The following is a 72,089-nucleotide window of genomic DNA, read 5'->3' as shown; positions in this document are numbered from 1 at the left end:
GGAAGGAGAAGGTAAGACATATCTAGTAAAAGCTTTGTTTTTTGTTAACTCTACAAATGTTCACTGATGCCCATTCATTCCTTATGTCTGTCCTTTGGGACAATAAAATTGCCACTGGTAAGACTTGCATCTTTCCATGCTAGCTAAACTGTAGAGTTCATCTGACAACAATACATAAACATGTGAGGCAAATACAGGGATAAAACTATTCTGTGGACTTCACTCTGAAAGTGATTGTATTCGCTGAACAGCATGGAAACATACCTGCAGCGAATGAAAAGTTGGCGCAAGACTGGTGGAAACTAAAAGATGAGCTTTACAAACCCACAAACATTTCTAGATTTATGTTTAGAGGTCCTAAAACAGGCAGGCTTCCACAAATCAATGAAGACGTATTTGTGTATGTTGATGATTTTTAAGATTTTTAGAGAACTTCACATAATTGTTGCACCCCACTTTTTCTTTAAAAAATGACATAAAATCTGTGAGAATTATGTAGTGAAATATGGTATACACTGTATTTCCATCCAAAACATGCATCTCCAGGTAATAGATATATTTTTTTAAAAAAATGTGCAGTACAGTTCAAATACTATGCAACAATGCATAAAATTGATAAGATATGTTAAAATATTACTCTGTGAGTTTCAGGCTCCTACACCATATACAAAACTACACTCATTTTCCTACACTTTAACACTGGCTAGTAATTCAAACACTGTACACACTGCCAGTTGTGAACACATTTAATTGCTTTGGCCAAATCACTACTGCAGCATAAATATCTCAGGCTGCCAGAATAGCTTTGGGGAACCATGAAAGCTCAAATAGGAACAATATTCCCAAAGCCTGGTCAAAAATACTTTTTTCAAGAGACCTTATGCCTTTTATCAAAAGTCAGAGTAATTCAGACTGCACAAGTAGGACCGGATGCTAAAAACTGTAATAAGTCCTCTATTTCCTAATCATGTCAAAGCTAAGAGAATGCACTGAATGAGTGAGGATTGTGCAAGGAATGACATTTAAAGGCGGATAGAAAGAAACACTAAAACTGTTGGTCACAATTTTGCTGTCATTTGGATCTAGCAAACAAACCTGGCATCTGTATTCCATCTGTAGCTTCTAAACATAATCTGAAATAATTCCAGTGCTGTAGCCATCCTGCTGTTATTGAATTTTGGTCAAAAATTCTGTGCCAGCCTTTTCTTGCAGCAACAGAATTAAGAAAGCTTGGAACAGTTACTTTTTTAGATAATTCCTCAAATCCTTCCTCCAAAGATTTTGGAATGTTTAACCTGCAGAAAAGAAGGTTGAGAGGAGACATGATTATTGTGTTTAAATATTTGAAAGGCTGTCATGAGGAAGAGGGAGCAGGCTTGTTTTCTGCTGCCTTGAACACCAGAACGCGGAGCAATGGGTCCATGTTAGAGTAAGGAAGGTTCTAACTGAACATTAGGAATAACTTCCTGACTGTAAGAGCTGTTCAACAATGGAACAATCTGCCTCAACAAGTGGTGGAAGCTCTTTCTTTGGAGGCATTTAAACAGAAGCTGGATGGCTATATGTCATGGTTGCTTTGATTGTGCTTTTTCTGCAAGGCAGGGAGTTGGGCTGGATGACCCATGTTGTCTCTTCCAACTCTTTGATTCAATGAAACCCAAGTTCCAATACTTAGGGCTTGTCTACACTGGCCCAAACCTCTACTTTGACAAAGTAAAGTAGAGGGATACTCTGGAGTTTTCTGGAAACTCCAAAGTATCTCAGGGCATTGGACAGCCTGAACAGTGATTGCAATTCAATTTGGCATGATCCACTGCCACAGTCATTCTTTCCCTACTATGCTCATTGGTGCAGGGAAATGGGATAGAGCATGCCATCATGGGCACCTACATGTACATTCAGCAAGGTGGAGGAGAGATCCAACTTCTCATTCTTGCTGGTCATGTGGGTGCCCCATTCTGACATCAGCAGAGATACCCAAAGTGACCAGAAGCTTGGACAGATCTGAATCCAGGGCTACTCCAAGGGAATATTTACACCAGGCTAGCCTGCCTGATGTAGATGCACCTAAATTTGTGCAATTTTAACAAAACATCTTAACAGTGTTTGCAGTGCATCAAAACAAGGAGACCAGACTGGCATCATTCTTGCTATAATAACTTTTTAAAATAATATTTTATTAGTATTTTACAGAGTGATAAGGTAAAAACATGGGATATGGCTAATGAGTGTTTTAGTCTCCCGTTTTTAACATTTTATGCTGTATGTTGATTTTTATGACTGTTATATTGATACTGATGTTTTATTGTTGGATATTTGTTTCACTGTTTTATTGCTGGTCGTGTCGGGCTAGGCCCCATGTAAGCCGCTCCGAGTCCCTTCGGGGAGATGGGGCGGGGTATAAAAATAAAGTTATCATTATTATTATTATTATTATTATTATTATTATTATTATTATTATGAGTAGGGTAAAAAATGGGGAGGATTAAAAGGAGTATATAATGTAGGAAATTATGAGAGGTTGGAGAGAAAAAGAAAATAAAAGAGAGAAAAAGCGAAGATGTGAGAGAAAAGGCCAAAAGGAGAGAGAAAAACCTAAATTAGGGTAGGGTTATAAAGCGGGGGGGGGGGGGGGATTGCTATAATAACTTTGAGCTATCTGTGCATTTCCATGTTATTGGAGACTGGTAATAAAACAGAACATAACCTGCCAATGAAATACATGTATTCCTGAGGCTTTGGATGTTTTTGACAGAGGGAAAATTGCATGCAAAACCTCATGTGTATTGAAAAAATATTACATAATTCAAGATACACACATTTCTTTTTTTAAAAAAAAAATACTTACACACAGGCTTTTGTCAATGAGAAAATGTACACAAGGATGACTGCTTTGGAAAAAAATGAATAGAAAAATGTGGGCGTTCTGGGGGAAATGTACAAAAATATTCACAAATGCATTTGTTTGTGTGAAAGCAGAGCAACCCATTACAAAACTGGGATAGAAGACAAATGCCATGGGGTTTTGAGAAATGTAATGACAATAAGACTGACGGCTTTTCTTATTCTTAGTACGTATAGCAAAAGTTATACCTGGCATTGAGCCAAGCTCTTTCCACTAGTTAGATCATTTCAGTGATATTTCCCCAGGTGTTTTCAGGTTTACCCCAAAGCAACAACAAGGAAGTATCATGTGCTATGTCTCAATTTCTAAGAGAGAAAGATAAAAAAGCAGTTATTGAGATTAAATCATATGCCCCAGTTAAGCATAGATGTTACAAGGGACAATTATTGGTGGTTACACAGGAATAACAACATGATATCCATTTCTTACTCATAAGTAAGTACAGGTTCAAGGGCTAGGGCCACACCTTTATAAGGCCAGCCTGTTGGACTGATTCATTTTATTCCAAAAGATTCCACTGGGAGGTGAGAGAGAGAGAGAGAGAGAGAGAGAGAGAGAGAGAGAGAGAGAGAGAGAGGCGTGCATGTGTTTTGTGTGTGTTTTTGTAAGAACACCGTTAGTTGTGTAAAACCAAATCAAACATTAATACAGTTAGATGTGTGTTAATAACATATTTGATTAATATGTAGAATACGTTAATAACACATTCTACAAGCTGGAAGGTGTCCAAAGGAGGGATACTAAAATGATCAAGGGTCTGGAGAACAAGCCCTATGAAGAGTGGCTTAAAGATCTGGACATGTTTAGCCTGCAGAAGAGAAGGCTGAGAGGAGACATGATAGCCATGTATAAATATGTGAGGGGAAGTCATAGGGAGGAGGGAGCAAGATCGTTTTCTGCTGCCCTGGAGACTAGGACGCAGAACAATGGCTTCAAACTACAGGAAAGGAGATTCCACCTGAACATTAGGAAGAACTTCCTCACTGTGAGAGATGTTCAGCAGTGGAACTCTCTGCCCCGGAGTGTGGTGGAGGTTCCTTTTTTGGAGGCTTTCATTGCTTATAGCCAGAGATCATCACAATGTGAGATCAAAGAAGTTATTAAAATGACTTTCTCAACAATTTCTGTTACTACTGATCTTATTGTTAAGTATTAAAATATGCAATATAAAACAATAAGGTGGAAAGAAATCACAAAAAAAAATTATCGGGCACTTTTTTTAAAATTTAAAACCTTGATCTACTACCACAATGACCTAGACATTCATATCCCTTCTTCACTGTCATATAAAATACAGATTATCTGCTTTGAAGTAGATTATATGGCAGTGTAGACTCATATAATCTAATTCAAAGCAGATAATCTGAATTATCTGGTTTAATAATCTGGATTATATGGCAGTGTAGAAGAGGCCTCACTGGACGAACAGGGGGAAATTGCACAGTATCACTGGATCTGATACTAAGTCCATCAACCAGTGGTGTTCTGACTCAGATTCTTGAATCCAAGATCTCTAAGACGGGGAGCCATCCATCATTTCCATAACCTTAACATAGAAAGCAATTCCAAAAAAAAAAACTTTTCCAAGCACCTTGTATAATGACAGCCCTAAGCTAAACTACCTTACTAGAGACTGTCATTCTCAATGTCCTTCGTTTTTAAATATGCTATTTCATTCAATGTGTTACCTTTAAAATACTGTTGCTACAAATTGAATTTAATGTTTCATAAAACATCCTTGAGCTATTCTTAGTTTCTGACATTTCCTGGAGAGATTAAAAGTTATTTCTACTGAAGATCTTATCTGTTCCTATAGCCAGGTTCTTACCGAACAAATACCTTGCATAGTTGTGCAACTATTTTGTGTATATTCTTATCTACATACACACCATACAAGTACTAAGTTGCAAAAGTGCTTTATTCTGTCCAGGTTTATTTAGAAAAATTAAAAATCCGCACTCAGAATTCATATCTAGACTATGAATTAATATCGAAATCTCTTATTCACAACACTGATCATTTGTAAACTGCTACGTGATCTACAATGTCATCAGACCTTGGAGACTAGATGTGAATTTTAGAGCCTTGGACTTCTCTAGTTTTCAAGGAAAGAGGGAGGAATCTCAGAATAAAAGCACTGATTTGCTATATGTGTGTAGTGTACCTGTGTGTGTGCTGATGATTACTATTGCTACAGTAGATATCTTTGCAGTCTGCCTAGCTACCTCCTTCCCTTCCTTATTCCCTCTCAGTTTTGTGCAGAAGAAGTGTCAAAGTTGGGAACTAAGTTTATAAAACACAGCTGGCCCCTCCATATTTGTGACTTTGATTATTTGTGGATTTGGCTAATGTGTTTTCTCTAGGAATCCCTAGATCCTGCAAAGTGACATTCAGGTGGAAGATCTAGAAATTCCTATGGAGAAGGCTTTTCTGGGAATTCGTAGACCAGTGGTTCTCAACTTGTGGGTCCCCAGATTTTTTAGCCTTCAACTCCCAGAAATCCTAACAGCTTGTAAATTGGCTGGGATTTCTGGGAGTTGTAGGTCAAAACACCTGGGGACTCACAGGTTGAGAATCACTGTGATAGATCCTCCAGTACAATTTTAATTTCAAGTGGCACTTAACCACAGAGTACCTAGTAGGCTTGCTCAAATAATTCGATTTTCCCGTTACCCGTTATTAATTCGTTATTTTCGTTTGTTTTGAAGCAATATAGAACCTTGGTTGTCCACACGTCTGGATATCGCGGTTTCGAATCGCGAGAGGCCGTTTTTTCTTATTTCTTCGTTTTTTTCGTTAAGAAAAAAAAGCTTTTGCAAATCACCCAAACTCCTTTCCTTTTGCCCCTCAGCCAATGGGAGGCTCAGCCAATGGGAGGGGGCGAGGGGGAAGGAGGCCGAGGAGGAGGAGGAAGACGGAGGGGGGAAATGGCCGCCGCCGCCGCCTCGCCTCAGCTCAGGCCTGGAGAGACCGAGAGGGGCCCGGCGGTGAGGAGGAAGAGGCCCGGGATGCGAGGGGGTGTGGGCCAGGCCCGTCCTCGGCTGCTCCCAGGGGCCCAGATTCGCACCCTCCCTCCCCCCAATACAGGTCTCCAGTCCATACCACACTACATGAACTTGAATGGATACTGTGGTTGTGTTGTCGAAAGCTTTCATGGCCGGGATCACACTGTTGTGGTATGTATTCCGGGCTCTATGGCCATGTGCCAGAAGCATTCTCTCCTGACGTTTCACCCACATCTGTGGCAGACATAGAGGTTTTGACGTCTGTGCGAAGCTAGGCAAGTGGGGTTTATATATCTGTGGAAGGTCCAGGGTGGGAGAAAGAACTCTTGTCTGTGGGAGGCAAGTGTGAATGTTGCAATTGGTCACCTTGATTAGCATTGAATAGCCTTGCAGCTTCAAAGCCTGGCTGCTTCCTACCTGGGGGAATCCTTTGTTGGGAGGTATTAGCTGGCCCTGATTGTTTCCTGTCTGGAATTCCCATTTTCTGGGTGTTTCTGGGAAGGTAATGGCACTCCATGTAGTCATGCCGGCCACATGACCTTGGAGGTGTCTATGGACAACACTGGCTCTTGGGCTTAGAAATGGAGATGAGCACCAACCCCCAGAGTCAGACATGACTGAACTTAACGTCAAGGGATACCTTTACCTTTACCTACACACACACACACACACACACACAAGCAGGGACTATATATATATATATACACAATATATATCACACACACACCAATTTAACAAAGTTTCGGCCACAAAAACAAAGTTTCTGAAGTAGAACAATGACTTTCACAGTAAAGACAACCCAATTTAACAGGTAATAAGACTTTCAAACCAGGAACAGATTTCTGCAATTATTAAAAAATGGTTTATTATAAAAGCTATGAAAATTTGCCAAAAATCAGAGGATAAGGGAAACATTCCACATTTTGGTGAGCTATCAGTGTTAAATGTGTTCTACCACTGTACCAAGTTTGAAGAAGATCACTCAAAAAATGAGGGCGGGAGAGCCCCCTAAGTCCCCCCCCTTCGGGCTGTTTTTGGGCCACCGCGCATGCGCGTCCGCCATTAACGAATTAATTTAGAAAATAACGAATTTTCGTTAATTTCGAAAAATTTTGGGGGCCAAATTCGTTATTAGCAACAAAAACGAAAAACTGCCCCCTCTAGTTTTGAAACGAGTTTAGAATCAAATTTTTCATGGATCGATCAAGCCTAGTACCTAGAGAACCTAGAGAAGTATTTTATCAGGGGAGGGGGTTAGGGTGTAATATTATGGATATCATTTGCTCTATGTATTGATCTAAAACAGTGTTTCTCAACCTGCAGGTTGGGACCCCTGGGAGGGGTCACCGGGGGGGGGGGGGTCAGAATGGTCACCAAAGACCAGTATTTTCTGTTGATCGTGAGAGTTCTGTGTGGGAAGTTTGGTCCAATTCTATCGTTGGTGGGGTTCTACCCTGTTTCCCTGAAAATAAGACATCCCCAGAAAATAAGACCTAGTGGAGGTTTTGCTGAATTGCTAAATATAAGGCCTCCCCCGAAAGTAAGACCTAGTAATGTTTTTGTTTGGAAGCATGCAGGATCGGTAAATGTACATACCATAGATTGTTGTACATGGAAATAAAGGTAGTAACAAGAAATAGTAATAATATAATAATAACTTTTCTTGTATCCCACCTCCATCTCCCAGAAGGGACTCAGGGCAGCTTACACAGGGACAAGCCCAGCAACAACATAAATTTACTTACAAACAGAAATTTAAAACAGTAATTTAAAAACAGTATAGCAATAAAATATAATACAGAAATTCTTGAAAGGATTCACAGTTTGGTTATGCTGGTTTGTGATGACAACTACTGTACAGTAGATAATACATTTTCATTTTTAAACAATTCAACCATAAATGTGAATTCTTCTTTGTGGAAAAATAAGACATCCCCTGAAAATAAGACCTAGAGCATCTTTGGGAGCAAAAATTAATATAAGACACTGTCTTATTTTCGGGGAAACAGGGTAGGTGCTCTTTGATTGTAGGTAAACTATAAATCCCAGCAACTACAACTCCAAGATGTCAAGGTCTATTTTCCCCAAACTCCTCCAGTGTTCAAATTTGGGCATATTTAGTACTCTTGCCAAGTTTGGTCCGGATCCATCATTGTTTGAGTCCACAGTGCTCTCTGGATATAGGTGAGCTACAACTCCAAAATTCAAGGTCAGTGCCCACCAAACCCTTCCAGTATTTCCTGTTGGTCATGGGAGTTCTGTGTGCCAAGTATGGTTCAATTCCATCATTGTTGGAGTTCCAAATGCTCTTTAATTGTAGGTGAACTATAAATCCCAGCAACTACAACTCCCAAATGACAAAATTAATCCCCCCAACCCCATCAATATTCTAATTTGGGTGTATCGGGTATTTGTACCAAATTTGGTCCAATGAATGAAAATACATCCTGCATATCAGATATTAACATTATGGTTTATAACAGTAGCAAAATGACAGATATGAAGTAGCCACGAAAATAATTTTATGGTGGGGGTCACCACAACATGAGGAACTGTATTAAAGGGCCGTGGCATTAGGAAGGTTGAGAACCACTGATCTAAAATAATGTTTCTCTTAGAGCCAATTCCATACATATTGAAAGTTACTGTGCATCCTTGTGTGAAGGTCTGGGTAGTGGTACTGACTGCTTCATCTAAAACAGCAAGATCTCTCGGCTCAGCCTACTGACAGGTCATTTTCAAAAGGCATTTCAATCAACACCTTAAATTTTAGCAATAAATTGTGTTTACGAATATTAAGCTTTACAGTCATTCAAAGCAGAAGTGGAATATGTTTGGACCTATATATGTTGCTTGACTGCAGTTCCCCTTCCTTCCTGATAGCACAATTAATTATGAGTGATGCTAGGAGCAGCAAGCCCACACCATTGAAGGGACACAAATTCCACATCCTGATCTAAACATTAACCCGTTTCTATGTGTATCTCAAAAATCATAACCAACATGTCCTCAAACTTTTTCATAACTTTCAATGAAAGGTGTGTTTTTGTGGATATGTACCTTAGATCTAACATACCCACAAGACATGGCTAGATCAAAATATTAAGCATAAATTTCACTTAAATGTAAGCTTTCCAGTTAAGGCATTTTGAGTCAACAAATATCCTAAGCTTATATTAAATAAATGACTATGATGATGATGATGATGATGATGATGATGATGATGATGATGATGATGATTATAACTTTTATTATTATTATTTATTAAATAATAAGCCTAAATAATCACTTTATCATAGTTGACTATAATGTATGTAATATCCACCCCACACATATATCTGACAGCAAGAATTAACTTTATGCATCAGTTATGGAATGGCTTCATTAGAGTCTCAGACATAATTTGCTTACAGATTTCATCATTGTCATGTTGACACCTCATAAAGTAAAAACATTCAAAGATGCAATGTTCTGTCTTTTATTTATTATTGATAATGACTTAGTAGTTGTAAGCAATATAGCTGATCTGAGTGCAGTGAAAAAAGTTATCTATAAAATAATCAAAATGAACTTTTATGCAAATCAAGCATCCCTTTTCCATAGCCAGAAATCTGTGCATATATACATGTGATCTCACATACACAACTCAGTGGAAAATTCCAAAAATGTATAATATATTGAATACACTCAATAGCTGTGATGCATATCATGCCCAAGGGGAACAATTGTAAAGTAAACTACCACTGACCCCACTGCATCATCTTTTTTTCTATGTGCTTCTTATTAATGCAATATGTTATATATTACAAAATGACACAAATGCATTCTAAAAATCATCTTTTTAATACTACATCTTTTATATCACTGTAACTATCAAAGATCTTTATAGCAGGCCTATCCAGATTATTTTGATTATGAATCTCAAATTATGTATTTTAAATTAGACACTGGTTGTTTTACTATGTTTTAATATGGTTGCTTTATATATGTTTAATGTGTGGTTATTCCTTGCCTCGATCCATGGTAAAAGGTGGGTATGGGTAAGAAATAATAATTGTAACAATATCTTGCATTTTGCAGTTTTTCAGTTCAAATGTTGCAGAAGATGTGGTGAATCAAGAGATCAACAATACATGGAATCCATTGGTCCACATCTTTATTGGGACTGCAGTCCTATCGTCTCTTATTCTAGGATTATATAGTCGTAAAATATCCATTCCTCTTGCAAGTGAAGGCTTGTCTAGGACAGATTCCCCAGATAATGTTTTCCCAGTCATACATGAAGAACAATATAATTACTGGACTATCACAGCTGTGATAATCCTTTCCTAATTCCTTTTACTACTGATGTTTTTGTGCACATCACATTCCTGTTTCTTCCAAAAACAGTGATGATAAGAAGATCAAACTGACAATTTCAATCTTTTTAGATAGTCTCCAATAATGACTGGACAGAACTGGCAAGGATCAGTTTCAGTCTTCTCAACAAACTTGAAATTGGCTATTTGAAATTGAGGCGAAATACTTGGGGAGGGTCTTTGAGCAGCTGCTACAGAGTACAAATTGGAATGCCTTGTGTAAATGACCTATCCATAGAGATTTTACTGTGTGTGGTGGAACAGTCAGTGACATATTATCCTCTACACCAAAATGCATAGGGTTTTCTTTCAGAAAACTGTATTGAGAAACTATTAGAATATTCATCTATTGGCTATTCACCATCTTAAAATTTAATATTTTAATGCTCAAACTACTTTTGCTGTTTTCATTATTTTGTTGTTTTTGTTTTTGTTTGGGAGTAACGTACACCTAGGAACTATACAAATTTAATCAAGTTAAAATTATCTATTTGCATCATTGAAATGTGTTCTACACTTTAAACTGAACACATGTCAACAAGAACATTGGTCAGTATCCTATTAAATTACTCCCAACCTTAGACTCAATCATTGAATTATGAGTCAAAATTTGGATAAATCCTATTGATTAATTTAATTGGGAATAATACTTGCATTCATATCATTTTGTGGTGTCCTTACATTTTACATTTTAGAGTTGCTGAGGTGTGGTTCAGTAAAGTTGTTTTCTCTAAGTATAATGGCAAAAAACTAAGTTCCAACAAGTGTATTCTAATTTCAGCAAATATATCCACAAGCCTTTACACTTTGTCACTTTGTACTCCTTATCACTTACTTTCTCAACAAACAGGCAGGCAAGAAAGTTTATGCCACAGGAAACTTAAACACTTGTGGCCCATATTGAATTATTAATCCCAACTAGTATGGATCCACTGGATCAAGGGGAATTTTGTAGGTTTTCTTTGATCCAGTGGTTCTACTCTTGTTGGGACTAAAAATTAATATAGCTCTAAAATGTCACAGAGCTCTTCGTTGTTTTTTCTGTAACAGAATAACACAACAAACTTTTCCTTCTCCCAGATATTGTAGTTAACCCAGAACATATTCAATCAATTTTCTATTACACTGAAACTGAGAAACTACAGCTACCAATAACAAAATAAGCCACATTCTTAAAACCATAATTTGAATTTCGTTTAAAACCCTAGTTTGATTGGAGAAAATGTTTACATTTTTATATGAGAGCAAACTGTGATTAATTGAAGACTTCCTACATTAATTACAACAAACCAACAATAAAAGAGACAAAGCAAATAGAAATGGGAGAATATGCAGGCAAACATTTTTACATATATATGCATACAATCTTAGCTAGTATCGGTTTATGCATAGAAAATGCTGGGCATTTGTATGCATTCTAGAAAATGAATGCTATTTGGCAATATAAGCAAATGTTATTATGTTACTTTGCTGGAGTAACAAAAAAAGGTGTAACACAGTATAACATCCTTAAAGACACAAAGGCATTCTTTATGAGTTGTTCTACCGGAGGAGAAAACAACTAGGGGAGAAATTTCAGGAACTGTGTTAATACCTTGTCATTTAGTAGCAGAACAATCCTAAAGAGATATTTCCGCTGCAACAGAGTAATAAACCCTTGCCTGCAAGCATCACCATGCAACTTTGACCTTCTTGCCATGGAAAACTACTAGATAACCACTTTTTGTACTTTACTGCTCTAAATTGATAGCACTATAAGTGTAATGGAGATCAAAGGCCCTTTCAAGGGTCTTCTGGATCAGTGTTGACCTTTTGATGTTTGATTCTCCATGCCATTGACTTTGAAGGGAAAAAACAACAAAACAAAGCAAAAAGACAGCCTTTCCTAGGTATAGTACACTTTATATGGTTTTTCTGTTGAAATTGCAGTCAATTGCTTCTAACTGACACTCAGGAGGTGAATTATCACATACAGGTTTTATACACATCTGTGTTTTCCTTTCTCCTCTTTTTGGAGATGTGTGCTTTAAGCCACATTTCAAATAAAAAAGTAATTTATTCAAACTTTGGTTGGCATATTATTTGAAGGCGCATTCCAGTTCATCATTAGTTACAGCACTTTTTCTGATTCCTCTCCTGCAATTGTTTTCAGTATCTCCAAGCTGCATCATCTCTGATTTCTTGAGACTGGGGGTTCAGCCAATGCTCTCAGTCAGGGATCAAGAAAGCAAATAAACGCTTTCATCAACCATCTGGGATGTTATTAAAATGAAACAAAACCAAGTCTCATCACTGTACTGAAAGTGTTGCAAACCAAATCATATCATCTCTCCTAGAAACCTTGGATCCATGCTGTGAAGGAATGGTGACAGGCTAGAACCCTGCTGAATACTATACAAAGAATGTGTTTGCTTGAACTGTCCTTCCCCTGGGATCTTTCTATGAAGGTACAGAACCTCATGAAAGCACATCTGGCTATCCAAGAAAGGTTCTATTGGTGTGTTAACAAACAATTAATGATCAAAGAATTCCTGGTGTTGCTGATGAAACTAACAGAAATCAGGGGGAATTGTTAACCTTTGCCTACTCCAGCGGGAAAGTAACAGTGCTCCATGCAATCATGCCAGCCACATGACCTTGGAGGTTCTACAGACATCACCGGTTCTTCCACTTAGAAATGGAGATGAGCACCAAACCCCAGAACCAGACACGAATAGACTTAATGTCTTTACTTTTACCTTGCTTCAACATGCCAGCATTTTTGGAACTGGGTGATGCTCCCTAATTTGGGCTCCCCATCTCTTGGGAAGGGGATTCTGCCACTTCCTCTCCAAGGATCCAAGATCTTCAGGAGTGTTCTGCTTCTTGGTGTCATACAGGTCAGATCTTAGTGTCATACAGGTCTTCCTCAAAAAAGGCTTTGTTCAACAACAAAAAATAATAAACTTAGCAAGTCCAATATTCCTTGTTGCATTTTTCACATTTCTGGTAATAGTTGTACGTCAATCTACTTGCAGTTGTCTATTTTAAATGTGGTTTCTTTTTCTCCACAATCTGCCCTTGAAGACATATTTACAAAATTTTCTAGGATATGTTGAACATTTTTAAAACAAAAGGCCAGAGATCCATGAATCTCCTCTGGCTGTTTGTAGTGTTTCTCTCTTTCTCTCTTGTGTGTGTGTGTGTCTCTCTCTCTCTCTTTTCCTCTGCATGTAGAGAAACTGGCTATGTTAGCTCAAACAGCTGTCTGGGGACGGGGATGCAATGCAAAAGCAACAGATGGTTATTTCAAGTATTATATGTTTATTATGCAGAAACGTCACTTGTGAAATTTTCTGCCTCAGGTGCCAAATAATATAACCATCTTTACAGTGATTTGGGGGAAGAAGGTCATCATTTGCTGTTCCACTTCAGTCAACTAAATATCTTGATCCAGGCCTGGCCATATTCATGTAGAACAAGGGTCAACAATTGTGGAAGGTTAGGAGTGCTTCATTATACCTCCAAGATTTGTAGGATCACTGCACTAACCATTATAACTGATCATTCTTTCTCTCTCCCTCCCTCTCTCTCTCTCTCACACACACACACACAAACACACCAACTTTGCCTTTAAAAGTTTGCAAACTATTCCAGATGACTTGAAGGCATGCTTGGGGCCCTCATGGGACCTTAGAAGGCATCTGGTAGCAACTGAGTAAAAACAAATAATTGTGCAAAGTGTCATTTTCACCCCTAGGAATCTAAAAAGATCCAAACATGGTGTCATCCTTGCCAGAATGATTGCTGAACCTTAATTCATTATAGATGGTAAGATGGGATCCCCCCAACACCACCTTCACAAATAGCCGGTGTGTTTAGCCATCTCAGGACAGGTTAATGTGCCACATTCAGTTCTTGTTGTAGCAGAAGGGAACAGTCAGGAAATTCAGTAGGAGCATCAAAAAGGCTCTGTTGCTATCCCCTTAGCACCTGGTACCTGAGATCATCACCAGTTTGCCTAATGGTAAATAGAATTATAGCCTTAATTTTATTTATTTATTTATTTATTTATTTGTTACGTCATTTCTACCCTGCCCTTCTCACCCCTCAGGGGACTCAGGGCGGCTTACAACGTAAACATATACATTAAAACAATTTATATCACATTTTGAAATCCATTTAGATTAAAAATTACATTAAAATTGAGAGAAAATTAATCCTTATACAGCATTTTTAAACTACTGAGGATGGATAAAGAGATCATTCTAAGTGTGTGGACCCTCTACATATAACCAAATAGACTGTGCTTCCAAGTTCCAGATCAGAATTAAGATCTAAGAACTGGAACCACTCCACTGTGAAATGGAATCAAAATGTGAAAAGGGACACATTTTGAGAATATGGAATCCCACGCATTCTGAGGCAGTTCCAAATCGAAATCTGAAACTTCCTGCACTGTTTTCATCACTCTACTACATGCCATCTGCTGCTATATTTTCTTTTCAGTCACTTTTTTTTTCCAGCCCATCATTCTATCATTCTCTTCATCCATTTCTCTGGACTATCATGGTAGAATTTTGAGTGATATAGTCAATCTGCCTTTTACAAAAATAAAGATCCAAGTGGATGTTACACAAATGAGACATGCCAATTTACAATGTTCAGTTGGCACTTCTGCAACTTTTTTTACACAATGATGCATTTGCAATGGTTATAGGCTTCATTTTTGGTGCTACTCACTAATACTCCTGCCCAGAATGTTTAATGTATTGGATGGATGTAATGGGAAGATCACACTTTTGTTCAAAAATAATTTATAGTCACAAAGAAACTGGAAGCCTGTCTTTGACTGAGTTGGCATGTGAAATGCTGGGTTCTATAGCTTCATACTTGTTCATTGAAACTGAACAATTCCTGGCTTGCACTGTAGCCTACAAGATCAATTTCCAGAGTCAGCCATCTATAAATAAATGTCTCGCTGGTTTTCTTTTATAACCCATCATCCCAAAAATAGCATACACGTGTACATGTAAAATTCAGGTGGAAAAAATATTTAAAAATTAAAAGCATCTCAGTTATTTATTTTACATGCCAATAAATTCTATGCAAAACAATGAGGCTTGTTTGATACAAGGACTACGTTGCTTCTTTGGTTTTGTTCTTTTAGATCAGAATACTTATGGCATAGGTAAAATAAAGGTAAAGGTTTTCCCCTGACATTAAATCTATGCGTGTCTGACTCTGGGGTTTGGTGCTCATCTCCATTTCTAAGACAAAAAGCCGGCGTTGTCTGTAGACACCTCCAACGTCATGTGCCGGCATGACTGCATGGAGCGCCATTTAATCCCATCTATATTTAGTCAGAAGCAAGTTTCACAGTATTAAGTGTACAATCATAGACTAAAGAAATGTCACAATTTTAGAAGGAATTCAGCTATGTTTTTTTTTAATCAAATTGGATGGACCACTACTAGAGTAGACACGTGGCATACAATATCTTGTCCATTGACCTTTTGCACACATTTTAAAGGAGATCCTGTAAAGAAAAATATGTATTCTCTCTCTTGTATTTCATATCTCTTCTTAAAAACAAGCAAAACTGGTAGTTCAAGATGGCACGTTGTTTACTATTTCAAGAATGGGGAAGGGGAAGTGACAACTCAGCTTATAATCACATGTTGATGTATGACATTTATGATAAGTAAGGACTTTGGCATATAAGATGTGAAATGCAATGTGTAGGCTAATCCCCAATCATTTGAAAAGTTGACCAAGAAATGCCTGAAAGAGCTAAAGCATTATGGGAAGAGTGGCTCAATTGCCTCTGCCTTTTAAACATGTGATTTCCCTAGGAACACCCATACTTCCAGGGCTCTAGGATCTGCTCAAAGTTTGGCATTAAAGTGATAGGTAGCTCTGGTATCTAATAGTGTGTACCAGGTGCTTCCCACCCTTCTTTCTATTTCCTCTTCACCATATTTCACATTACAAATTTGCACCCACCTTGCAGCCTGTGGCATATGGTTGCTTGAATTATCATAAGGTGCATCACACCTCTAGAATATTCACTTCTTCAGCATCGTGTCACATTTGAAGTGGTATCCGGGGAGCAGCAACCTTTCAAATCATCACCCATCACATTAATGCTTCAACACTGAGAAGTGACAGCTTGCAGCTTTTCTCATTCTGACTTGTCCAAACACAAGGTCAGTGTTGCAGATTATATAAACAGGCATGCTGGTTGTTTTGAAGAAGTCCCTCATTAAAAAATAAATACTTGGCCATCCTGCTGGCTGTGCGCTGTGCATTAAATACAATCTGAAGTTATGACAGCTGTTGCTCTCAACAAGTACATCTACCCTCCTCGTGAAGACGTGTTACACATTGTACTTGTAAACTAGAACCAAGTGACTATGGGTATGTTTTGAGGGCTTGATACCTCTTTAATATAGTGGTCATGATTTCCCTGTCAAAATCCAACCTGCATTGGGTCCAACTTCAGAATATTATAATGTTTCCACCAGACTCCAATTGCTTAAATTCTAGCAGCAAACAGGACATAAGAGGAAATTGTTTTCCTCTGATCAGACAATTTTCTTTCCTGTAATATGTGCCTCCATAAACAGGCTTATACATTATGGCTGTGTTTATCTCCCAATGAACATGAACAATTACAAAATAAAACAAAGATGATAAAAAGCAATATACAGGCAGTCCACAAATTACAAACAAGGTAAGTTCTGTAGATTTGTTCTTGAGTTGAATTTGTATGTATGTCAAAAAGGAACATTTCTAAAGTTTAACTCCAGTCACACACACACACACACACACACACACATATACACACATATATAATTAGCTTTGGTGCCCCGGTTCAGAAAATTTCACCTCACTTTCTTGTGATGACTGGATTTTGAAAAAATTGACTTGTTGTGGAAATAAGGATTGGTGATAAAACTTCAGTTGAGATAATTTTTCAATATGATAACTCTTTCAGGAGTGAATTTCTCTTCCAAAAGGTAGATTTCTCTCACTTCCTATTGTCTCACCCGTTTCTGAGAGTTATTTTTAAGTTGGATGTTTGTAACTCGAGGATTGCCTGTATATCAATAAGGGAAAATATGACCAGACTGAACTTCAGAAATAAATCTATTTAGATAATTTCACACATTATATGCTGCAAGCCACAATGATTAAATGAATAAGATGAACCTTAGAGCTCAAATTCCTGAGGCCAGACATTTATAAGTATGTTAATATTTATGAATAAGTAAATATGAAAAAATATGAGTTTATGAATAACTCACTAGAACGTAACAGGACACCATATGCTGAGTCAGATCATTGGTCCATTTAGCTCATTACTGTGTAAACTGACCAGCGCCCTGACATCTGTAGACGGGATAAAAGTTTCTTGTATGAAAACCTAAAAGAAAGGATTCTCCAGAATTTCAGGTAGGACTTGGAGAGCACAGTCCATTGTAATGCACTCAGACAACACAATACACTATGTCAGTTACATCCTCCTTCAGAGCTACATTCTGGGCGTAAGGCTCAAGAAATGGCAATTCAGATTAAGTTACTGTTGCCATGGCTATTCCTGTTGCCGCTACTACTATTACAAGGTAAGGAAGGAAATAATTATTGACGCAGTGTCCTTTGCAATATTTCCTCCAATGAGCTCAAGGCAACAGACATAACTTTCTTTCTACCCACATTATCATAACAACCCTATGAAATAAGTCAGACTAAGTGTAAGTAAGTGGCCTGAGATCTTCCAGAAGAATTTCATAGGACTTGAATTTCCTCCAGATTTCCTCCAGAGTTTGGGAACCATGTTCAGGGATTATGGAAACTGTAGTCTAATGGCCCTTGGCACATTTAATATTTCCACTTCACTTACATCATTCAGTAAAGTTAACATGAGCTAATATCCTCACCATATCGTGAAAAAGAGGTCTGAAAAAATAATGGCATAATGATTGAGTAGTAAGGTTTGAATCACATGCTTTATAACAGCTCATGGAGTGTTTAAAAATGATTGCTGGATTATGTGATTTTAATGTTATAATGATATGCTTTTAATTCTATGTTTTAATGTTAAATGATGTTGTTTTATGATTTATTCGATTATTGTAGGTTGCTATTATTGTGTTACATCTTTGTATGTAAGGCGTTTAATTTTGTCATAATTATGTTGGAAACCGCTTTGAGTCCCCATTGGGGGGAGAAAAGCAGTATACAGATGAAATAAATAAATAAGACATTCGTTTTTCTATTTTTTAGCCTGAAAACCTCAAAGAATGAAAAGCAGGAGTGGCAATCATATGGCACTCCAGATATTGTTGGACCATAATTTTAAGATCTCATTGTCTACACTGTATATGACTAATGGGACTTGTAGTCCAACAACATCTGGAGGGCTGCACAACTCCCATCATTAAAACTAGGCAGCTAAAAATCAAAATTAAGATTTTGATTAGTAGATCCCTTTCAGGGAGGTCCTGCTCTTGGCCCCACTGGCCTCACAGGTGTGTCTGATGGGGATGACGGACAAGGCCTTCTTGGTGGTGGCACCACAGCTGTGAAACTCCCTCCCAAATGAGATCAGCTCGGCCCCCTCCCTCCTGATTTTTAGGAGACAGCTAAAGACCTGGCTGTGGAAACAGGTGCCTGGGCTATCATAGGAATATTTAAAGTTAAAGTGAAAGTTGAAAGTGCAATGACCCAGGACTGTTTACGGACAACGGCTATGTCTTTGTGTAATATATGGTATTATTTAACGTGACCTATTTAATAATGTTTAATGTTTTATTAGGGAAGTGTCATCTTTGATGTTTTATGCTGTTTTTTTATTGAGGGCACTGAATTGTTGCCAACACTGTGAACCCCACTGAGTCCCCTTCAGGATTGAGAAAGGCGATATATAAATACAGCAAATAAATAAATAAAAATCAAAAATCAAAATTAGGCTATTTCAAAGTATTGTGATTTTCCAGAGCTGATCCAAAACTCTGAGGTGAAGGGTAAGATAGTATTCGTGTATAGAAACCAAACAGATGGCCAGTTAACTCTTACTTCAACTTGCCAACAGAGAAGCATTTATATATTGCACCTGAAAGCAGCATGCTAGCTTAGATAGTGCATATGGCATACACAGCTCAATTGTACAGTATTTCATTGGCCACTCCCTATCCTACCTCTGCCTGAGACAGCCAATGCATTCTGCCTTCTGGTTGGATTAATCCTCAAAGGTATGTTCCCTAAAAATACAGAACACTCCTATTTCAGTCCTTTGTATGCTATCTGTAGACAGATCACTATTTTTAACTTGTGCATAGATGTAAGTCTACTATGCTATCTTGATTGTGTCTGTCTTCTGCATACTTTGAGGTTAACATGATAAGGATATGGCGAGTATTGAGACATTTTTTCTGCTGTGAAAGCAGACTCTTCTGTGTCATTGACATTGCTGTACACATGGCTGTTCCACATTATTTCTAGTAGTTGTCAGCCATGGGCTGTGACCACCTCACATTACCAATGACATCATAACTCACATAGTGGGTGTAATTACAGCTGGTATAACCACTGATGACTAGGATGGATAGCATTCAATTTTTGATATAATACTGTACTAGGTTAAGGGGGAGCAGAGTAAGAGGAAGACTGCATGCAGGCCATATGTTGCCTAGCTTTATGGCCACAGTCCAATGCTTCCGAGTACCAGTCTGAATCAGACTCTCTTCTGTCCTATATGAACTCCAAACCACTAAACACCTGCCTCAGAAGGAATGCCTCATATGAAATGTGAGAAACATAGTTGTTTCTAGTCTCCATTTCCAGTAAATCTACCCCTGAAGTATGCTCAAAGAATCATTGATCAATGCTTGAAAATGTCTAAAATGCTCTTTAAAGTTGCTGCATATCACTTTGAATGTAACTAGAAATTTACAAGTTAGACAGGTAATGTAACTTTATTTCTATCACTATGTAAATATATCGTATATAAAAAATTCTAACTTTTATGTGAGCCCATTTCTACTTTCTAATATTTTAAGGTACATGTTTCTGTGGGATATTATTTTGTACCATTTCTTTTTACATATTTTGTACACTGACAAAGTTCAGTAACTAACACCACAGAATCAAGAACCTACTCTCTGAGTGCAACAATGTTGCTTACTATGTTAAAAAATTTAATTATTTTTACTACTAAATCTGGCAGAACAATACAGCTTTATGAGACTAAACTGATAGTGATTCGCCATCATATATTGTTTCTGGCATGAGTTCAAGAAAAACAAAAACACATCACTATTGACTTTCCAAACTTGGGGTGAATTTGTAAGGACAGCAGTCATGGAAACAACTTTTTGCTTGTAAACAGCAATGTGCTGAGACAGAGAATTAAGTGAAAGAAAATAAAAGACCAGGCAACTTTTAAAGCATTTCTTAACAAAACAGTGTTCTTTACAACATTTGGATTGTTCATTTTATGTATTTCTATTACATCTTTACTTCAAAAAATAGTTCTGTCTGAAATCCATGAAACAACTTTATTCCCCATGCAGAGCCGGCCCTAGGTATTTTTCAAGTGTAGGCGAACAGAATTTTGCCCCCCCCCCCCAAACCAATCACTGAAAAATAAAAGCGTTGGATAAGCGAAAATGTTTGATAATAAGGAGGGATTAAGGAAAAGCCTATTAAACATCAAATTACATTAAGATTTTACAAATTAAGCACTAAAACATCATGTTTTACAACAAATCAACAGAAAAAGCAGTTCAATACCTTGCAGAATCATAGAATAGTAGAGTTGGAAGAGACCTCATGGGCCATCCAGTCCAACCCCCTGCCAAGAAGCAGGAAATCGCATTCAAAGCACACCCGACTGATGGCCATCCAGCCTCTGCTTAAAAGCCTCCAAAGAAGGAGCCTCCACCACAGTCCGGGGGAGAGAGTTCCACTGCCGAACAGCCCTCACAGTGAGGAAGTTCTTCCTGATGTTCAGGTGGAATCTCCTTTCCTATAATTTGAAGCCATTGTTCTGCGTCCTAGTCTGCGGGGCAGCAGAAAACAAGCTTGCTCCTTCATCCCTATGACTTCCCCTCACGTATTTGTACATGGTTATCATGTCTCCTCTCAGCCTTCTCTTCTGCAGGCTAAACATGTCCAGCTCTTTAAGCCTCTCCTCATAGGGCTTGTTCTCCAGACCTTTGATCATTTTAGTTGCCCTCCTCTGGACACATTCCAGCTTGTCAACATCTCCCTTCAACTGTGGTGCCCAGAATTGGACGCAGTATTCCAGATGTGGTCTGACCAAGGCAGAATAGATGGGTAGCATGACTTCCCTGGATCTAGATGCTATACCCCTATTGATGCAGGCCAAAATCCCGTTGGCTTTCTTAGCAGCCACATCACATTGCTGGCTCATGTTTAACTTGTTGTCCACAAGGACTCCAAGATCTTTTTCACATGTACTGCTGTCTAGCCAGGCGAAATTATTAAGGCCTCCAAAAATTACTTTTTATCCTGGTAAAGGAGCTTAACCGCTCCAACGACGCTGAGACCCGAACTAAGAGCAACCTGCGGAGGCAGGCTAAAGGAGACAGGAGTTGCCTCAATGGCACCCCCAACAAGATGGAGCCACAGGCAACTGCCTAGTTGGCCTGGTGGTTGAACCGCCTGTTCCCCAGTCACATTAGCATTATATTTGAAAAGATACTGCACTATTCCAGGGTTTTCCCCCCATAGTTACAGTTAACAAAGCCAAGGAGCAAATGGAAAGAATCTCTTATAAATATCCAAAATAGCTAAAAATTGAGCTGAATCTAAAAATTTAAATTGATTGAATTTGTCATTAAGTACAGATGGTGACAATTAATTATTTTCCTTCCTGTGTTGTAGAGCACACTATACAAAATTGTGACTGAAGATATCTGTTGACAAATGTCCAATATTCTGAATCTTTACATAAAATATTTTATTTTTGGAATTCAATATATTTTATATGTTGAATAGATTTTTATTTTTATTTAAAATCTTTTATATTGTTCTACAAAATCTTTTTAAACTACATGTACATATCCATGGTTATTGTTCTTTAATGAGTTGACGGAGGACTTCCATTTATTATTATTCTTTCCTATTGGCTTTTGTAGCTTGACTTCTTCATTCTGGCTCAGAGTAGTAGTGAAGGATCAAAAAGTAATTATCAACCTTCTCGTTACTCAGAGAGAATTTAAAAGTGATTTCTTTAAAAAAGAAAAGTATACTCATAATGCTACAAGCTATTTTGTTGTGGTACAATACATACTTAAGGGTCAGGCACACATTGTAACTATAATAAAAAGAATTGCAGAACAAAAATAGTACAATTGTGTTATGATCATAACATAATGTAGTCAAGCTTTAGTTAATGTGAAAATAACTATTTGCAAGAAATGCAATATTTTAAATTTGATACTTTCTGGATGTTTGGACCACTGCTGTTTCATCTTTAAAAAAAAATTAAGGCCAGTTAGAAGAAAATGGAGTACAAGATAGATGTCAAGAAAACAGATGACAGGGGAACAAATGACACAATCAAGATACAATAAACCACCAAAGCAATGGTTAGTTAGAAGTAAATATAAAAAACTATATGAACAACTGCAAAACAAAAACTAAAATTCACTAAGACTATAATCTTATTCCCATTTACCACAGGATTAAGAATAATGTAATTTAACAGGTCTAAATTCTGGGTAAACATCTATAGGGTTGTACAAAGCTATTATTTACTATTTGAGTTGCATTGAAAGCATTGTCTTACAAAGAAACTATAGTTTTTATGATACACTTCTGTATATTGGGTTTTTCCTGCTTTAATGGATTTTTCTGTTTGCTCACCTTGAAATACAGAAAATCCAGTAAGATTAATAGCATCATAAACCCAGAAGACTTTTGGAAAAACACTAATAAAAGGTCAATAAAGGTTTGGAACATTTCTTATAACTGAATGTGATTCTGTCTAAGCAGTGAAGGAAAACATACAAACAGGATATACAGATAGAAAAAGAGAAACAGGCAGATGGTACGATGTTAAGATTTTTAGTTTGGCAATTGATGGAATGGAAGATATTTTTCAAAAGAAAGGGAAAACATTGAACCAAACTCATTTGACCATTCTGTCACAATGATACTGAAACCGACTAGGAAAAAACCTAAGCCTGCTTTCCACACAGAGGAAAAGTCATAAAGTAAGTTCATGCCTTCAGAACTTCCAAAGGAATTTAGACTTCCACGATGGTTTAAGTTTAATCATCTAACAAGAATGAATTAGGTACATGCTTGGGCAACCCCCAGCTTCCTGAAACAGAGGCTGTGAACAGTGAATCATCCTGTTCAATTGCCAAGTGGGATTCCAGCATGACATGGAAAAAAACAAAGGCTGGATCTAGCCTCCACTGCTCTTGGGCAAGCAGAAAACATAGGGCAAAAGGGATAGAGAGAAATATTAAGGTGATCACATGGAAACAGGCATAGAAACACACACATGGGTAATTTTTTCCACATGGCATCACGTTCATAGGAAACAGTTTTGGTGATAGGTCCTTGAGTGTCAAAGCGGGTGACTGCCAGAACTGGGGAGCTGTTGAACCATTGTACACTAACAGAAGTAACCTTCCTAAGGAATAGTGACTTGACATAAGAAGAATGATAAGATATAACGTATTAGTCTGGAATATGAATATCCAAATGGATCATGTAGCACCTTAGAGGCTGAGAAAATGAAATTGGTGGCATAAAACTTTATAGAGCATGCATTTGAGAAAGTACCCAGTCTAGGAAAATGTTTGCTACTAACTCCATTCTTTACACACTCACAAGTCTAAATCATGTTTTGTGATTAGGAATTGATATAAATTGGAACCCTACATGTTTTATTATTATAATGTTTGTACGACTCTAAATACCAGAAATCAGCATCTTTTTGCTTTATAACATCCTGGTGACGGATTTGAGCCCATATCCTCTTAGTCGAAATCCAACATTCATCCACTGTGCATTAGGAATTGAATTTTTTAAAAAAAAAAAATTGGTCAAAAACAGGTTTCTTGGATGTCAAGAGCTCTTATCAATGTAATCCTAGACAAGTGAAGGACTTTTAGAATCTGGGACTCAGGACCCTTCCAGATAGGCCCTATATCCCAGGATCTGATCCCAGGTTTTCTGCTTTAAACTGGATTATATGAGTCAGCACAGCCAGATAATCTGGAATAAACAGAAAACCTTGGATCAGATTTTGGGATATAGGGCCTGTCTGAAAGGGCGCTCAGAGTATATAAAAATGTGCCCTTTTTTTGTAAAAACTGAGTTTTTGTGCTGAAAATAGTACAAAATTACTATTTCTTCACCAAAAAAATCTTTTCATACAAGAATAAGCTTTCTGTACATAAAGCTGCATTTTATGCTCATAGATTAGCTTTTCTGGGCAGAAAATGCCATTTTATGATGAGAAAATATGTTTCTACACAGCAGATATTGCACTCCTTTTTTGCACATAACAAGTCTCAAACAATCTTTGTAAACTATTCAGATGTAATTATTTTCTTGCACTGTAGAGAAAGATCAAAACTATTAATTCTTGCCAGGAAGGATGAAAATTGTGAAGCTATACATCCCAATTTTGCATTGACTTACTTTTAGGGACAATTGCCATAATAATTCAGCCAACTGCTCCTCGTACCTTGCTAATAAAATAAGCCTGCTTATTCATAAGTTTCACTTCAACTGGGTTACTAGACATCCAGTAGTTTTCCTCAGAATAGTGGTGTTACTGCCACGACCTGCTACATAAATGTAAAAGAGATTTCTCAATAATGAGCATGCAAGATTCTGTTTCAGACACTTTCAGAAGAATGTTTGGAAACAACAACAAAGAAAGCAACCATGTGATTTTAACCAGCTTCAAGAGCTTTCCGTGTGACCGGAGGTTCGTTGTCGGTGTCTGCCTTCACTGGAGATGCCCTCACTTCAAACAACAGCATTCCACTGAGAATGGAAGAAACCTGGAAAAGAAAGCATTCAGGAAGTGCTTTCAACACAAATGCCTGCAGCTGAAGAAGCATATGATCACCATAGCAAGCATATTTGGACTTGCATCTAAACTGTGTGAGCATAAAACAAAACAGAATAGCAACCTCATAACTTTTTCATTGAAATATTTCAGATGCACTTGCTTCACAGAGAACAAAGGCTTTGCTTGAAACAGCACTGAAACCTGGACTAATCATAATGGGTAGATGCAGGTAGCAAAATACTTGTTTCAAGAAAAAACATGATGAGCTGCACCAGCTGTTCATGTTCACTGAGGCATTGCAGTTCTCACAGTTTCCCTTTTCATAGGAAGACCACAATAAAAGAATATTCCAAATGTGGTTCAAAGAAGCCTAGACATGGGTTCTCAAGACTGTGGGTGTCAACACCCTCCACTGCTAGGTGATATAGGAACAACTGCAGTTAAACCTTGTCATCTTTTTTTCAACTGTATTTAAAATGTCATTGTTTTTTCTCCTCATCCCACTTGCTTCCTTTAGTAGTTTGCACTCAATTCACTCAAGCACGATAGACAGAATCATGCTCTTCCAAATAGGCTCTTGCAAAAGAAATCTGCTGCAGTCTCTTCTACCTTATATTATTTTATTCATTAATATATTTTGTTGTCTTAAACATACTCTGATTTTGCCTGGCTGCATATGTCTAAATGTTCATCTACCAAATATTGAAGAGTTTGCATCTGCAAGGGTGTGACTGCAGAGGTTAGTCTTCTGGATGACAAGTAGTGCTTGTCGTCTCTCTCTCCAGCTTGGGGAAGAAGTAATAGCAGAGAGGAGAAAGTTGTGTCACTGTTCCCAGGGAAACAAAGCAAGTATCCTAGAGATGCCATTATGAATATTAGAGAAGGAAGGAGAGAAAAGAAATACAGCTCATTCCAAAGTTGGTTAATCTTTGCCATCACAGGTATCCCTCAGAATATCCAGCCATACCGACTATACAACCATTTTGGCATTAATTCTACAGAAGCCCTGGAAAGGTGAATAAGTTTGTTATGGGAAGATGAAAAAAGTAGTAATGCCATTTAAACAAACATTTTGCTCTTGCTATCATTGCCTTGTGATTTGATTTTCTCAAAGTATTCTTTTTCATTGCAAAACCACACTGGTGCGCAAAGACAGAGGGACAGGGGGAAGAGACCTCATGGGCCATCCAGTCCAACCCTCTGCCAAGAAGCAGGAAAATCTCATTCAAAGCACCCCCAACAGATGGCCATCCAGCCTCTGCTTAAAAGCCTCCAAAGAGGGAGCCTCCACCACACTCCGAGGCAGAGAGTTCCACTGCTGAACAGCTTTCACAGTTAGGTAATTCTTCCTAATGTTCAGGTAGAATCTCCTTTCCTGTAGTTTGAAGCCATTGTTCCATGTCCTAGTCTGCAGGGCAGCAGAAAACAAGCTTGCTCCCTCCTCCCTATGACTTCCCCTCACATATTTGTACATGGCTATCATGTCTCCTCTCAGCCTTCTCTTCTGCAGGCTAAACATACCCAGCTCTTTAAGCAGCTCTTCATAGGGCTTGTTCTCCAGACCCTTGATCATTTTAGTTGCCCTTCTCTGGACGCTTTCCAGCTTGTCAACATCTCCCTTGCCTTCAGCTCCCAGAAATCCTAACAGGTGGTAAACTGGCTGGGATTTCTGGGAGTTGTAGGCCAAAAACACCTGGGAACCCACAGGTTGGAAACCACTAATACAGGGTCCTTCCATACAGCCCTCTATCCCAGAATATCAAGGCAGAAAATCCCACAACGTCTGCTTTGAACTGGGTTATCTGAGTCCACACTGCCATATATTTAAAGCAGAAAATGTGAGATTTTATTCAGTTGTGTGGAATGGGCCACAGCTGAATAACATCCCACATGTTCTGCTTTGAATTGAGATATTTATTTATTTATTTATTTACAGCATTTATATTCTGCCCTTCTCACCCTGAAGGGGACTCAGGGCGGATAACATTGAACACAAAAAGGCAAACATTCAATGCCATAACATAGAACAGAGACAGAGACAGACGCAGGCACGGGCTGGCCTCGAACTCATGACCTCTTGGTCAGAGTGATTTGTTGAAGCTGGCTGCTCACCAGCCTGGGCCACAGCCCGGCTATATGGCAATGTGGACTCAGATAACCCAGTTCAAAGCAGATACTGTATTGTGGGATCTTCTGCCTTGATATTCTGGGATATAGGGCGGTGTGGATGGGCCCTTAGAAACTGCCCATTCTTTGGCGATCTTTTGGGTTTTTTCCCTCCAGAAAGAGGGGCAGAAGACGTATTCACAAATACCTTTATTGGTTGAATTAATTCCTATTAATTAATCCAAAACTTGAAATAACCTTTGCAGGAAGGTATTATTATTGATTTCTATCCTGCTTTGTTTCTAAAAAAAGACCCAAAGTGCGTGGCATATTCACCCTCCTGAGGGAAAAGTGAGCCCCCCACCTGTGCCTTCTCTCTTGGGTTTCCTGGCGTGGCGCTTGTTTCCCTGCCTAGTTGGTCGCCCTCTCTTTGCCATTGGCGGGTGGCCGCTTCCTCAAAGGGAGGGCTCGGTTGGACGGCGAGGCGGCCGAGGGGAGATGCATAAGGCCCCTGGTCACATGATGGAAATTTCCACTCTCTTCCTCCTTCTCCCCTGCGAGGAGGGCAGGCAAAGAAGGTCCAGAGCCCACACTTTCTCCTCAGCCCTTCGCCGCAGACACAGCGACAGCGACAGCGACCAACTCATGCCTCCCGCGTCTCGCAGTGGCCCCAAGCCAAGGTGAGTGGGCCTTTTATTGAGACCCCCCCCCCCCAGTCCTTCAGGTAAGGAGGACTATGCCTCGCGCGTCGACTCGCCGGCATGCCGTTTCAAACCCTCCCGCTCTGAGGGAGGACGGGCCAGGCTTCGAAGCCAATGAAGGCGAGGCGAAGGGAAAGCCCCGACGGAGCCCTGCTTTCTGCGTGCCAAGCCTTCCCGCCCCGTCCCGTTGGCTTGGCTCTTGTTTGGGTTGAGCGTCGTGAGGAGGTGAAAGAGACCGAGGTTGTAATTGGCAAGGAAGTGGGTCCGGGTGGTGGGCAAAGGGTGCCATTGATGTCTCAGGAGGAACTGTGGGAAGGCTGGGCCTCCTCACCCAAGGAGAGGTACTAACTGCCCACACCTGTTTCCTCGAAAGGATGTCGCATTGAGGAAAGGGCCAGCTGGTTTGCTGCTACTGCTAACAATGGAGCCATGGGTTGCTGTGAGTTTTCCCAGTGAGTATGGCCATGTCCCAGAAGCATTCTCTCCTGACGTTTCGCCCACATCTATGGCAGGCATCTTCAGAGGTTGCGAAGTATATTGGAAACTAGACAAGTGAGGTTAAAATCAGGACAGTAAATAAAGACCAATACTCAGAAAACAGAGGGATTCCAGACATGAATCAATCAGGGCCAACTAACAACTCCCAACAAAGGATTTCCCCAGGGAAGAATCAGTCAGGCCTTGAAGCTGCAAGGCTTTTCAATGGTAATCAAAGTAATTAATTGCAACATTCACATTGGCCTCCAGCAGACAAGAGTTCTTCTCCCACCCTGGACCTTCCACAGATGTATAAACCTCACTTGTTTCCAACAGACCTAACAACATCTGAGGACGCCTGCCATAGATGTGGGCGAAACATCAGGAGAGAATGCTTCTGCAACAAGGCCATACACCCCAGAAAACTCACAGCAACCCAGTGATTCCGGCTATGAAAGACTTTGACAACATAGTGGAGCAATGGGTTCCAATTGCAGGAAAGAGGTTCCAAATAAACGTTAGGGCTCCTTCTACACTGCCATATAAAATCTTTTATCTGCTTTGAACTGGTCTATATGCCAGTGTAGACTCATATAATCCAGTTCAAAACAAATCATGTGGATTATCTGCTTTGATCACCTGAATTATATGGCAGTGTAGATCTAGCCTAGGAAGAAATTCTTGGCAATCACTGGAATGTGCTGCCATAGGGCCCTTCCAAACAGGCCCTATATTTGTGATGTCTGTTGGAAAACTATGCAAGTGGGGTTTCTATATCCATGGAAGGTCCATGTTGGGAGAAATAACTCTTGTCTGCTTGAGGCAAGTGTGAATGGTGCAATTGGCCACCTTTATTAGCATTGAATGGCCTTGCAGCTTCAAAGTCTGGCTTCTTCCTGCCTGGGAGAATCATCTGTTGGGAGTTGTTAACTGGATAGCTGGCTAGGATTTCTGGGAGCTGAAGTCCAAAACACCTGGAGGAGTAGAGTTTGAGAAACACTGATCTATATCCTATACAGATGGTTCAGACTTCACTTCCCAGAGGCCCTGATCATTAGCCATGGCAGCGGAGGCTTGTGGGAGTTGAAGTCCAAAATACCTGGATGACTGGATTTTGGGCATTATTGATCGATGCTGAAGAATGAATGCAGTTGGACTGCACTACCCTGGCTCAATGCTATGGAACCCTAGGAGTTGTAGGGCCCTTCAACACAGCCCTATATCCCAGAATATAAGTAAAGGTAAAGGTTTCCCCTGACGTTAAGTCCAGTCATGTCTGACTGGGGGTTGGTGCTCATCTCCATTTCTAAGCCAAAGAGCCGGTCTTGTCCGTAGACACCTCCAAGGTCATGACTGCATGGAGCGCCGTTACCTTCCTGCCGGAGCGGTACCTATTGATCTACTCACATTGACATGTTTTTGAACTGCTAGGTTGGCAGAAGCTGGAGCTAACAGCGGCCACTCCCGCCGCTCCTGGGGTTTGAACCTGGGACTTTTCGGTCTGCAAGTTCAGTTATCTGAACTGGGTTATCTGAGACAGTTCAAAGCAGATATTGTGGGATTTCCTGCTTTAATATTCTGGGATATAGGACTGTGTGGAAGGGCCTTTAGTTTGGTGAGGCACCTGTCATCGTTGGCAGAGAAGGCTAAGGAGCTTCTAAAACCACAGCTCCCATAGCATTGAGCCAGGATAGTTGAAGTGATATCAAACCACGTTCATTCTACAGCTTAGGTGTGCTCCCTACCTGTTCACTTTGATGCTCTTTTCCGGGGTGGGGTGGGGTGGGGGGTGAGCGAAGTGTCAAAAGAGGATTTTGGCCTTGAGCAACAGCCTATTCGCCCCTTTTTGCTGCTCTATCGCCACCCGTGACCAACCTGCCCTCTTGGAGACGAGCCTTTTCGGAGCTCAGTGCCAGGCAAGTCTGCTTTGGCGCCTCTCTCGTTGTTCAGCCTTAGTTGAACGCCCATCAGCTGGCTGAAATGGGGAGGGGTCCGCTCAGCTTCGCCGCCCCCTTTTCTGCTTTTCCGCCGGGGAGACGTCCCTCCCTCTGGGACTTGATGAGTAGAAGCTGCTTCCACACAAAGCATGAGCCCAGAAAGGAAAAGGGATCTCCCCCCCCCCCCCCCCCCCGCTTCCTGGTCTGTGTAGCCTAGCGATTCCAGGCAGTTTGGCCTCATTGTTGTGCTGCAGGAGAAGTCAAAAGCCCCTTCCACACAGCTGAATAAAATCCCACATTATCTTCTTTGAATTGGAATATATGGCAGTGTGGACTCAGGGCCCTTCCACACAGCCATATAACCCAGAATATCAAGGCAGGGAATCCCACAATATTGGGTTTGAACTGGAATATATGGCAGTGTGGACTCAGATAACCCAGTTCAAAGCAGATATTGTGGGATTTTCTGCCTTGATATTCTGTGTGGAAGGGCCCAAGGGAGGAGATGTTTGGTGCACCTATCAATACAAGTTTGACATTGACCATACAATCCAGTTTCTGAATGCAGATTATTTGCGTTAAACTGGATTATTAGTCTACACTGCCACATAATCCTGTTTAAATCAGACAATCTGCATTCATCAACTGTATTGTATGACAGTGTAGATGGGGCTTAAGTGATTAATTTCCCGAATTGCTGTTAGCATCATTTACCAAGTCCCTAAGGCCCCTTCCACGCAGCTGTATAAAATCCCACATTATCTGCTCTGAACTGAGTTATATCGCAGTGTGGACTCAGATAACCCAGTTCAAAACAGATATTGTGGATATTCTGGGTTATATGGCTGTGTGGAAGGGCCCTAAGACATCCCTTAGGCTCAGTTATCTCGGATACTAGGGCCCCATCTACACTGTCATATTAAATCCAGATTACCTGATCATATAACCCAGTTCAAAGCAGATAATGTGGATTATCTGATTTGATAATCTGGATTATATGGCAGTGTAGGAGGCACCTCAGATTTTCAAGATTACATTTGTTTTCATGACAGAAGCGACCTGAGAAACTTCAAGTCACTTCTGGTGTGAGAGAACTAGCCATTTGCAAGGACGTTGCCCAGGGGACGCCCAGATGTTTTACCATCCTGTGGGAGGCTTCTCTCATTTCTCTGCACGGGAAGCTGAAGCTGACAGACAGGAGCTCATCCCACTCCCTGGATTCGAACCGCTGAACTTTTGGTCAGCAGTCCTGCTGGTATAAGAGTTTAACCCAGTGGTTCTCAATCTGTGGGTCCCAAGGTGTTTTGGCCTACAGACAGTTTACACCTGTTAGGATTTTTGGGAGTTGAAGGCCAAAACATCTGGGGACCCACAGGTTGAGTTAAACCCACTGGTTTAACCTATTGCACCACCAGGGGCTTCTTCAAGATAACATGAAGTCACCTTACACAAAGTCATATCAGAGCTCAGAAAAATATGTTTTGCCTACTTCTTCTAGTGTGTTACTGCTAAAACTACAACTCCTGGCATCTTACCAAAACTTTAAGTCAAGCCATTGATCTTTCAAGTCTAGCCTCGTGGATTTTGATTGACAGGGGCCTTCTGGAGTCTTTGATTCATCAGCTATCGATCTTACTATTCAGGTCTGCTAGAGCCTTTCAACTAGAACCAGGATGCATGTAAAGAATGGACTGTAGGATTGAACTATGACATCTTTGGCCCCTTCTACACAGCTATGTATAAAATCCACATTATCTGCTTTGAGCTGGATTATACAGCAGTGTAGACAAAGAATCCTGTTCAAATCAGATAATGTGCATTTTCTGGCAGTGTAGAAGGGGCCTTTGAGAAGAAGTGGAATCATGTTTTGTTGTTATGTGCCGTCAAGTTGTTTCCAACTTATAGCGACCCTAAGGTGAACTCACCATGCAGTTTTCCTGGCAAACTTTGTTTGTAGGGCCTTTGCCTTTAATGCTGAGAGAGTGGACTTGCCATCCATTGGGTTTCCATGACTGAGAATTCATACCCTGGTCTCCAGAGTTGTACTATGTTCATATCACTGCACCATGCTGACCGAGTGTCTAAGAATCAAGTTGTAAGAGCATTTTCGTTGTATGTTTGGGTCTCAGAACTGGCGCATACAAACAAACCTAATTTTATGGCACAGTTTTCCAGAGCCTTGTGAGCAATACAGTAGTAGCTTTTTACTTAATATGGTATGCATAGTGGGTGTTTCCCTTGCAACCCTTTGTTTGGCTTCCAGGAGGAGTTTTTCTCCCTCTTGTAAACAGAGGCATTGTGTAGAGAGGTACACAGGAAGCTATTCAATGCTGAGCAATATCAGTGGTCACCAGTCTAGCTCTATATTAGCTGCAGTCGAATGGTTCCCTGAGTTTCAGACAAGGAATCTTTCTCATCCCAGCCCATTGACTGATCCTTGGACATGGAAAGCATAGGTTCTGCACTTTAAGAAAAACACTGAAATTGGGTGCTGCGGGCTGGGGGATTTAGGAAGTTGAAGTGCAAAAAAGTAACCTTTCCAAGCTCTGTTCAGAGCTATGGTTCATACTCCATACAAGGGGCCTGTCCGTTGCTTCATTTCTAGAAAACGAGAAGCCACAACTTTGTCAGGAAACAACTATCTCTGTTCTGTAAGCCTTCTCCTAAAACAAAGTTCCTGAAAAGTTACTGCAAAAGGAAAATGAAACGGCACTTTTTGTTCTTTATTTGAGTTACTACTATTTTTAAACTCTAAATTTTAAAGAATACCTCAAAACATTTTAAGTAATGGATTTTTAAAAATAACTTTGTATTGTTAGTAATTGTTAAGTCAGCATAAAAACAATAATAATGACCACATAAGATTTATATAATTTTAAAGTAGGTGATGACAACATAAGAATTGGTGAACATTTTCTATACATTGGCTTGGTCATAAACAAAAACAGAGACTGAAGTCAAGAAGTCAGAAGAAAACTAAGACTTGGAAAAACAGCTGTGGAAAAAATAGATAAGATATTCAAGTGTTAAGCTATACTGTTAAATATCAAAATTGGAATCACCCATTCCATAACATTTCTGATTTCTGTGTATGGCCATGAAAGTTAGACAAGAAGAAAACTGACAGGAAGAAAATCAATTAATCTGAAACATAGAATCATAGAAGCATAGAATCATAGTGTTGGAAAAGACTTCATGAGCCATCCAGTCCAACCCCCTGCCAAGAAGCAGGAAAATCTCATTCCAAGTACCCCCGACAGACCTCTGCTTAAAAGCCTCCAAAGAGGGAGCCTCCACCACACTCCGAGGCAGAGAGTTCCACTGCTGAACAGCTTTCACAGTTAGGAAATTCTTCCTAATGTTCAGGTAGAATCTCCTTTCATGTAGTTTGAATCCATTGCTCCACGTCCTAGTCTCCAGGGTAGCAGAAAACAAGCTTGCTCCCTCCCTCCTATGATTTCCCCTCACAAATTGCTTAAAAGAAAAATAAAGGGGGGCAAGGCAAAGTGGAAGTCAGTAGGAAAAGAGCAAGACCACATTACAGAAGAAGTGACTTTATCAAGGAAGCTACACCCCTGAGTTTCAAGATCTGGCTGTTAATAATAGGATCTCTTGGAGGTCTCTCCTTCATAGGGTTGCCATAAGTCAAGGCTGACATGATATCACATAACAATAACAACAATATTACTTTGGCCATTGTTAACTCCCCACACTGTGTTATACATAGTGATATTACATGTAATGTGGTATTACACATAATGTGGGATTCAAAATTAATTTCTGTTGCTTACTCAGGAGTAAGCTGTTTTGTTTTTCCTTATGGATATTTCATACCAGTATTAACTGAAAAGCTCTCAATTCCAGAATTGGGTTTTGGTACTTAACAATGAGACAGGAGTAAGCCCAGAACAAATAACTGAGAGGCACCCAATCATTGGGGAAAGTTCAGTGCAAATATCATGGTAGCCATAGCTCCCTAGCAAGTGTACTTTGGATTGCAGACCATCTAGACCTTTAAGTCACCTCAGAGTCAGGACTATATGGGAATTAATAGTCCATCACAGGTTAAAGTAACTAGTCTGTTCGTATTGGTGTGGTAGTAACACATTCCTGTAGTTAAAATCCATCATATTACACTATGTAACATTATTTTTGTTCCTGAGTTATACATGTCATTTCCTAATTGGTTCTATCATTAAAAAGTTTTATTAAACTGCAAAAACTTTGTTTTTGTGGGACATCCTGCAGCACATTTTGCTATAGTTTTTCAATTAAACAGGAAAGAATGCTATCAAACCAGGAACAGATTTTTTTTTCAAACTTAGTTACATAAGGTTATAGTTGGCTTTTTAATGCTAGCAATTGTAGGAATTTTTCTCCAGAAGAGAACCCTGGTGGATTCTGAGAGTTCTAGTTCAACAAAGCAGCTTTCCAGGTGTCAGCTAGAATGGTACTCCTTACCCAATGCAAATAAAATCTGAATCTCTAGCTTCTTTCAGAGTAATGAAAGGGAAGTGAAGATGAAAGAAACGAGGAAGGCTGCAAGTTCCTGTAATATCCTGACAGTCTACTTTTGTAGACTCAGGTTAGAGTAGGGAGGGAGATGAAAGAAAAAAGAAGGCTCCATTATGTATTGTAAAGGATTGTGACCTCGGGCAAAAAAACTATAAACCTGATTTTCAGTTTTGTTGATTATCGTAGTCAGTAATCATGTCAACGAGAGTGTTTTTCCCCTTTTATGATAAGAATGTTTGAACTATAAGCTACCCTTTTCAGTTGTGTGATTTTTAAAAAGCCAGCTGACTGTTAAGAATGAGGAGAGGCTAGGTGCTTAGGAATATTCCATCTAGGTCTGCAATGAGCCCATGTGTCCAGGATTTAAGAGCAGTGTAAGGGCATAGCTAAGAGTCTCTATCCATTTTCTGACTCTTTTCTTTAAAAAAAAAAATCCCTTTGGTTTCAATAGCAATGACACACATGAACATCCTCTTTAAAAATGTCCCCTTCTCCCCCAAGTACACAAAATGAATAATATATTCTTTCGATCTTGCTTTAAAATGTTTTATGTAATGGATAGAGGAGAGCAGAGTAATACGGTCCTTTATGGGGAATTGTAAACCTCAGTAGAAGGTAGGAATTGCTGAGATTTACAGATCATTGATTTGAGATTTTAAGCTTGCCTTCACTATTAGGTCTCATCCCTGCTCTTCACACAGTCTTCAAAACGACAAGCTACCAACATTTTATTAGGCAGCTTATTGAAGACCTGCAAAAAAATATATATAATTGCACTCTAGTGTTTTTCCAGTGTACAAAAATACCCTTTCTGGTTGACCGGAGTAATTTCAGTTATACAGCTTTCTAAGCATCCTTTTTTAAAAAAAATGCTTGAGTGAGAATATTTTTCTGTTTTAAAGTTTTACAGGAATAAGAGGACTTTGAGAAAAATCACATTGTTGTTTGCAATCTTCCCAAACTTGATGTCCTCCATATAACGTCCAGCCAAAACACAAGCAGATATATGTTTTGTTGTTGCTATAACTCAGAAATGAAATAAACATAATTTTTAAAAAATGGACTTTTTATATCAGTTGGTTCAAGTTGAAAAGAAGGTGACAGGAATAAGAAATTGAAAGACAGCAAAATACATTTATCTTGTATTATGTAGCTGTGGAACTTGAAAAAAATTGAACTACTACTCCCACAATCCTGCAGCCAAACTCTGAAAAAGAAAGAGCCAGAGGATGGAGATTCAGGAAGCATTAATGTATGTCTCCTCTGAAAGGTTTGCTGTTTCTTAGAAGCAGCATGACAGCTATGTGATGCAGAGGTTGCTATGGTGAGTTCACATCCCTTATTTAATGCTGTACCAAAGTAAACAGCCAAGCCATCACAGCCAGCTCTGTTAGGGCTGTTTTTCAGGAAAGCTGTCAACACTTCTGTCACTCATTCCCTCTCTCTCCTCTTGTTTTGATGTAGAACTTGGCTTCTGGGAATGTCTGAGCAAAAAGGAGGGGAAAAACAGAGTACAGATTGCGTATACCATATCTGAAATGCTTGCAACCAAAAGCATTTTGGGTTTTATATATTTTTCATATTTTGGAATACTTGTATTTGTGTATATGTGCCTAATGAGATATCTTAGAAATGGAACCCAAGGCTAAATAGAAAATTCATTTATGTTTCCTATACACCATACGTGTGTCTATGTGTACAATGGACTATCTGAGCCACCAATGTAGACAATTTTAGAGTTTTGGGGATTTTGGAATTCCAGGCAAGGGGTGGTCAACCTGTGGTATTGCTGACCATGAAACACAGCACTTTTCCTTACAGATGCTGTTATTCCATAGATATATTTTAGACATCCAGCAGCATCCAGGGACTCAAGTGTGGGGACCATTGACCTAAAAGAATGTACTTTACTTGGCATTCTTGCACAGTTCCTGTTTTATTCAGGGCAGTTTGTTCACAGATAGCATCAGTGCACCATTCAGATCAAGAGATTAGGTTAGCAATATTTCTGTTCTGATTACAGACATTTTTAAAATTAGGTTCACTGCCTCTGTGGCTCCTTTAATAAATGGCAGTGGCTTTAAAATAAATGGATGACTTTGTTCATTTATAAGAATAACATGTACCCCATCCATAGAGAACTGGAGAAAAAGGGCCCGGTATCCTTTCACTGCTTCTCTTAAATTTTTAAAAGAGTTTTGTTATTATTAATTGTGCAGACTTTTTTTACTGTGATATATTTGTTTCAAAAGCAAATGACAAAAGTGTTTATGGTTATTGTTTTAAAAATCATGGTCTCTAAATTGTATGGTTTTCACGTTTAAGATGCAATGCCTTCACAACTAGTGAGTTCCATAATACATGGCTTGTCTAGTTCTTTCCTTCAAAAATAATGGTCTAGAATGAATAGATATGTATAGCCTTTAAACATGTAATGAGAATAATAAAATGCTTATCTTCTTCTGGGAGTTACATGAGACATAAATGTTTGCAGAGTGAGGCAGAAGAATCACGAGTCTATCATAGGGAAATCTGGAATATGGCAAAATAATTACACAAGAGATCGTCATCAAGTCAAACATCTACTTAAACAAATTGTGTTTTATTATATTAGGCACAGCATGTTTTAGAACATGAATAATGCTGTCTTGTTATCCATATTGGAGTAGAGCAGACCATTTCACAATGTGTTAAGAAGCTGAAATAAATGCAGTAATTAATAAATCAATTTTAAATTATTATTTTTTTCTTTTTAATAAACAATTGGAAAATATTTTAAAGAGATAGCATCATGTGTATGATCTCATATAGCTGTACAATGAGCTATTCATGTTGCCAATGTGATAGTGAGTATAGCCAAAGCAGTATTTTAACTGGAAGATATGTTATGGGACTGGAGGAAGCCCATAATTAAGACTGTTGTATAGAAAGGATGCAGCCTTACCAAATGAGGCCTTCTTTAGTCTGCACTTTATTGCATAACCAGTGTGTGGTGTTACTTCACAGAGTTTACATCACCTTTGAACTAACCGCTTACTGTTTTAACTGTTGATGCTAAAGGCAGAGCTCATGCGTTATTGTTTATACACCTCTGGGCTGTTCTGTATTCAGAAGGCTGTCCACAGACTTTCTCATTGTGGGTTTCTTCCCTCTGTTTATTGGGGGGAGGGGGCATTATTTTTCTTCTACATCTTGGACAAGCGTTTTGGACATGTCCTGAATGAATGTGGAATACCTGTGGCTTAGCCTTGAACTTTCTGAATAGGCAAGTCACAGACTTGTTATCAATATGGCCTCTTGCCAGCTTTGAGACTTGGCTAGATATTTTTATTCCCTGAGCCATATTAGTGAGCGCATCAATTAAGCATTAACTTTTTGTCTATGCCTTTCCATTAATTCAGAATGTCAGGTCACATTCAAGTATCAAAGAACATTGCACTGTGCACATCTCTTCCAGTAGATTTGCCTGGCATGCTTAGCATTCAGCATACTAGAAGTTATTCCTTTTGCTTCAGACACAGTGCATTTGTTTATCTGGTGAAGTAAGACAAGGAGCCCCGGTGGCGAAGTGTGTTAAAGCACTGAGCTGCTGAACTTGCAGACCGAAAGGTCGCAGGTTCAAATCCCGGGAGTGGATTGAGCACCCGCTATTAGCTCCAGCTTCTGCCAACATAGCAGTTTGAAAACATGCCAATGTGAGTAGATAATAGGTACTGCTCCGGTGGGAAGGTAACGGCGCTTCATGCAGTCATGCCAGCAACATGACCTTGGAGGTGTCTACGGACAACGCCGGCTCTTCGGCTTAGAAATGGAGATGAGCACCAACCCCCAGAGTCAGACATGACTGGACTTAATGTCAGGGGAAACCTTTACCTTTACTTAAGACAGGTTAAAGGTATAACTGGTCCAGAGCACTCACCAGATTTCATGATTAAGTAGGGATATAAACCTGAATCACCCACATCCTAATCCAATATTGTAGCTATCATGTTCCTCCTTGCAGAATTGGCAGAAGACATTTTTAGACAGTAGCAAATATCACTGACTAACTTAAGACAAGGTGCATAGCATGTAATGCTAATCCAGTTACCATATTTGAGCATGTGAGACAAAAATCCCACAAACCTATTTCCCTCTCTTTGTTGAATTATAATAATAACGAATAATTCACCCCCAGATCTTCCAATGTGAGCTGGTTCATGTTATCAGGCTCCTTCCTGCTCAGGGCCCCAATTGTTTTCAGTCCTCTACCTTGGTTATGAAACTCATGGCATGGAGGTGTTCTGGTATCTTGAACACACTAGACACTGATCCATGACAGAGACCTATTCTAAATAGGTGCTGCCCACCTCTTCTGTATGTTGTCACTACAACCAATTTGCTTATCCTCTAAATTGCCCAAAGGGAAAAAGAGAGGTCATACTGCTCTATCTTCCTGACTCTCTATCTTGTTCATTTATTTAATAAATTGATGGAAAGTAACAGCAAGAAAAGGGGGGCAGTACTAGAGGTTCCCCCAATGGCAGGCCACTCCACCCTTGAACCACTCCTACCAACAGAGTGTTCAGTTAATATTTAGCAAAAACTATTTTTCTCTTCAAATCTCACTGGTTCTAGTCCTACTTTCTGGTACAGATCTCTTTGTGGACAACTTTTCAGGTATGAGAAGACATGTCTCCTCTTAACGTTCTCAGCTCCTAGCATGCAGAGCAAGCCAGCAAGCTTAACGTGAGGTATTACGTGCATTTGTCATTTCCATCTAATCACTAGTGTTGGAGTTTTCTAGAGTCAGTAGAGCTTCTGCAATGAATTTATTTCAGCCAAGGCTGGCCCTACTAATAGGCGGACTGAGGGAACCATCTCAAGGAACATATACTAAATGGAGTCCCATAGCCTCCTGTCTGCCATACTGGAGCCTCCTGACCATTCCTTGGTGTTGGAAGTCAGTGTTTCATGGACAAAACTGTGTGTTCTGATCCTCTAAAATGAACAGCAACCCTCAGATGTTATGGAAGATATTATCTCAAAACTAGCATTGAAGTAGAATTCCATGAGCAGTCCTTTCAGCTCTTGTATGTGGAATGAGAAAAAAGATAACATCTCATTTGACTTCTCACCTAGCAAATATTGTGACCTTGGCCTTCTGGCCATGGGTCAACCTTTACACTTTGCCTGGAGGGAGCAAGGTCCACATTACTGCATGTCTTCTGAGATATTCTCAGAGTTGAGTTCTGAGTATTTCTTCACTGAATTTAACCACAAAATATTTTCGTTCAGTACTTATTTGTTTTTTTTCCTCGTAAGAGTACTTGAAGATGAGAAAATATATTTGTGAAGGGAGCTATGATATCTTGCTGCTTTCCTGCATTCCAAAGAAATTTGTATTGTTTTTGTCATTATAGGGGGATAGTGAACAACAGGGAAAGCTTATCTTCCAAAACTGTCATCATACTTTCCATGTTAACAGAGATCCACTTTCATCTCAGTATGTCAGGACTTGCTTGGCTTTGCATTTTGCCCTTCGGTTTCTCTTTTAGCAAACATTTCTGTGTGGGTGATTCTACCCGCACAACTTGACTGACTTTTTTCACTGGTTCATCAGCTGCTTGTTCGGACTGGCCCTACCATTAGGCAGAATGGGGTGACAGTCTCAGGAGTGATATGGTTTGTGCTACTATTCTACCCACACTGATCACATTATGACCCACTAAATTTCACCTTGAATGAAGTCCAAAGTAGATTGCAGAAAGATGCCAAAGAATCCGATCTCTTGTGCATTTTGGAATTGAGAACTCCTGTGTTTAGATAAGAGTAATTAATTCAGAATTATTATTCCCAAATGAGAGTAGCACAGAAAGATCTAGACAAGGAGCTTTCTTGGGAGGCTGGGTGGCTATTTGTCAGGGCTACATGAATTGTGCTTTTCCTTCATGGCAGGGGGTTGGACTGGAAGACCCATGTAGTCACTTCCAACTTTATGATTATATGATTGTAGGACTTAGAGGGGATATTTTTGAACTGAGATTCTGATAGACAGCATAAGCAAACTTTTAAAAATTCAGTATTCACATGTAAGACTGGAGAACGGTATGAATATTCACTTGTTAGTATTTAGGCACTGTTACTCAGATGTGTATTATCACATAGTGTTTTACCATTATAACCTTATTTTCTTTTGTTCATTAATGGTTTTCCATTTTGAAGTATTCTACAGTTCTCTACCACCTGCATCTTTCTATCAGACTACATGACCTCTTTGGAAGGGAAATATGTTGTTGGAACTCCTAGTGAAAGATCAAGGCATATCCTTTAATTGGAGAGTAGGAGGAATGGATAAAAATAACATAGTTATTGCCTCTAAGCTCATCTAATACTTGGTTGATACAGCACAAAAATTTAAAAATTTATGGGGCAGGTATCACACAATTATTATGCCTCTTCTATAAAACAAAATAGACTCTCTGCTGTGTCCTAACAGCATGGAAGAAGTTTAAGACAGACTTTCTACAGATGTGCAGTTTGTCCTATTGCCAGGTTCAAAAAGCAAATAGCTCCAGTAACAGTGATGTTTACTTTGAATGTGCACAAATTTTTTTTATCTTTTTTCTTCCCCCTTTTTTTTAAAGAGCTGACGCAAGTCTGACAAAGGGAGGTGTTATCTTCATTGATGATTGGTTTATCTGAAACACTCCCATTTGCCTTTAAAACGTTGTCTCTAGATGTATACGGTCTTTCTTGAGGAAACTCTGAAAGGTAGCTGCCATTTTCTAATTAATTTTAAATTTTAATGTGGAGAGGGGAACCAAAAACAAACGAACAGCCACACAGAGGTAATTTCTTTTGCAACACGTGTTTTACTGTTAGTTATTTAATTATTAAAGATAAATAGTAAAGGTTGGTGTGGTGAACTTAATTTCTAAATTTCTTCAGTAACTGGATTTGATTTTTTTTGTAGAAATTCAATATTGTATTTGATTTTATAATTTAGCTATATTTCTCTAGGTTGTATTTATTTACTGCATTAATAATTGACACATTAAAGTTATACATTGAATACATCATAGATCTTTTCACAATGAAAGATGCTAGCACCACAATTCTCTAAATAGATTATCTCTGTGATTTTCTTTTTAAATCTTATCTGCAAACTCAAAGCTTGGGAACATTACCTTTTTTTAACTAGAAACCCCTGGGCAGAATAGGTATTCTTGAAGTTGTAGTTAAAACTTTTGCGCTGTGGAACATTTTTACAATTTCAATTAAAGTCCCATTGATCTAGAATTAAGGTGTTTTCTTTCAATTTTTTGTTAGTTATTTTATTACTATCCTGTGTTTTATTAATGGAACTCAAGGCAAAATCGGAGACCCAGGTGGGCTCCCATTAAAGTTCCAGTTTGAACTAGGCCTGTTGAAATTCCATGAAATTGTTTTATCATGTCTCATTCATTTATACCCAGAGAGCATGGAATTTAATTCAGTGCAATTCCATGTTTATTTTAGGTTATCGTGGCATACAAGTCGTGTAACCTGAAAACAAGAATGTTGTCAAGTTTATGGTCTTGAAGATTCTGTGCATTCTTCAAATTATAAGGAACAAACTCTGTTTTTATAAGGAGTGTTATTATTAATGTGGATGTGGAAGCAACTTACTATTTCAGAACATGTGATTCCCAAGATCCTAGAACTGAATCCTCCTCTGGTGCCTTCTGTTTTGGATTGCAGCCTCCACATCTCCATGGTTATGCTTTGGTTATGGGAGTTGTAGTTCAAGATATCTGGAAGATATCTGGTTGGGCAAAATACCTTAAAATATGTAGGTACAATATAGGCCTGCACAATCCTTCTGTTTCCTTAAAAATTAAAATAATGGAAACCACTGCAACAGATGAGTCTAAAAATACATCAGGAATTCTCTCCCATAGGCAAAACTGTGTTTCACATTATCATTGCTTTCTGATAACATCTATATACCTGAGGTAGGTAATATACCACTGTGCTGGTAACAGATGTGCCGGTGGTTAATATCTACAGCATTGGGACCTAAATCTCAGTACTTACATGTAAACTAATTTAATGTGTTTTGGTTATTATAAAATCAGTGTTTTAATTGGATTCATTGTTTAATGTGTTACAAAATTCGTATCACATATCGGCCTAAATCTCATTGGCAGTCTTGGTCTGTAATAGGGCTTGAACCAATAAGGCTTACAACCTCATCAAATGAGGCAATTTGCCAACCATATGCCACTTGCTCTCCCCTTTTGCCATGGAGCCCATTATACAACAAACATCTACTTCCAGTCGAGCTCTGTGGCAAAAGAGGAGAGAAAGTGGTGTATGCTGCTGCCATTGCAACACTTGTTTCCCATGTTGCCTTTGAAATAATAGGAGGAAGCCAGGCAGCGGACACTTCCTTCTATGGGATGGGGCCGGTGGTGTGTCAAGTAATACGGAGCATGGGCAGTGGGTTCCCCACGCTTCCACTGGGATCCCACGGATTTGTCGGGATGCCTGGCGAATCCAATAGCCAATGTGATAAGGTTCTAAATCCATGTGTTGACTTAACTGTAAACAATTGAAAGGATCTCCTCTAGCTAACAATCACCAACAGGATGACTTTTTTGATAATACTACTTTTTTTGGTAATACTCTTTTTGTAACATTGTAAGTTGCTTTGGTTCTTCATTGGGAGAAATGTTGTATACAAATCAAATAAATGAATTCATCTTACTGAGGCAGCAATGCCAATGGTGCCAAGATGAGCAGAAGCTCTGGTAGTGCAGAACCTCTAATTTAGGACCACACTAGACCACCTCAGAGCAGCTGAGGCTTCCCATTAAGGTCAGAGCAACTGAGAGAACAGCAGTAAAATCAGAAATGCAGGGGGTTGGACTAGATGGCCCATGTGGTCTCTTTCCGCTGTATGATTCTATGACAATAGATTCACTGGTTAGCCCAGATACTGCATGCACCATCAGTGGAAAGTAAATTAAAGATATTAACTCAAATTTGCTTTGGATCCAATTAGCTAACTAAATTGTGGAAATGACATTGACATAAAAGTATGTCCTAATTCATTTCAATAGGACTGACTTCTGAAGAGGTGTCTTTAGAACCATAGCCTTAAAGCCAAATTCTATAACTGCCATGTCAAAAGGAACTCCCACTGACTAAAATAGGGTTTGTTCTAAGGTACTGGGATTCAAGATTTCAGCCTTAGTCATGTCATTTGCTTGTGTTGATTCAACCCCATGTTCCTGTGTGCCTGCTATGAAATTTGAACTTTGCCACATGTACTGGCCTTGGTTGAGTTTATCAGGGTCGTATATTATGTGAAGAACAGAGGGCAGTCAAGTGAACTTGATCCAAAGAAAAGTATGGCAGTAGCATATTGATTTTTTGTTGCATGCTTTGTCGGTGATGGGAGCGGTTTCAAGTACAGCCAATGGAGAATGCAGAAATAGTTAGGTAGAGGGTTCATATGTTTCTAACTCCTGATGTATAACAAATCTAGTGCCCAGTTGGTTTCCAGCCTTTATTCAAGGTCTCAATTTAGCATGAACAGTCCTAATTAAGACTTCGTTGTCCCATTTTCCAGTTACTTTTAAAGTATCCTAATTTCTCTTTCCTGTTCCTGTTTTCCCCTTTGTCCTTAGCCCATTTCAGTTGCCGCAAACTGAATTAATTGTAAAACAGTAAATGCTATGGAATCCTGGATTTGTCATTTGGTGAGGCCCCGGCACTCTTTGGCAGAAAAATCTAAAGACCTTGTAAAGCTGCAGCTTCCATGATTCCATAGCATTTAACCGTGCATTATAAGAAACTTTCTGTCTCATTACAAATCAGTTGAGATGTTGACGTATTTTGGGGAGACCATTTTGAAAATTCCATAACCTGCATTTGATGGGTGCAAAATTGTATAATTAGAGGGCTTTACCTTATGATGCTCCTAGAGGGTGACCTCTCCCCTCCAAGTTCTAATTGGTTCCCAATTATTGCTGTTTTTAGTCAGGGTATGATGGTCTGTCTCTTCAAACTAGGTTTTTCACTATTTTGGTATTTACTGAATATTGATAAATGTAATTGCTTTCCTTTAAAATCTGTGTTCAATAGTATTCTTCATTACCCTGAGTTCTTTTTTTAAGGTGGTTCTCATCACAGTGAGTGGAATATAATAAATAACATGGATGAAGGCGCTCTCCAGCTTTGATTTTATTTAACTAGACATACAACCTCATCCCATTTAGGGCAGAAGGCAGGGGAATCATCTTCTTACTGTAGTGTTTCATGTATTTCCATTTTTAAGAAAAACTGATAATTTATTCACTGTCATCACACATGATGGAGTCTGTCTCTTTCTATATAAATCCTCCGCTTACTGAACAAATCCTCTGCTTACTGAACAAAATCTTCCACTTACCACATGGGGAAGTGTGATCTCCATCCATGTCATTTTCCTTTTTTATATATCTATAAAAAGCAAGCATTGCTATTGCTATATAGAGATATATCAAAATTGTGCATTTTCTGAAGAAAAACCTTTTTAAAAATGACAATTAAGGTTGCACGCAAAATGATAATGATGACAAAAGGAGCATCGAGGCACATTTAAAGACGACTCACAGAATGCCCACACTTTCATGTCACTAAAATGATTTAAAAGAAAGAAATTTGTCAGTTGCCGTCCCACCTTAAAATAAGCACCTTTAGCCATTTCTACGTGAATAGGGAGCTCTGGAGTTGATTTCTGTGTCCCCTTGGGGAGATAGGGTGGGATATATTATTATTTTCCCTGACTACAGAAACCTCAATTTTGAGATACTTTAGAAACTGAGTCCCATGAGCAACTGATGAAAGTACTTTTGCATTGTTGAATGGGCCCTGTGGGACTCCATCTATAAAATGTGTAGAAACAGGGGAAAGCCAACATATGAGATTCACAGATCCAGCATGGTGCATTTGACTGTGCCTCTGCAGACCAGATTTTAGAATCCACACTCAGCCATTGAAACTCAGCAGGTGATTTTCATCAAAGCCTCAGAGAAAATCAAAGACAGCCCCATCCCCCACTAAACAAATCTTGCCATGAAACCCCTGTCATAGGTTTGCCATATGTTGGAAACAACTTGAAGGCACACAACAACCAAACAAGTCACAGACAGAAAGTACTGGCCTCAGATAGGTTCCACAATTGCATCTGCATTGAAAAATGCATTGCAACCACACAAAGAGCCCAGTGTAGTGTAGTGGCTTGCGTGTTGGACTAGAACTGTGGAAGTCCAGGACCAGAATTCTTGCTCAGTCATGGAAACCCGCCAAATGACTTTGTGTAGGTCACAGACTCATAGCCTTAAAGGAAGACAATGGGAAAATATCCCTCCTGGGCAAATCATGCCAATAAAAACCCTATGAAGATATCACAAAAAGCTTACGTCAACTTGAAGACACATAAAAACAACCCACATGGGCACTGAGATGCTAATGCACCTTTGCACAATACTGGTTGTGCAGTGCAAAGATTTCCCTTACTAGATCATGGGAATTTTGTTTTTATCCTAATGCATTTTCTAATCCCAAATCTCATCTGAAAATAAACAGGAAGCAGAAATTATAATTCTTACAGGAATCGACAATTGTATGTTAAATTAAACCCGAGAAAGAGAGATACATATAAATCCTGAATTTTTTTCTTTGTTGGAAGGGGGAGGGGGGTTGCTATTGTTTCTCAGTCTTCTTTTTAACTTTTTTCATGGGAGCCTTTAACTTTCAGTTATAGTTACTATCTTTTTCAGTTCAAATCTAGATTTGTGTGTGCTGGACTTATAAATCAGTTTGACAGAAGAGAAAATACCTGTTATTATGCCCACTAGCACAAAGAAGGCAAGGCAGTCTTGTGTTCCTTTAACTAGAGTCCCGTCTATCTCAGGAGACAAGATCCCTGCAGTGTAACTCTAACTAACTTTCCCTGACCTAATGACAGATCACTCCCAGTTGCAAGACCAGAGCAATCACAGAGAAGATTATGCAGTTTGGCGATCTCTGGTAGGAAACCTTATTAAGAAGTTTGATCTCTTTTCTTTTCTTTTCTTTGCCTTTTTAAACATTTAAGGCTACAGAGTTTAAATAATGATTTTGGCTATCTGCCTTTCCACCTAAAATCTGCTCTAACTTCTAGCTGGTGTTTTGGTACTGAAGACGAGTTTAGTATTTTATGTACATCTATGGACCTCATGTGCCTGTGCTGTTGTGCTATAAATAAATATGTGACTGAATGTTTGTTGGGAATGGCATGTTTGCATCGAACTGAACAGTGGCTGTTTGGTAGTGATCTAGAGATTAATTTTCTTGTGTTAAAGAGTTAGGAAATACGTACTTGTCAAATAAACTAAATATGAAGCTGAAGAAAGAGGAAGAAATGACAAGTGCACTATGGCAGATTCTGTTACTAGTTTTAGTTCTACAATGTTTGGCTCATCTTCCTGAATACAATCAGGAATTGCTGTCTCGTAAGTGTACACAAGATTGTAATTTAAATGTATAGATGGTGTTTTCAAGATGTATTTTCTGTTATGTAGCAATGATACCAGCAGACATTGGATTTAATATAATGTGCTGTTAATTCTTTGACAGCTACTATTTGAGTTAGTTTCCTTTCCTTTGAAAATTGGCCATTCTTAACAATAGTCTTTGTCGTAAAAAGTACATGTTCTTGAGCCACTAAATTATATTAGTGAGCTCTTAGTGTTTCATACATTACATACTTTAGAAATTGAAAGGAATTAATTTATTATTTATCTGTGCATTTGGCTCATAGATGTGAACTGTTGTTAATCTAATTGGCCAATTAAATGCCAATTAAAGTGGTTGTCCAGTTTATGTAATACACCAGGGCTCCATTTCATCCAATAGAAAACCAGAATTTATGCTCATGCATCCCTAAGGGATATTTTGGCAATAAGCCTAAGAGAGTGAGACAGATTTATCATTGGAATTATATCAGTGCAATTCACATTTAAGAAAATTTACATAAATTCCATCCCATTTACGTCTGGTCATTGAAATTGCATACCAGTGTAAATGAATTATAGTTAGTCTATTAGTCAAACATATTGGTATCTGTGACCAATTGATAAGGAATGAGATTTTCATTATTGTTCTCGTTATGTATAGAGGAAAGAAACAGTAGCCCTCCTGATATTGTTGGACTGCACTTCCTACCACCATTGGCCATGATGTCTGAGAGTGATGGAAGTCAAGAATCCAACAATATCTGAAGAGTCACATGTTCCACAACCCTGCTGTATAGATCAAACATAAAATGCTACTATGTGGAGACTGTAGAGTTCAATTCTCAACCAGGGAAAAGTGGCAAAATCTGCAATTACATTGAGAAAGCATGAACCAGTGGGTCAATGCAAAAGCTAGACAATGGAGACCATCTCTTTGAAGATTCCTACACCCTAGCCTCCTCTATTTCTTCTTCTCCATATGCCTCTTCTTTTTTTTCTCTCAACCCCCACCATTAATACAGTAAAATTAATAGTACTTTTTGAAAGCCCTGGAGATGAAGCAAACATTTAGGAACTTGCCTGAAAAGAAGATGGCAGAAAGAATAATGATGTGAAAGAAAGAGGAATACTGGACAAGCCAATAATTGGTGATGTCCTTGACAGGACTTTTGTATCAAGGGAAGGTTTGTTGAACCTCTTATAACTCAATATATAACTCCTGAGAATCAAGCAGCTTCTGGAAACCTCCAGGTTGAGGTGGGGGCTATTAATTGTGGATTTGAACAAATCATAATGTTTAAAGATGAAGAGACAAAATATCCCTATGAGGGAAAAAAGGCAGGAGCTAGCTTTCCTTGAGGTCTTTTTGATATTTGGTTAATGTGTGGTACAGTAGAGTCTCACTTATCCAACGTAAACGGGCCGGCAGAATGTTGGATAAGCGAATATGTTGGATAATAAGGAGGGATTAAGGAAAAGCCTATTAAACATCAAATTAGGTTATGATTTTACAAATTAAGCACCAAAACATCATGTTATACAACAAATTTGACATAAAAAGTAGTTCAATACACAGTAATGCTATGTAGTAATTACTGTATTTACGAATTTAGCACCAAAATATCACGATGTATTGAAAAACATTGACTACAAAAATGTGTTGGATAATCCAGAATGTTGGATAGGCGAGTGTTGGATAAGTGAGACTCTACTGTACTTGAGAAAAAAGGAGAAATCAATTAAATAGACATGCATAGTTTGCTGCTTTTGAGCTTGGTATATTGCTTGTGGACATTCTCTTTACTGATTCCACTCTGTTGAACTTATTTTTGCATGAAACCTGGAATCATGAGGGCTCTTACCTCTCCCATAACAATAGATGTTCAGTTCACACACACACATACACAATGATCTGGAAAATTGGATCATCAATGTAGTTGAGCCTTTTCAGGAACTATCAGTCATAATCGTACTAAATGATTAAGCATTAAGAAATGTTAAGGTAGCCATTCTAATAAGCAATCCTAGGAATAATAAGACTGCCTGCAATCTATCGTTTGCATGCTTACTTGAACACAGCTTACTTGAACAGTGAACACATGGAAAGCATTTCCAAGTACACATTGTGCTTGTCAGAGTCCTCATATTTAACATTTCATTGATCATATATGGAAAGAGTAATGTGCCCTCACCTTACAAGTCCCCACAAATAGCCAACATTAATCTGTCTGTCAACGTTAAGCCTTCCTTCCTCACACAGACCTTTAAAAAAGTCCAGGATCACTGTGTCTTAGCAGTGTTGCCCAATTGTTTGACACTGAATATTCCTCACCTTGAGTAGTCGGGTACCCAGAGTATCTTCCTGGCCAAATACTGGAAAGAAGGCTTTATTTAAAGTATGGGTTGTTTTGTACGACCCAGTAAATGTAATCTGTAAGTTAAAATGTAACATCACAGTTGGCACATTTTGGACCAGCAGATTTTATAATATGTATTCACTGTACTTCTTTTCTAAGGATATTTTTACAAGTGATACTAAAATACTTTTCCATATGGAGTGTATTATATATGATCACAGTCATGTTGAGGCAGAAGATATAATCAAAAAATGTTCCGCTTATATCAAATGTATATTCTATCAAGTGTGTTTCATGCATCTAAATTAAGGCAGATTTCAAGAAAATATATTTTCCTCCAAAATAATAATGTTATTAAAATGTGAACATTATGCTTCCTATTTGTGTGCACACTACCACGCGTGTCATTCTAGAGCCAGTATTGCATGGTAATTTGAGGAAGGTACTCTGACCAGGGTTTGAATCCCCACTCAGTCATGGAACCCCATTGTCAGGTTGAAATGCCTTGAAGGTACATAACAACAAATATACTTCATTCATAACTGGTTTTTATTTAACTCTTTATTTCAGGTGAGTGGGGAAATGACATTAACAGAGGCTTCCAATCAAGCTTCCTAGTCTATCCATTAAGTTGGAATACTTTTATAAATATAGTGTTGCATATCAGCAGTAAATACAGTTACTTGCACACTGGCATGGAAAGGCCTAATTATAATACTATAAGAGTTTATTTTTGTCAAGCATGCATTTAGGGTTTTCTTTTCATTTGGGGTTTCATTTTCATAGTGATCTAAGAAGTATTTTCAATCATTTTAAGGTAATCGTTTACAAATATACTTGTGCTAAACTCTTAATTCTAATTGTCCTTGTATTTCTTTTTATTCCCATCTGCCTTTTAAATTGACTCAAAGAAATCAAATACTGAATTATATTGGAAGAAACAGCTTGATTATTGTATGATGGAAATGGTTCCTTTTTACTTCTGTTGGAGAAGAATATCTGAACAGCACTTTAATCTATACATTATTTTGCCAGGAAAGGAAGCTAGTTACGAGAAAACAATGAACTGAGTGATGCTCACACATTCACTGACTTTTGAGAATATTTCTAATGAGCCCTTTTCTGCCCTGTTTATAGAACAGAGTGTTCCGAGAGTCAACATATTGTGTCGGCAGACCCTTTAACGCAGAAGGTACAGTTCTGTTGACACTGAAGACACCTCAGAGTGTGTCCGTGTGTGTGTGTACTAGAAATTGCTGATGGCTCAAATGGATCGCATGGAACTGAAAAAAGTCAACACAGAACTTGATGAGGAGAGCAACAGCGGGGAAAGCACTGAAGACACCTACACCGACATGGGAGATCCAGAGAAGTCCACCATTAGCAGGTAGCAAAGGATTTTCATTGCAGGGACACCAAAACAAATGTATGAAAGGTGAAATAATTTTCCTTGAGAATACCCAGAGGATTCAAGATTTGGTCCTACACAAGAAAACATGCCTGTTTGTTCCGTGAATTGAGAACAGTTTGCATTTTTACATAGATTTGTTCTGGAAAGTCACACTAATCAATGATTTCTGATGATTTGCCTGTGCCCTTTCATGGTTGGTTTCTTAGTTCTGAGTTAGTTCTGGGTTATGACTTATTTTACTTCAATTTTCATTTTATTCATTGCTGTCTAAAAGGCTCTTAGTATTGTTATTTATGAAGTGATTATATATGTATTTGAAAAATAGGTATTTTATATTCATATTTTATGTTACTATGTTCCATTTGTTGTTCGTTTTTCACCTTGTAAACAAATTCAGTCCTTAAAGGCTGGTTTGAAATTTGCTAATACATACATACATGTATATAATATTCTTCTTAGTTTACATGGTCCTGCTCCCCATTTGAACCTTTAGTCATCATGAGTCAGAAAGGACTTGAAGGCACAAATATTGCACTGAGCTTTGTTGTTGTTCTTATTTGCCCTGAGGTTGTTTCCAACTTATGATGACCCTAAGGCAAATCTATCATGAGGTTTTCTTGGCAACATTTCTTAAGAAGGACTTTGCCTTTGTCTTCCTCCCAAGCAAATCTTACAAGCTGTGTTCATTTTTAATTTATTGGTTTTCCCCAAACCCTTTCCATTAATTTGTCTGGTGCCATAATGTTTCAAAGCATGAAGTGCAATCAAAATGGCCTATTAAAGTGATGTGGCATTTATTTTTTCTTTTCTTGTTTCTCCCCTTTATCATTTCAGTCAGTTTGTAGGTGACGATGCAGAAAGTCAGAAGTTCCTTACCAATGGCTTCCTTGGTAAAAAGAAATTGGAAAACTATACAGAGGAATATGTAAGTTTATTCGCAATGGGTGAGTTGTACAGCTGTCATTGCACACACACACACAGTATAACTAATGATCCACTTTCATTGTTGTTTTTTCCAACAGCATCCAGGAAATATTTCATTTGGGATCTCAGCATTTAACCTGAGCAATGCCATCATGGGCAGTGGCATCTTAGGGTTGTCCTATGCCATGGCCAACACTGGAATTGTACTTTTCATGTAGGTATCCAACGTGTAGTATAGGAAAAATGGCTTAAAGAATTGAGGGGGAGTAGTTTGGTTCTAAAATATCTGGAAATAAGAAGTTATCATTCCATTCTATGCAGAGTTCAGAAAGGTTAGTTTTTTTGGACTACAGCTCCCAGAATTCCCCAGCCATCATGGTCACTTTTACAAATTCTGATTTTGTATATAATATCTCTCATGTCTCTTCACTATATGTGTGTGTGTGTGTGTTATCCAATTTTATGCAGTCTCAGAATGTCCCCAATATTGGTCCACATATGTTTTACTGCTTTTCCCTTTCAGATAAGAATGGTACTAGGGGGGGAAATAGTGTATTGACAGAAGAAGCCAAGAGACATTCACAGTTCATATGTTGTGTAATTTACATTTTATGTATCCTTTGTAATACATTAAGTAGCATTTAGAAACAGAACAGTTCCCAACTTTGGTCAGAGCTTGGAAGTAATTAATCACAAACAGCTTGTTATGAATCCATCTCCTCAACAATAAGGGTATTACTATATTACAACACGATTTTAACCTGTAGTACTATAGTAGCTTTTAGTTCCTTATTATAGTTCTTTGCATATGACTTCTGCTATGCCTGTCTCTGTTCAGGTGGTCTTGACAGCCAGTTCCGTTGTCATAGAATCATAGAATAGTAGAGTTGGAAGAGACCTCATGGGCCATCCAGTCCAACCCCCTCTAAGAAGCAGGAAAAAGCATTCAAAGCACCCCCGACAGATGGCCATCCAGCCTCTGCTTAAAAGCCTCCAAAGAAGGAGCCTCCACCACAGCCCGGGGGAGAGAGTTCCACTGCCGAACAGCCCTCACAGTCAGGAAGTTCTTCCTGATGTTCAGGTGGAATCTCCTTTCCTGTAGTTTGTACAAAAGTGTAAAACATGAAGGCACACAAGCTTCCATTTTTCTTATGATATGGAAGGAGAAAGAGTTGAACTGTGCCATACTCTCTAGCACAGTCTAGCTATAATTTAAGTGTCTTTACATATAGGATATCCCAATATCCTAAGCATTCACATATAGGTGAAATAAATCCCTGTAAATAGATTGTATGTCTTAAATATTTCAACATGGGTCTATCTTGCACATATATTATTCATCAACTATTATCCCTAAGGCCTCAGCTGTGAAATTATTATTTTTTTCCAGTGATAGTATATAATAATAATAACATATCTCTTTGGCTTCCATTGTATACTATCAAGTGAAACATTGTCATTCCAATTGTAACAAATCTGCCCAAGGACTAAATAACCCCACCTAATTATGTATCTCTGTAACAAGGCGAATACCACTCCTCCTGTGATGAGAATGTTTTCTGTCCATATGGCACTAAATCTGACACTGGGTAACTTGAAATGTGGCTACAGACTTACTGTCCCTCTCACGTCTGACAGTGCCAAATATTCTTGCAGTGCTGACAGTAATGACATGTAGCTGACCTACACTATCCATACTGCATTCACTTTGACAGACAACAGCAGATGCTTTAGATAGTTCAATTCCTTCAGGAGAAAACTTTTAAAACCAGTTCAACAAATGGTTTTCGCACCTGAAACCTGGAATACTGGTTTCCACTTCTGAGAAAAGTCATAATGAAATACATATTTTGGTTTTGCATTGTCAAAAGAAAATGTTAACCCTCAGCATTCTTCAAGCAATCTACTTTTCCATTCAGAAGTAACAAGCTCAATGGAATATTTAGTTACTTGGCAAGAAGAATGTTTTGATCCAAATCTAAATGCTAGTCCCAATTAAGATTTGACCAGCTGTAGCAGTGAGATTTACACAATTGTTGATTGTATAATGGCATTGAATGCTTGCCGTATGCATGTTCTGTAATCTGCCTTGAGTCCCCTCAGGGAGATAGAATGGAATATAAATACAGTATATTATATTATAATTATTTTTATATAATTAGTAGTAGTAGTACTAGTATGGGTGTTGATATACCTTTCAGCAACTTATTTGTTGGATCTGCTTCAGTTAAAACAAGCTATTACATTTGAGCCAGGATTAGAATAGAGCTGATGAGAGTTACAGTCCAACAAAGCAGGAACATTGAAAAAGTCTCATTCCTGATTGTGAGAATACTGCTGTCACATGTATAAAACCTTCTCTCTGAGGTTTGGAAAGATACTTGACACCTGCATTGTTTACATTGTTCACCGTATCATCATTGTTTAAGAATCCTCGTGTGTCCTTTTTTAAAAAAAAAATGGTCATGTAATAATACCACTCCTTTACTCACTGAAAAGTGGATACGAGCACAATTTCATTAGGACAGGGCTGGAATCACTAAAAATGTGGGCTGACGTTTTAGTGGTACCATTTAAAGATGGGCAACAGTTCTTAGACTTTGTTTAAACCATGTTTACTTGTGTCTTGGAAGAATTATTTGGCTGGTCAAGGATTCTGGGAATTGTAGTCTAATAAAGAAAATGTGTCAATCTATGTCTTATTTCAAAGTATTACAAGGTATCAAGGTAACCATCTCAAATGTTCTTAAAATATCAAGGTAGAGAGTGGCTTTCTAGGCCTTTACAATCTTGTGAATCTTTGTATCCTTCATACAGAATTTTCTTTCTTTGTTACTGAAGCTTAAAATGACATTGCTGTATTGATGGCTGTATACATAACAGATAACCAATGTGTAAGTCACTTTTATTCTCTAGTACAGATCTCTAATATCTGTTATCCCTTTCAGAATCTTACTGCTCAGCGTAGCCATAATGTCTCTGTATTCGGTTCACCTACTACTGAAAACATCCAAAGAAGGAGGTATGATATATTTCCAAATATTGGGTGAGGCAGATTATTTTCCGGGCTGGTTCACAATATTTTTATCATGGAAATACTAAAACTAAATTTTCCCAGGCTCTGGTTATAATTCATATTTTACTGCCATTTCATGACACTCCCCAAAGCTGCTACTTGAAGAGGTCATTCTACTCTGGCTATGTTGGGTTTGGCCCTGTCATTTTGGTTGAGCATATCCCAAAGGGGCAGACAAAAATACAAGGGCCAGTAGGATGATTTGTGATACCAGACAGGAAGGAAGACTGCTGAACTATATTACTATGGTGATGCCACAACATAATCACAGCATAGCTGAAGTTAAACCCTTTCCCTTCCTGATGACTTCAGTAGAACAGACTTAGGAATATGCCTAACCTTTTTATTGGAATCAATTGGTTTTCAAAATCAGTCAGTCTTTATTTTGGTATAGATCAAAAGTGGGAAGATGTTTCTTGTGGGCCACATATGTGGACACAAATATGTATTTGTGGTCCCAGGGCCTCCGACTGTCCAATTTTCTCAAGAAAAAGAAAAAAAAGAAAGAAACTACATGCCCCCAAAGCAGTAGGGGAACATGTTGGTAGGTGTTAGGCTGCATTTGGCCCAGGGGAGGACTTTTTTCCAAAAGTGACCTAGAGATAGTTTTTTGTAGGCCTAAAATGACATGGTTGGGGGATAAAACATGGCACAAAAGGGTATTTGGGTGGGGGACTTGGATGGTGTGGTCCTCCAAGGGCTTCTGGGTGTGTAATTTGCCACCTTTATCCCCAGTAATTGCTCATTCCTGGTCTAGACCATATCTATTCACCCTAGTAACCTTCTGAAGATGTCATCTTAAAGGATCCTTCAAACTTGCATCAATTAAAAATATTTGTAATAAAACATTTCATCTTCTATTGTTCCTAGGCTCCCTAATATATGAAAAATTAGGCGAAAAGGCATTTGGATGGCCTGGAAAAATTAGTGCTTTTATTTCTCTTACAATGCAGAACATTGGAGGTAAGTAGGAAATGACTTTTTTCATGACAAGATTTTAAACCTGAATAATTTGTCTCGAGGCCCCTGGTGGCACAGTGTGTTAAAGCACTGAGCTGCTGAACTTGCGGACCAAAAGGTCCCAGGTTCAAATCCTGGGAGCGGAATGAGCGCCCGCTGTTAGCCCCAGCTCCTGCCAACCTAACAGTTCAAAAACATGCAAATGTGAGTAGATCAATAGGTACCACTCCGGCGGGAAGGTAATGGCGCTCCATGCAGTCATGCCGGCCACATGATCTGGAGATGTCTATGAACAATGCTGGGTCTTTGGCTTAGAAATGGAGATGAGCACCAACCCCCCCGAGTCAATCACGACTGGACATAACGTCAGGGGAAACCTTTACCTTTACCTAATTTGTCTCACAATATCCACAGGATAAGTTGTGTATACGTCATGCCATAATGGTCATAGATACTGTGTGGTAGATAGAAACTCACAATTATGTGTTCAATATTGTACATGTCTAATTGAATGAAATAAATACTACACTGAAAGCTAATTTTAGTCACAATACCATATAAGGAAAAACTAAAAATGACATTCCTTGTATCTTTAAAGGCCTAGACTGGATATAAAACGTGTTATCGTGTAACATGTTTCAGCCTTACATTGTTGCTGTATGATTTTATATTTTGCATACTTGGCATCTTTTTATTCACACATGTTTGGTCTTAAGAAGCAGGGTTAGAGCCACAATATTTTTGGCTGAGCTTCCATTGAAGTTAATTGTATTCTGATCATAACTGCCTTTTCACATGGATTTCAGTGGGACTTAAAATTATAACTAGCTTGCATTGCCATTGTATGTATGGCTATTGAGAAGTAAACCTTATTTGATGGGTGTTGTTGCCAAGTGTACATCACAGTGTCTTCATTCCCAAATACACTTATTAGAAGATGGATTTAATTCTGCTTCCTAGCATGCACATCTGAGAAAGCATTTTTACTATTTAAGTGTTAACTCCATAAAATACTTAAGGCAAAAATAGGACAATACAATGAAATTAGAAATGCCAAATATAAAAAGGAGACATCTGGTTTCTCCATTACAGAGTATAGGATACAATAATGGAATCAAAGCCAAATAGGAATTTTTTTTTGGATAAACTGAATTGAGATTAGGTTTTCATCAGTGTAGGAAAAACAAGGTACAATAATTTGAACCATCTTTTATTAATTCCACTAGAATATACTACAATTTCCCTTATTTATTTATATTCTGATTTTCCCCCCTCAGAATTGAAAGATGGTCAGAGGATTATGAATGTTTGGAATCCAAACTGATATGAATGTAATATCCATGCAACTGAATATTTAGAAAATTCTTTTTTTATTGAAAGTGGAATTTAGTGCCTTTGGGTGTCTCTTTCCATCCTAAATTAATATATTTGTCATTTCAGCAATGTCGAGCTACCTCTTTATCATTAAGTATGAACTCCCTGAAGTTATCAGAGTATTTCTAGGCCTTGAAGAGAATTCTGGGTAAGATTTTGTTTATGTCTATATGTTAAAAATAAATATCATCCACCCACTAGTAAACTTAACAGAACTGATTAATGCGTGGTTATTTTATTTTTGCATTTTAGGGAATGGTATCTTAATGGAAACTACCTCGTAATATTTGTGAGCATTGGAGTTATCCTTCCACTTTCCCTTCTAAAGAACTTAGGTAGATATTTTTTTCTAATGAAAACACATTATAGTTTATCTGTATTAGACATTTTGCATGTTAATTAATTGTGCATTCTGTTACTGTTTTTGAAGGATATCTTGGCTATACAAGTGGATTTTCGCTAATGTGTATGGTGTTCTTTCTCAGTGTGGTAAGTGATATTAACATATGCATGATTTTATACTATAAATGCAAAAGATGCTTGATGTGTATGGACAGGAGCTCCATCTTCCAACAGATGCTGCTCATATTTCTCCATATATTAATAAATAACAGTCCCACCCTATTGGCCAGCTTAAACTTTAAAAAACTGAGTAATCATATGTGCCACAGCAGAATAACAAATCAGAAAGTAGGACATTTTTAATGTATATCAAAGTGTAGTAAAGAGATAAGTAATGGCTCCAAGTTTAGACAAAATTATACAATGAGATTGGAATGGTTCCTGTTCCCAACCCACCTTTAGTTGAGTCTCATTGAATTATTGTATCATGGCTGTGTGATAAGTGAGCACAAAAGCATGATAGCCTAATTGTGATCAAGATGATATTCATTGTAGTGTACAGCATCACCAATAACCTAGTCAGATATATCATTTGAGATGAATGGTACTAATTAGAAATGTGCACGATATTTGTCTCATTTGTTTCATTCATGTTTCTGTTTTGTATCGTCCATTTGGATAGCACAAAACAGAAAGGCCACAATGAAACAAAAACTGCCTCAAAACGAAAGGCAGGCAGAAGCCGATATCAGCTCCAAGCCTGTCTTTCAGATCGATCAGCTGTAGGCCCTGCAGGGCCCAGGTGTGTAGGCCCAAAGCCTGTACCCATAGGCCCAAAGTTCCCAGACCTACAAGTGCAGGCTTTAGGCCTAGGCGCCCAGGCCTCACAGGACTTACAGTCAATTACTTACAAGGAGTAAGGCACTTGACTGTAAGTCCTGCGAGGCCAGGCTAGGCACAGCCCAAAGCCTGCACCCATAGGCCCGGGCACCCGGACCTATGGCTGCAGGCTTTGGGCTACGCACACAGGTCTGGCGGGGGGGGGGGAGGAGGTTGGGGTGGCTGAGTCATCCTATGCCTCCCCCCTCCCTTTGCCCGGCTCCTTACTGGGCATTTGAGCAGCGCTGGCTGCTGCTTTGACCTTGGCAGCACCCCCCCCCCTCCAAAAAAAACCCCAATAAAACATGAAACAAAACAAAACAAATGTCTGGCCTCCCAATTTTGGAAGGTCAGACGAAAACAGATCAGGGCCTAGACGAAAGCCGGGACATGAAACAGAACAAGGTAAGTCCCAAAAGCCCATCTCTAGTACTAATACCTATAGAGAGATTGAAAATGTTGCTGACTTTAACTTTGCAGTCTCTTGATGCATATTTCTAATCTTATTTTAGGTGATCTACAAGAAATCCCAAATTCCTTGTCCACTCCCACACTTGGACAATAGAATTAGCAACTGGTCCTCCAATGGCACTACAGTTCCATTACACGTAGTAATGCTACCCAATGACTCTGCTAATTCGGGCCTCAACTTGATGATAGATAATGACCACAAGCAGTATTCAAGTTTTGAAGAAAACATTGATAAATTCCACCAGAGTGGGGTCAAATATGAAGCCCACGAAGAGGAGAATGACATGTGCCGACCCAAGTATTTTGTATTTAACTCACGGGTAAGGTTCTAAATTTGCATAGCAAAAAATTGCCTGCCAGTCTCCTTTGAGAGTTTTTGTGATGTGTGGTCTATCTATTCCAAATAGTGTTCCAGCTTGAAACATTTAAGTTTTGTTGAATACTCCGTCCAAGACCTTAGGCATCCTGTTTTAAACAGGACATTCTGCATTTGGGGCTTAAAGTGTAGTCTCATATTATGGTCTTATAGGATGTTCCAACTCCGATATCCTTGGACATACTGAGAACAGCTATAAGATATGCTCCCAGCAAAATAACTCCTGAGCATTTGGTACACAGCAACTAGACCCTAAATACCAAATCCAATGGTCTGTCTCCTAGAACCATGACAGCATGGTATTGCTCTTCCTTCTCCTTTCTGGCCAGCTACATGAGAGGGAGTCATTGGCAGCTACACCCACAACTGACCAACCCCAGAGTATTTGGTACAAATCAAAATAGCCTCAAATTGCATACCAACTATTTTGGGCAAGGCTCATTTGTTCTGCATATGATTGGCATGTGCTCTCCCATTCAAATCTCCAAGGCTGAATCTACACTGCCATATAAAATCCAGATTATTTGCTTTGAAATTGATTATATGGCAGTGTAGACTGTTATAATTAAGTTCAAAGTGAATAATCTGGATAATCTGATTTGATAATATGGATTATATGGCAGTGTAGATCCGGCCCAAGCCTATGCAACAAAAGGGAATGGTGATGCAAGTCACACTTCAAATTTTGCAAGAATATAAGGTGTTATGGAATCCTTCCTCACATCTACCAACTAGTCTAGCAACAGAGAGAACTGTCTTGTCATTGCTATTTGAAAACCTAGTAAAGGGCCCTTCCAGACAGGCCCAAACCACGGAACCTATTTTGCTTTTACCTGGGGCACTCAAACAATGCCTTAGGTAAACGCAAATTAATGCAGTGTAAACTGGGTTCTCCCAGTTCATGCTGCATTAATTAAACACCTCTAAAGATCCCAACTTTACGCTAGGATCCAGGACTTTAGAGGTGAGGGCCCTGTGAGGACTGACTCCCGGGACTGCTTCCGCAATCCTGGGGGTCAGTGCCCACAGCCATCCTGCTTCTTCGGGCTCCCAGAAGGCCGGAGGAATGGGATGGTGCCCCCCTCCCCTCCCAGTCCCCATTTTGCCCTCCAAACGTACTTCTCTACAGTCTTTCTGATGTGAGAAAATGGTGCGGCAGGAGGTTGAAGGCAAGGAGGGATTTTCCTTCCGCCCCGCCCCCCCCCCCCAACGCATCTTGCATCAGGAGGAATGTAGAGAGGGGCCTGTACTGCCTGCAGGCCCCTCCAGTAGGTTTGGGGGGGGGGAGAAATGGGAGGCTGGAGGGGATTGCCATCTACCCACCCCTCTGAGGAAAGCCTGGGGTTTGGGTTGGGGCTGTGGACTGAAACCCAAGAGGAAGCGGGTTGTTTTAACCCACTTCCTCTCGGATTTTAGTATAATGTAGAAGGGCCTTTTTCCTTCTTGCATAGTGATTAATGGTTTGCAGAAGCAGCAGCACACAGTAACTATTCCCAGAAGATTATTTCTTTATAAGGTTCTCTGCTATGAAAAGAGAAGATAGTATGAATTAATTAGTAGTTAATTAGTTATCATTTAGTTATTTCCATAGCTTCTCATGCAGTATTTCTGTATTAGGCTGGCCTTTGTCTGGACTAATTGCAACATTGAGCCAGTCATAAAATGTAATAAACAGAATTGACATTCTCCAGTGAGAAATAAATATGCTAACCCAAACTGGTGCCCATTTTTCCTTTTAGACTGCCTATACAATACCAATTCTTGCATTTGCATTCGTGTGCCACCCTGAAGTATTACCCATCTACAGTGAACTAAAAAAGTAAGTTTGCTTCTATTAAATTTTCTGTATAATAGAGCTTGGAAATTTTACTGTTTTGAACTACAACTCCCAGAATCCTACAAGTATTATGACTAAGGGCCAAATTGAGGGATTCTGAGAATTGTAGTCCAGAACAGAAACATTTATACATTTTGTTTTGTACAGTACTCAATGTTTTCAATTCTCTGGCATTAGCACATAATTCACAAATATACTACATTTTATATTAGTAAATCAGTTATTGCTAAACCTTCCTATTTAGTTATTGCATTTGCTATTCTCTTTATATTTTTGTACTCTTCAGATGTTTCTGTTTTATATGCTGTACCTTTTCCAGAAGATCAAAGCATGCACTGCTGATAGGTTTTTTTCTTTCTTTTGCTTGATTTGTCCTTTCTGGAGAAAATAGCGTAATACATGCTATGGTTGTGAAATGGGAGACACCAAAGAAGAAAACAACTTTGGTGTGAAAAATAACCATACTCCCATTTTCTGTGTCCCTTTCTTTAGCTATATGTAACACTACAGGACAAACACTGGTTTCAATATTTTTAATATAATGAATAAATAAATATCTGAATCCCGCAAAAAGGATAAGTTTTTTAATATATCAGGGCACCACAGTTTTGTGAGGGACAAACCATTTTCTACCACCTCATAGAATTACAGTTCCCAGAATTCTTTGCAGTACACATTAGTTTAAAACACACAATAGGTAGCTATTACCTGTAAATTTAGAACTAGAAATAACTGGAAACTGAAATCTGAAATATGTACGCAGAAGAAATGATCAGGAATATATTTTCTATAAGGGCCTTTGAGTCCCCTGAAGCTGGTTGGTCTTTTGGAAAATATCCTTGCTTTTTTGTTCATGTCACAAATACAGGTAATAGTTAACTGTATTGGGGGTTTTTTTCCAGCCGATCTCGGAAACGGATGCAAAATGTTTCTAACGTCTCCATCACTGGGATGCTTATTATGTATCTACTGGCTGCTCTATTTGGCTATCTTACTTTCTATGGTGAGTTGAAGATCTTTAGATTAGTACAGAACTCAATTACTCCTAATTTTCACGTATTTCCAATTGAAATATACTCCCCTTCTTGTTTTATTTTTCTTCTAGTAAGCCATAGCACAATCAAGTAATCCAAAGATTTTCTACTAGTTTTCATAGTAAAATCAAAACTCTGTTTCTTATATTATGTATTTCACTTCACTACCCTCTCTTGTGTTCCTCTTCTGTTTAGCAAAATGCTTTGTTATCTTGAATGATTTTTTTTTACATATTGAGAATTGGTTTTATACAGTGCGATAGAAATATTGTTGCCATTATGTCTGCCACAATATTTAACTGTGGTGTCACAGACAGAACGCCACCAAATAAGGTTCAACACAGTTTATTAAAGTTACAGAACCAAAAATGCCCGTAAAAAACAAAGGGCTAGGCAAACACTTGCCTTCAATGTGAAAAGATACTAAAAACGGTTCAAAAAATAAACCGGATTAAACAGGAGTTTAATCCGGGTTAAATCAAAAATGCTTACTTCAGCCTGGCACTTTAAACAAACAAAAGTTGGTAAACAAAGATTCAATGAAACACAAATAACTGGCAGCAGATTCTTCTCTGCTACTCAAAAGCTACGATTGAGTAACTAAGTTGTTACTCCTCCGTGCAACGAGCGAACTCCGGGTCCAAACACATCAATCAGGGTAGCAGTGGTCAGCAGGGTCCCAATCCGGTCCAAGGTCGAAAGCCAGGTACAGACGTCTTTAGTTCACCAGTTCCACCGATAGCCACAGAAGGGATAGTCCGAGGTCGTAGTCAGTCAGTCAGTCCAGAGTAGGCAATTAATGTCCGTCAAAAAGACGACGGAGGTCCAAGCTATCAAGATTAAACACAAGTTGCACAGGAAAAGCCCACACAGTTCCTCCTGCCGTCTATGCCCAGTGTCCTTGGTAACTTACGTATTCAGCAAACGAATCACACCCGTCTTCAGGAAATTCCCCAACAAGAGCCCAAGCGTTCGTCCAGATTACCTTGCCCAACGCAATTAGCCATTGATTCTAAACCCCATTTTATGCCAGTTCATAACTCCTCATCACTATCAGCTGCTATCCTAATTCCAGGTGCCTCATCATCATCATCCTCATCAGAGCTAAAACACCTTTGACTACGCCCCACAGCATCCCCAGCTGTGGATCCCGTTCCATCCCTCCAGCCCGTCCACGGGTCCGATCCTGCAACCCGCCAGTCGCCTCCCATGCTATCATTGCCGGTGACACCCAAATCCTCCCTCACACGAGTCCATTCCATGTCATCCTCCTCTGAGCTAACCATCTCTTCCTCCATTCCCTCAGTAAAACCCTCAAAGGAGTCTTCGTCTGTTGGTTCTGCAAATAAGTCTCGGAGCCGTTTCCTTTCGCGCTCCTCAAGAGAGTCTGACTCTCGAGGAGTCTTACGACCTCGTCTCCCAGTATCGGAGCCATAAGGCTCAACCATAACATGTGGCTTGTTTTCTCCTTGGCCATGATTCCACCTAGTTTAACCAAAGCTAGGGCAAGTTATGCAACTAAACACTGCCAACTATGATTAAACATTATTTTCAAACTACTTCTAATCCCTTAAAATGGCTGAAAAGTGTATTTGAATTCTCCAGTTGGTTAAACTAAAATGCCTTTATTCTGTTATGAATGTCTTTATGAATGTATTGCTAAGAATGAGCAAACATGAGATTGCCTGAAAAAACTTATTTTGATCTTTTATTTTTTGTGCAGGTGAGGTGGAAGATGAGCTGCTTCACACATACACCAAAGTGTACAATTTTGACACTCTGCTTTTGATGGTCCGCGTTGCTGTACTTGTAGCTGTGACCCTGACTGTACCTATAGTCCTATTTCCGGTAAGTTGAAAGGCAATGTATTAAGTTTTCTTCAAACAACCTGTATTTGAGAATTCTGAAGAAAAAAAGTGGCAGGACAAGATAAAAGCAATAAGGACAGTGACCAAGCTTCAGACAAAAGGCTGAATGCTACATTTTGGAACCACTACATCTTTTTATCTGTTTTAAAATAGAATTTTAAAGTGCAATGTTATTAAAATATCTATTATAAAAATGTTGTTAATAAAGGGAAATGAATGTCACCTATCCATTTTCACCCCTCTTTTGAAGTCTCCTATAATCAATCAAATCACTCACTGACCTTTTGTTAGTCTAGTAGCAAAGAATTCTGTACATTTCCCAGTTTTGGAGCAACTCAGAAGTATGCACCTACCAGCTGCCCATATAGCCGGACATGGCACTTATTTTGTCTTTGTTCACAGAGGTGATTAAGTAGGAAACCTGAATTGCTGACAGATCCCCAACAATGCATGTCAGATCCACAACAATGCTTTTCCTCTTGCATTACTGCACCTTTCAACAGCTCTGGGCTTCTCAAGTTACACTTACATGAACTATCCCTTTTGCAGTCCTCCTGTTCAATAATTATAATGCCATAATGTTTCCCTTACAAATACTGTATTTGTGGACAACACCCAGAATTCCAGAATCTAAGGTGCTGGCTAGTAGGTTCAGGAAACTACCCCTCTCCTGAAAACAGTAAGATTCCTAAACTGTACCCATAATGATTTCTGAAAGCTCTGGTTCGCCCCTGACATGCTCACAAAGGTGCCGTTTTTGCTACTTGCCTTCTGCACATTTTTCTTTAGCTCCTAGGAGGCCTTCAGTGTAACACTATCCCTCCTTGCCTAGTGGATCTGCTATTGACCTTTTACCTACTTATCTCTGCTGGTAAAAAGGCTGGAGAAATACTGTTCAAGCCTGGGATGTTTACATAAATTCAGCAAACAGACTTGAGTACCTCCACATTTTTCCTGCTGTCATTTTGTAAATCAAATTATATTGATTGAGAGAAATTTATATTGTCCCTTTTTAACACTGAAAGCAAACATGTCTTCTTTTTTTAATAGCCCACCAGCACTTTTCCAGAAAGTTTATCTATTTATTTCTTGCTGAATATGTATAGCTGCTCTGTAAGAGAAGTTTCTCTCTTTTCTTTTACTTATGCATTAATTAAAAAACAGAAATAAGGAAGGTTGCCAGTGCATTTCACAGTTACCAGTCTAAACTTCTCAGTATTTTTCAATGTTTTATTTCCTTCTTTACTAGTATTTTTTTAAATACCTAAATGAATAGATATCATTTTCTTTCAACAAGTGATTTCTTTTTCTGAACATATTCCCTTCAAGAGATTTCCTCTGCAGTTTTTTCTAGACTGATAGAACTATTTGCATTCCAGGTTTGAAATATACATACAAAATCATGATAATAAAAAGAACTGTTGATATAGTCTTCTGGGTGGACAACAGATGTTGTTGGATTGCCACTCCCATCATGCCTCACCATGCACTATGATAGATAGGACTGATGGAAAGTGCAATCCAGTAAAATCTGGAAGGACACAAGCTATCCACTGCTGAGATAGATAGATATAGATATATAATATTTTGTAGGAATTTCTTAATTTACTTAAATTAAATGATGAAAAAATATTGAGATACAATTTTGTTCATTCTTTGCAGATCCGTACATCAGTTACGGCACTTTTGTTCCCTGGAAGGCCTTTCAGTTGGATAAGACACTTTCTAATTGCAGCTGTTATACTTATATTCAATAATATCCTAGTCATCTTTGTCCCTACTATTAAAGACATCTTTGGATTCATAGGTATGTGTTAATGATGGGAAATCCTCATTCATTTTCTTATTTCTGTGTTGGCAAGAAAATTGTTTTGTTTTTTTTAAAAACCTGGTTTTGTTATTTACAAGGACAATTTTGATTCATATTACAATGCTCAATAAAAAAAGGATCATTTCCCAATCCCAGTCTTGACAAGCATTATTTTCCATATTGACACCAGTATTTGCTTTTACCCGAGCTTATCCTTAAGTGTGGAGAGTAAAATGAGGGAACAATCCCCAATAAGAATCCCCCCCTGAAGTTTTCCTTCATTCCCCAAATTTCTAGCACTATAATAGTTTGAAACTTCAGTGTAGAAATATTGTTTAGGCATTCAGAGACAAGGTACAGACAAAGTTATCAAAGGAATGTAAGCATGATATGAACAGTGTTCAGTGTCTCATTCTCTGCAGTGCTGCACATCTGCAGAATGAAGGAACATTTCAAAAGGGCAGAATTCTTATTTGGGGTGGGCAAATAATGGGAGAGATTTTCTTGATGATAACTGAAAGAAAAAGGAAGATAAATCCTCCTACAATCCTAATCCAGACTGGGTCTCTAAATTCAGAGCTATAAATTTGTTTTAAAGTACCTAATAAACTATATACTGTATATTTTAAGTAATACATTGTTTGACCCTTCTGGACAGTTTCAGATATGATCAACTATTAGGTCCCAGCCTTGTTCTCAGAATCAGTAAATGAGGTGGTAAACCTGTTTCGCCTCTTGCAGTTGCATCGATCAAGATAAAAAAGCAAGCCCTGTGCATGCAAAATGAGATGCCAAAGGAAGATACTTTGTGTCTGACATGTCAGGTGGAATCCTGTTGGTGACAGAATTGCATGTATCTTAGGGTTATATGTGTGAACCTTGCACAAGAAGATATTCACTAGTCCCTTGTGTACCATCCAGACCCTACCCCCAGGACAAAATCAAACATTTGCTGATAATAAATCAGCATTTGCAAAGCTTGCTAAACAGGCTGGTTTTCCTTTTTATGAAGTACAACTGAAGCATTTTCTGCAAAGTCCACTGCACATTGTTGGTAACAGGTGTGGTTAAATGTCTAAGACAGCCACTAAGTGGCATTCAGAATCTTTATTGTTGCCAAAATCTTTGCAATTCCAACATTGAGCTAATGGGGGTCCATTTGGGGACAGGCCCCATAGATCAAGGAGCTGTGCTCTAGATTAGCTACTTACCTACTTATTACCTTAGTCCTGATCCAACCCATCTCAATCTTGATTTATCAAGTCACAAACCAGTCACAAATGTGCAACGCTATGTTATGCATTTGCAACTGTGATTGTGAAGTCCATTGAACAAGTATAATAATAATATTTATTTATTTATTTATTTATACCCCGCCACCATCTCCCCGTAGGGACTCAGGGCGGCTCACAATGTTACAAAAGTAACAACACCAATACATTAGCACAAAATACATTAGCACAGGTTAAAACACAATAAGATAATAAAACAAAAGTTAAAACAAAAGTTAATACAACAGAATAGTATCAAACAACCACCAATACAGTTTAGTCAACTTCAACTATAACCCGCAGATTCTTTTTCTTAAGCCTTCCCTTTTTTTACTAAGCTGTAATGACATGTCTTTCTTCTGGCAGGTGCTTCTGCTGCCACTATGCTGATCTTTATTCTTCCTGCTGCCTTCTATCTTCGGATTGTCAAAAAAGAGCCTTTCAGGTCACCTCAGAAGATTGGAGTAAGTAGACTAGAAGTTATCAATACTGTATTGTCCCTTATCCACAGATTTTATATCCATGGCTTCACATATCCAGACTCCCAAAAATATATCCACCACCCAAGTGTTTGTGGGCCTTTCTAAATCCTCTGGTGCAGTTCTATGCTTTTCGATGAAGTATGGTCACCAAAATAAAGGGTTTGCTTTTCTCCAGTTTCAGATATGAATGGGGACCCGGGGAGGGGGGGGGATATGGGGTTGTATTGTTGTATCTTAACATCTCATCACTACTAACTGGGTCGTTTTATTGTTGTTGTGCCTTCTCAATTACAGGCCTTGGTTTTCCTGATTGTCGGCATCATCTTCATGATTGGGAGCATGACTCTAATTGTCCTGGACTGGATTTACAATTCTCCTGGTTCCAATCAGCATTAATCTGAAAGGAAATAGATGCTGCTTCTTTTTTCTGGAAATGGTAGAATGCCATCATCCAAAAAGAAAGAAAAAACTTTTGACATATTGAAGAGGACATTACTTCTAGTCAATTTCTGCAAAATTCCAAAGACTTTGCTAGTATTACCACTAGGAGGATCCTATGGAATATTCAATCTCCCTTTAATAAGGGAGAGTTATTTATGCATCGAAGCCTGAGCCACACCTTTCTGGACCAGGTTAGGATAAAGAAAGTGTGCTAGTGGAGGCACAAAGCTCATTATGTATATAGTCCTCAGAACAGACTGCTCCTGTTACTGTTTTTCCAAGAAGTAACATGTTGTTACTTCTTGTTAAAAAAGGGAGTACAACAATATTTAGAATCTTGAAAGACAACAGGGCTTACAGTGCCTTTTAAACTTGCAATGAGTAGGGTTTCTATCATATTTTGTACCCTGTTTTGAGAAAAAGGCTGGAATATTTATTACTTGTTCAGAATTGGAAAGTCTCAAAATCTCAAGTCCAGTTGCCAAACTGTGTATATATGTATGTATAGTTTATACACATAAATACAAAAGGGAAGAGAAAATCAATGGAAAAATATTCTTTAAATGGTTGTCCATGAGGTTAATGGGTACAATCTTAATAGAATTTACAAGCCTATACCAAGTTAGTCCCATGTTTTTTAGTCCTGGAACTCACATTAATGTTGATCTCCCAAGTTCCCATTGATTAATTGGGACTAGTGAAACTAACAATCGGCTTTAAGCATAAATAATACAGTGAGGCCCGACCTTTCTAATTTACTTCTTAAGCCAAAAGGTGGTAACAAGTATGCCTACCATCACATAGTATGTGGTCATGCTCACTTTCGGAAATCTTTGCAGTATAAATGAGGCAACACAGATTAGTCACAATTGGTTTGGCTAACAGGGTTTTTCAGTCCAATCATCTTGCAGATGTATTTATTAGTAAAATTTTGCCAGGTCAATAAAATCATTTCTTGCCACATCCAACTTTCAGAACTTTACCATTTGACATGGCAGTACTTACAAGTGAAGAAAGGGATATTGGCCAGTCACTTATTAAATTTGGCTATGCCCTTTAAATGTATTCATAGCTGCAAAGCTAGCACTTGAACTCACTTTTTAAGTGGATGCCAATGTTGTAGTGTTGCAAATATTCTTTTCTGGTATAATCTCTATTGATAAGATTTAGAAGTGCTCAGAGTTTGGAAAGTTAATTTTAAAAAGCTCCAAGAATGTTCCATCTGAATGTTTTGTATTCAGCAACATGTGACACAGAGCAAACCAGCACTTAAACCATATGCTATACTCTTATTATTTAGTTTGAAACTAAAAAATGTGGTACTCACTCCCCACATAACGGTAACAGTAACTAAAATACTATTGGTTACACAACAGATACAGGTTATCCCCCATTAAGTTATAATTGTCATGCCATGTAGCTACACCACATGTATTGGGGACAGGAATTAATTACAAGTAATTTGTTACTTGTAAATATTTACTGCCAAGCTATGGGAGCACTTACGTGGTAGATATGATCAACATGTTGGCAACTTCTACATCCCTGCATGATGCTTAACATCATGATGAGAATCTCGTGATAATCATATCTCATGGTAGCTTTCTTCAACCAAGCTGCCTCTAGATACTTTGAACTGGTACTAATAGGCGTTGCAACACAAAGCAACTGGAAAGCACCTGGCTGGGGAAGCCTGAACTATGACAATGTTTGAGGGATTTTTATAGTAAGCAAACCCAAACCTTTAAAAGTTGTTTTACAAAGCACACATACATACACATGCGTGCGTGCAGATACAACCCCTAGTTAATTATTTTCTGTATATTTTAAAACCACTAGGCTGTGGTTCAAAACATTTTCTCCCATCCACTTTGTTGTCACCACAGTACTCACAAATGAGCACAAGTCGCAGCTCAAGCCAGCACTTGAACAATGTGATATTTTTCCTTCACTAAGTGAAGTCACATCCGCATATAACTATAAAAATAACATTAAATGACTAAAGTTTTCCCTTACTAAGCTGTCAAATAGTTATACCATATTGAATGAATTTCAAATAACTAGTTGTTTTATATAATTATTTCCAAGTTATGAGCAAAATATATACAGGTTGAGCATCGCTTGTCCAGAATTTCAAAGTCCAAAATTGTCCAGAATCTGAAATTGTCCACAGTAGTGGCTGAGATAATGACCCTCTTGGTTTTTGGTGGTTTAATGTACACAAACTTTGTTTCATGCCCAGAATCATTAAAAATACTAGATATAATTACCTTCAGACTATGTGTATAAGGTGTATATGAAACATAAATGAATTTTATCTTTAGACCTGGGTCACAACTCCAAGATATCTCACTATGCATGTACAGTAGAGTCTCACTTATCCAAAATAAATGGGCCGACAGAACATTTATAAGCGAAAATGTTGGATAATAAGGAGGGATTAAGGGAAAGCGTATTAAACATCAAATTATGTTATGATTTTACAAATTAAGCACCAAAACATCATGCTTTACAACAAATGGATAGAAAACGCAGTTCAGTACATGATAACGTTATGTAATAATTATTATATTTATGAATTTAGCACCAAATTTTCACAATTTATTGAAAAACTGACTACAAAAACATTGACTACTAAAAGGCAAACTGCGTTGGATAATACAGACCCTTGGATAAGTGGAGCGTGAATAAGTGAGACTCTACTGTATATGCAAATACAGGTATTCCAAAATCTGAAATCCAAAACACTTTTGTCCCAAGCATTTTGGATAAGGAATACAACCTGTACACCCAATTTGAAACATGGTTCTATATATATAATTCTATTTGAATGAAAATATTGAAAAAACTGGATCCCTGTTTGTAGTTTGTCTTCCACTATAACTCAGATATAAAGAGATCACAAGAAATGTGAAAGCACATTAACCAGTATTGTTCAACGCATTTTTATTTGATAAAACGGTCAGTGCAGGAAACTGTGGTCATTGCTATGTATGTACTATATAAATATTTATGTATATAATCTTATTCTATCAAATGTTACAGTATGATACAGTGTTTTAATTTTTATATATCTATTGTGTAGTTGTTTTCACAAGATTTGTAGATTTGGTGGGCTCAGAAAGGTTTGACATACAGCTGCTTGAAATGTCACTTGTGAAAGTCCAAAAGGTTATCCAACCAGAATGAAATGGCCAACATGTTGTTGAAGAGAGTTACGACAATAAATTTCAAGAATTCAGGGTTGCTGTCTGTGTTTGTCAATGTATTGTACTAGATGCTACTTTGAATCCCCACTGCGAAATAAAGAGACCAGACACAAAGATATGGAGAAATAACAGGCCATTTATTGACCTATTTAAACTGGTAAATGAACTATTTAACTAGTTGTGGGGGGAGCACTGCGGCATGGGCAATGGTGTGAGGTGAGATATCATTCTCTGACTACCTGCCAAGCAAATGACTGGGCGAAGCACCTGACCCCGAGGGCGCTCCACAGTGATGGTTTGCCATCCCTGGGAACCTCCCTCCCGAGCCCAGAATCCAATAGGAGAGAGGTAGACCCCCAGGTAAGCTCCAAAGGAGATATTTTGGAGCACCCCTTAAGCCCCAGA

General features: G+C 38.6%; 1 protein-coding gene and 1 long non-coding RNA gene across 5 annotated transcripts; one reads left to right on the top strand and one right to left on the bottom strand.

Moving 5' to 3' along the window:
• Positions 1 to 20,428: 20,428 nt before the first annotated feature.
• LOC134299506 (uncharacterized) lies at positions 20,429 to 30,681 on the bottom strand. Its single transcript, XR_010006725.1, has 2 exons — positions 30,477 to 30,681; positions 20,429 to 25,306 (listed from the first exon to the last, which is right to left on the bottom strand). It is a non-coding gene; the product is annotated as an uncharacterized LOC134299506 (long non-coding RNA).
• On the top strand, positions 27,973 to 71,716 carry slc38a4 (solute carrier family 38 member 4). Of its 4 annotated transcripts, XM_016993815.2 has the most exons (17): positions 41,757 to 41,883; positions 47,034 to 47,095; positions 51,057 to 51,306; positions 52,165 to 52,255; positions 52,353 to 52,468; positions 55,203 to 55,276; positions 56,201 to 56,293; positions 57,731 to 57,812; positions 57,917 to 57,999; positions 58,095 to 58,153; positions 59,398 to 59,676; positions 61,472 to 61,551; positions 62,472 to 62,572; positions 64,327 to 64,451; positions 66,134 to 66,278; positions 67,919 to 68,016; positions 68,329 to 71,716. In XM_016993815.2, exons 3-17 carry the CDS (start codon positions 51,179 to 51,181, stop codon positions 68,428 to 68,430), a joined length of 1,656 nt encoding a protein of 551 aa, XP_016849304.1. In that variant the 5' UTR covers positions 41,757 to 41,883; positions 47,034 to 47,095; positions 51,057 to 51,178; the 3' UTR covers positions 68,431 to 71,716. The 4 variants fall into 4 exon arrangements, with proteins under 4 accessions (XP_016849305.1, XP_003221236.2, XP_016849304.1 ...); XM_016993816.2 differs by lacking the exons at positions 41,757 to 41,883; positions 47,034 to 47,095 and adding an exon at positions 27,973 to 28,103; XM_003221188.4 differs by lacking the exon at positions 47,034 to 47,095 and having other exon boundaries at positions 41,744 to 41,883.
• The last annotated feature ends 373 nt before the right edge of the window (positions 71,717 to 72,089 follow it).

This window comes from Anolis carolinensis, chromosome 5, assembly GCF_035594765.1.
Source record: "Anolis carolinensis isolate JA03-04 chromosome 5, rAnoCar3.1.pri, whole genome shotgun sequence".
In the NCBI taxonomy this organism is placed as follows: Eukaryota; Metazoa; Chordata; class Lepidosauria; order Squamata; family Dactyloidae; genus Anolis; species Anolis carolinensis.
This window is presented reverse-complemented; position numbering and strand designations above follow the sequence as displayed.

Excerpts from the sequence above, each read along its gene's own strand:
- slc38a4 (XM_016993816.2), top strand. The coding sequence starts at position 51,179 with ATGGCTCAAATGGATCGCATGGAACTGAAAAAAGTCAACACAGAACTT. Across the intron at positions 55,277-56,200 it reads GAAAACATCCAAAGAAGGAG|GCTCCCTAATATATGAAAAA; the intron begins GTATGATATATT and ends TATTGTTCCTAG. Across the intron at positions 61,552-62,471 it reads ATCTACAGTGAACTAAAAAA|CCGATCTCGGAAACGGATGC; the intron begins GTAAGTTTGCTT and ends GTTTTTTTCCAG.